The sequence below is a fragment of the Mizuhopecten yessoensis genome, unplaced genomic scaffold, assembly GCF_002113885.1.
Source record: "Mizuhopecten yessoensis strain PY_sf001 unplaced genomic scaffold, ASM211388v2 scaffold4359, whole genome shotgun sequence".
NCBI classification, from domain to species: domain Eukaryota; kingdom Metazoa; phylum Mollusca; class Bivalvia; order Pectinida; family Pectinidae; genus Mizuhopecten; species Mizuhopecten yessoensis.
Window position 1 is genome coordinate 1,281,524 of NW_018405506.1, and position 72,089 is coordinate 1,353,612.

Below are 72,089 nucleotides of genomic sequence, written 5' to 3' on the forward strand. Positions count from 1 at the left end.
TTTGCTCGATGTTCAAAACGATATCAAATTTAAAGAATAGTTACAATAATTAAGTGTTAAATTATTGTCTATATTGTATTTAGAAGCTACACCGCTAAGTGTTATATTCCATATTGTTATCACAATATACATGTACTTAAACATATGCAAAGAAAAGTCTTAGGAAAATACTAGAAGTATTTGATACACTCTCCACTGCAACAAACATTAGCAAAATGAATTGAAACAAATGTTTTTTGCGCTCTCCAGTAAATAACAGACAAAGAGTTCGCAAATATTAAACAATGACGCAAGCTTAATAGACTGCAATACTGAATGATGTGACAGTGCCCTCAATAAGTGGACGGTAGTACTTGTAAATCGCACATAAACAAAATGCATTACAATACTAGGTATCAGCTGAACAACTTTTCTAGCTTGTACAATGTCAATTCATCCGCATGATGAGAGATAAGCACCTCTATTGTAGATATATATTTGTGAAATATGATAGGCCGTGTAAGCTGTCAATGTGACTTCATCGTTAGTAAAAATGAACTATGCTAAATTTCGGAGCAGAATACATGCCATCTAACATGTAACCCTCTCATCTTTTCCATGTTTACTTTGCATGTACAAGTCTTGTTGGTTTGCGTAGTTTTTAATGACTAGACCAATGCATGTATGTCGATAATAACTTAAACCTTAATATTAGTATGTCAAACAATGATTGGTACAATACCTATAAACTTGGTTAAAACCAAACTACAAAGTACACCAGTGGTTTCTCTTAATTAATATTATCACAGATAAGCTCCATACCCCCTTATCAATTCTAAATTTCTAAAAAATTGTGCAAGTAGATGCTGATATCGAACAAAACAGAATTTGTTGTGGGTGTTTTAAATACTGGACGGTTATTCGTATATTCTATTATTACAAAGAAATTAAAAGATCGGTTTATATGAAGAGTTACATTCTATGTGTAATTGAATTACGTGAATTGTCACAGGTATAAAAATAACGTAGGGAAAAGGTAAAACTAAAGATCAACAGTAAACTTTAGCACTAACATACAAAGATAAAAGAAAAATTCTTTGATAAAACAAGAATGCATGATCTCAAACACACGAATATCACAGTGGCTTAAATTTGAAACAAAAATGGCGTTTTCAAAGACTTCAGCATAAATTACCAATCACACACAAACACACACACTCACTCCCTCCCACAATAGACATGTATCTGTTTATGAACAGAACGTTCAGCGTTTCATGGCTGAACCTATATGGCCTCTACAAAAAATGTTGTGAATATGCAAATATACGCTCAGCATGTCCACAGCATACCAGCCAGGAACGTAAAGACAGTAATTTAAAATATGTATTCATGTAAACATAAGATTCTCTGTAAAAGGGAACATAAATAATTGAAACCACACTATAAATAGCATCATACTTAACTGTAAATACACATTTTAGAACACGACATTGTTAAAACGTATTATTCATTATCTGGTACCAATAATACCCTGTTGCTATGCTATTTTCTCTCTGTCCTGGTAATTTCGAGATCCGTCTTATAAAAGGTAATGAGTCGCTTAAGTGTCACACTTCTTCAAATCAATCAAATCCAAATGAATTTAAACTTATTTTTCTAACATAATTAAATCAAAAATCGTTTTGTTTAATTTTCATTTTTTATAGTGTTATTTTCATTGATAACTAGTGTGTACTTCTACCTAGTTTCGCATTATTTTGACACGATGAAAATTTTGTAAATAAGTTTGCCTGGTTATCAATACACATAAAACGTATCTTGAATTTTGAATTTACACTGTATGATATTGATTTGAAAAGCACGAATAATTGATGACAATAAACAAATATACAAATATGAACACACATCACAAAAGTCGATTATTATAACATTCTCGCAGCAACTCAGTACATATTTATAATTCATTGTACAACACAACCTAATATGTACAATTTACCCTAGAGAGATCGATAACATCAGGCTAGTGACAGTGACAACATTTTTGTAGCTACTATCATTATAGTAGACACCATATGTGCTGTACATCAACTGTAGTCTAGGTTTAAAATATCAAATTATGTAACTCGTTCAGAGTAGGCGACCCTATTCGTGTGATGTCTAAGAACAATGTATTATCAATCCATGATGTTCCTCTATCAAGACATTTGAGTACCGCGATATTCCGTCTTTGCGTATTGCAGAGCTATCTTCTCTTATGAGCAGGTATTGATTGTTACGTCATTTGTTTGTGAGAGTAACATCATCAATTTTTGAGAAAACGACGTAATTTTCTCACACAAACCAATGACGTAACAATCAATACCTGCTCCCAAGAGAAGATAACTCTGCAATACGCAAAGACGGAATAAATCCATCACTAAGATCAACAGAAAGATTGCGTTGGTCATCTACAACTTCCATACGGGGTGTACTCTATACAGTAGGACACTTTCTTAGAACGGAGAGCTATGTCCGAGTGATGGCGATACACCTGCATTCCCAAATTAGGAAATCGATCAGCCAGGAGTTGTTCCTCTATAGGTGAAGGGAGGGGGAAATTTGTCTTCTCTTTCGGCCGCGACACAAGCATGTAGCGACTGCAACAAATGAATGGAAGCGTACAGAATTATATATGTCGATGCCAATTTATTACGTTATAACAGTTTATGTCTAATATTAAAAACATTTTTTTAAAACAATACAATTCAACTGTCAGGTCAATATTTCTGTAAACCATTTAATATTACTAATACTCAAACTGAGGAAAAACACGAGAATATCAACAATTTAAATGAGCATCGCTATTGTTAGGTGTGTCTTACTGCACTTTACATGTACATACTATCTTGAACTTAATGAGAACGGTTTTACATTCACACAGCTCTGCATTCGTTGGGTACGGACATAGTAGTATTTGGTCTGAGCTTAACATGCAACTGCTAAGTATGGACAAATTTGTGATTTGTCTGCACTAGCTGTATCTACAAGTGGTTGGTCTGCACTTGCTGGATCAGAATCAGCTAGTGGATGGTCTGTACTTGGTGAGTATGAACTTACCAAGTAACACCTGCTCTATACTGATCTACAAGTGATTCGTCTGTCTCTTCTTGTACTTGCTGTAAATAGCTCTTTTAGTTTATTATGTTTAAACTAACTTTCACTTGCTACAGGTGTAGGTATACTGATTTACCAGTGATTCGTTTGTACTCACTTGCACTTGCTGGGTATGGACCTACTAGTGGCTGGTCTGTATGTCCTGGTAGGGTTCCGAGGGTCTATCATATTCGGTTCCACATTGAAGTCGACCATGGATCGCCTCGGTGTTTGTTTTCTTGATGGAGGCCCACCTTTTCCCAATGCAAATCTACGGAGAACACAATTATGTTTGTTTTCTTTATTGCCTTTTAACCTCAAATAAAATATCGTCATAAGTTGACAATTTCAGGAGTTAGTTTGCAATTCAAGAGTAAAGATATGAGTTTTGATAAAAAAAAAAACACCCAGAATTTATAAATAGAAGTCCTCTGATCGTATCTACATGTATCCATTAAGTCAATTAACATCCTTTTCATATATATTATAATATCAAAAAGAATATACAGCCCAGTTACCTCACTTTCAAATATACTTTAATACCCAAAAGAAAATTTAGCCTAATAACCTCCCTTTCATATACTGTAATACCCAAAAGAAAATATAGCCTAATTATACTATAATATCCAAAAGAAAATTTAGCCCAATAACCTCCCTTTCATATACTATAAATTTAGCCCAATAACCTCCATTTCATATACTATAATACCCAAAAGAAAATATAGCCTAATAACCTCCCTTTCATATACTTTAACACTTTTCATGTGTGATTATTTAGTGTTGTTTTGCATTCCTCATCCGTTCTCATATATAGTACATGGATTTAATTACCCTTTAATTAAAAGATCATGTACCTATTGATATATCAACAATACATGCATATGTAACGAGTTTGACACAGATTTTGGATTTGTACAACGATGTATATAGTATGTGTATTTTTGAACTCACCTGAACGGTTTCTCTGTTTTGAGTTCGGACTTGTTGACGGTTGTTGGTGGAACGGGTAGGGGTATGAATGCAGTGTGAGGCCGCTGTGGAAGAGACCGAGAAGGAGGGGGATTGTACCGTGGTGGGCCTGGCGTATGCATTCCAAGGGAGGACAGTCTCCCTAACTCTCGATCAGTGGCAACAGCCCATCTATCTGACCGAGCAGTTGTTGACCCTACAAATCAATCAGTAAATATTAATATATATATTTGCAATCGACTTAAATATTGCATTAATTTAAAACTTCTCATACAAAGGATTTTAATTTTGAATTGATATCCTTCACGTGTCAAAATATATTGTAACATAACAATGAAGGACAAATTAAAGCTACACATTTATTTCTGCTGGTACAAACGACTACTCCTCTACATAAGGAGACAAACCGGGATGCCCTGGTTCCTGTGTGACGTCATCTATTATGACTTCACGGTTGGATAATGTCCTCTGAGATCCTCCTCTCTGGGACTCCCATGCCTGGCGTTTCTGGGCAGCACTCTTCAGGCGTAACTCCTTCTGCATTCTCAGCAGCATATGTCTGTAACAAAATAGTGTATTGGTCATCAGTGACAAGGTACATGTAGCGACGTGTTTATCTACATGGACGCTAGATGGTAACGATATGCGTAAGGTAAACGTCAAAAGAACTTTTATCAATTATCACACACTTATAAATTTGACATAATTTTGTTCTTATTGTAATTATAATTTTTTGATTGAATAACTGATTTTAACTAATAACAAGAGGCCCAGGGGCCTTAATAGTTCACCTGGTATTTTATTTTTCAATTTAAAACCTGCTGAGTACCATTCAGGTTTATCAAAGGAGTACAAGTAACAAAGTTGCATCTTCCATTTATAAATATTCAATTACCTTTGCCCAAAGATTCTCTAAAACAAGTTTGGTTAGGTTAAAATTCCTTCAAAGGTACAGAAGGAGAAGGATCTTTAATGTTTTTCTATATTTCCCCTAATGGGCCCCACTAATCTGCCCCAAAGAAGGGGAATCCACACACCTCAGTTTAAACAAAATTGATTCTTTTGTCCCTAAGCATGCTTCAGACTACATTTGGGTAAAATCCCTTCACTTGTATAGTAGGAGAAAAAAAATCCTCTACTTCCCCTATTGGGCCCCGCTCCTATGCCGCCAGAAGGCCCACACCCTCCGTTTATACAAACTTGAGTCTCCTTTGTCCAAAGATGCTCTAGGACAAATTTGGTCAAAATCCTTCAATTGGTTGAGGAGAAGATTTTTAAAGATTTACCTATTTTCCCCTATTTGGCCCCGTCCCTCTGCCCCCAGGGGGACCATACCCTCCGTTCATACAAAACTGAGAACCCTTTGGCCAATGATGCTCCAGACCAAATTTGGTCAAAATCCCTTCATCGGTACAAAAGGAGAAGGATATTTGATGTTTTCCTCTATTTCCCCTAATGGGCCCCACCCATCTGCCCTTAGAAGGAGGCCCACACACCTCAGTTTATACAAAATTGATTCTTTTGTCCCTAATCATGCTTCAGACTGCATTTGGTTAAAATCCCTTCACTTGTATAGCAGGAGAAAAAAAATCCTCTATTTCCCCTATTGGGCCCCGCCCCTCCGCCCCCAGAGGGGCCACACCCTCCGTTTATACAAACTTGAGTCTTCTTTGTCCAAAGATGCTCTAGGACAAATTTGGTCAAAATCCTTCAATTGGTTGAGAAGAAGAACATTTTTAAAGATTTACCTTTTTTCCCCTTATTTAGCCCCGCCCCTCTGCCCCGAGGGGGGGCTATACCGTCCGTTTATACAAAACTGAGAACCCTTTGGCCAATGATGCTCCTGACCAAGCTTCAGACTGCATTTGGTTTAAATCCCTTCACTTGTATAGTAGGAGAGAAAAAATCCTCTACTTCCCCTATTTGGCCCCGCCCCTCTGCCCCCAAAGAGGCCACACCCTCCGTTTATACAAACTTGAGTCTCCTTTGTCCAAAGATGCTCTAGGACAAATTTGGTCAAAATCCTTCTATTGGTTGAGAAGAAGAAGATTTTTAAAGATTTACCTATTTTCCCCCTATTTGGCCCCGCCCCTCTGCCCCCAGGGGGGTTATACCCTCCGTTTATACAAAACTGAGAACCCTTTGGCCAATGATGCTCCTGACCAAATTTGGTCAAAATCCTCTGAGCCATTCAGGACAAGTAGCATTTTAAAGGAAAAAGTTGACGGACGCCGGACGCCGGACGCCGCACCATGGGATAAGCTCACTTGGCCCTTCGGGCCAGGTGAGCTAAAAAAGAAATTCAACATTATAAATATTGTATTTAGTTCCAATTACGATTATTATTACAATGGTTTCATTGTATAAAAATTTATCAATATTAAGATGATGGATGTAATAGCTACCTATTGCTGAAATGTTAACACTACAGTAGTTTTGTGTCAGCTGATCATGAAGTCATAAATCACACGATTACACTAGCTTATATGAAGACATGGGAACATTTTGTAAGTAAACCTTTCATCAATGTGTAATCTCCTTATTCTGTTGCAACAGCTAATCACTCAGAAAAAGTTAATATAATTCTTTCTTATATCGTAAGTCATTCAGAAATAAATAAATAAATCGATTCGCATGCATAAAACATGACATCAACTATTTGACATGCACACACCTTCTTAACATTGTGAGGACAATACAAACTATTTAGAGCTATAATCGTCTTAAAATACATGTTATATAAGCATCTTAAGAATCAATTGGGGATTCTTCTACATTTATAAACTCTGATGTCTAGATTTGTTTATATATTCCGTCGCTGTATTGATAGTGAACTACATATTTGTTGTTTCTAGGTTAAAAATATATCAATTTTGTGAGTAACGGCCACTAATCGATATGTACAAAATCTATTATTATATAGATTATAATTTATATATGTACATTTAGGTTGTCTACCGTAATGATAGTACATCTCGTTTATATAGCTTTTCTGTTGTAATGATAACAATTGATATGGTAAATGTCTGATATCCAAAAGGATAATTTCCCATTGAGGTATTGAAATGGTGTGGTATGGAGGTCAGTGTTAGTCTGAACACTACGTGAACGGCGGTAAATCACAAAGAGAGGAAGTGTGATCCCCGGTTGTATAATGTACCAGCATCTTGAACAGCACTTACTCATGTAATGCTATTGATTTTACACCATTGAGTACCAGACGTAATTGATATTTCGTCCAAAGTTCTTATCTGTACAAGGTAAGGAGAACAACACACCTAACATGAAAGGCGGGCGGGTTATTGATTGAAACTGTTCAAACTCTCACAACAATTGTTTCCTGCCTCCATGGATACCTGGACACTCAATCAATTGATTGAGATTCCAAGTAACCGCATGTTCAGTAATTGGCTCATCAACAATTTAGAAATATCTTGTTTGACACTCTACCGACACATGTGAGGTGTTCTTTTCTTCCAGTGTTTGTTAGCATGACAATTGTTAGATCTTCACGATTTCATGCGTCAAATGGCTCAGTATGTACATGATATTGCCGCTTATCACGGTTGTTTTATTCAACCAAATATAGAGCAGAGGGAAGAGGATAAATATTTCAGTATTCTGTCACATTCCTGACACATACATGGTATTCAACGGGAAACCATTGGACATCCTCTGTAGATACATTGCTGAAGAAATACACAGCAATTTTATATACAGTGGCATTCCTCATATATATATATATATATATCATGGCTACATTGCATGGAAATGCGGAAACAATAACCTTTCCATATGACTGTGCAATAAATTTTATTTTTGAGATAACTGAAGTATGTGGTAGGATCTATTAGTTTGCTCATTTAATTTACTCATCCTCATTTCATTGTATTTCCTTTAACATATTTTCATTATTTATAACTTCATTACTGTGCCGCATTTATGTCTTACATACACAGCAAGTTTGCTACAGCAGACGCACGATATTAGTAATCTTTGAGCAAAGCTGATTAGAAAAATGTCAAAATTATTTCTCTCCTACATGTGAATTAATATATTGTCAGTAGTTAGATACACCAAAATCGTATTTTACCAGTAATATTATTTAAAATCGTGATACATTTTGTTATCTAATTCAAAACAACTTTTCTTGCGTAGGTTCCTTTACATATCATTTATTCAATCGTACCAGTTTCCCCTTGACTTCCAAACTTTGTACCCTTGACCTACCTCTCAATAGCCCTCTCGTGATAGTTGCCCTCAAAGTTCGTACTGTCGTTCCTGTAAAGCCTGTCTTTCGTCAGAGTTGCCGGTGTTCTGTAAAAAAAAAAAAAACAACAACATGCCACTTAAATGCATGGGTTACTTTTATCTTCACCTACCGATTCCTTATCCACCACCACCTTTATCAGTTATAGAACACTTACCCTAATTTACATTTATTAGATAATGCATGCCTGAAGAAATAACGTTAATATTACAGGTATCTTTACAGACAATAGATCTTCATCAATGCTGATGAACAATTAGTCTGCGAAAGCAACTTAAACAACGAAGGTGATTTATCGAAATGGTTCATTTTACTCTGATAACCTTATAGAGGCTCATCAATTCCCAATTTTGTTAACTATTCTACACGTTTAGATATAAATCTGGCTTTCTGCCGGCTTTGTTTGCAATTTTAGCATTTAGCATCACTAAGCACCGTTTACGAAACATATGTATCCGAAACACTGCAGTATCTATCATTTAACTTTACACAAACAGTGCACCCTCTACCAAACTGGTGTGGCATTGTAAAACATCTAGGTTTGCATCAGTTAAAACTCTTGGTAAGAATTATTAATATGTAAATGAAAATATATTAAATTGTTTCTTATTTAAAGTTAGGGGGCAGAACTGACTTGTCTACAAAGCTCTTGGAACATGGTTTAATGTTTCACGTTCTAATCTTATTCTTAAACGGCTGAAGAAAGACATATTTTCGTAACATATAATGGATTTACCATTCGTATAAAATTCAAAGAGAATACATTTTACTTCTATTTATAGTTCAACGTTTGTTTGGACTTACCCAGGCATGCCCTGGTACCGGTCAAAGGCGTCATCAAATGCATTCTGCAGGTCCTGGGAGGGAAAAGGGTACATTTAAATAATACAAATGACAATGTGGGTTTGTAAATCATTTTTTGTAAAAAAGAAAATTTTCCGATGACGGAAAGCTATCATTAGGAAATAACCGATCAGATTTTCTAAATGATTACAGTGCTTTGTTTCTTTGTATTATCGTTGTTACTTTTTGAAGTTATCATGCATCTTACGATGACTACAATTTAATCGTTACAGGAAAACTTACTTAAAACCAAACCTTCAAAAAGGTGAAACTTTAAAATGCTGCAACTACATTTTGTGTACTTACGCTAGAACAACTAATACAAAGGCCTTAAACATCCCATCTAGTTACATATTATATACAGAAACAAGAGGCCAACATTAATAGGTCAATCGACCTTCAGTCATTGGTGACTTAATGAGTCGTTTGAGATCGAGACCAATGGAACGTAAGGAGTATGATATGAACATGCTACTGACACGTTTAGTTTGTTAAAATTTCCAATAACTGTGGTATCATTAAAGCGTTTAAACATCCACGCATAAAAATGTACTTGAGTAAGGCCCTAATATAGCGAACAAAGATAAAATAAGAAATCTATTAAGCCCTCCCCCAAACTTTGAATCACACCTCTAAACCCTTTGAAGATGGGGGATATTTCTATAGTATATCTATTCAAGCAGCAAAGGGTATGGCTTTAACAAACTGCAATATAAGTGACCCATGATAAGTGCAGGTTATAGGTTTTCAGCACCTCGAGAACATTTCAAAGAACATGCAAAGTTATCCGACTTTCCATCCCACACGTCAACCTTCTTGACAATCAGAGGCCTTAAATTCAGATTCCTTCTTTTCAACTGTGGTCCTTGCCAATTATGAACCAAATCTGATAATATTTAAGGGAGAAAAAGTCTATTACGCTTACTATTTACCTACAATTATAGTTAACTAAGATCCCATCCTGGTGCCAAAAGAGGACCTAAAGGACCCAGCATAAACATACCTAATCATTACTTCCTAAATAAATCTACAAGCACATTTCGACATGATATTACTCATAATAATCTAGAAACATTTTTTTTTAAATATCTGAAAGTGAGGTACCGGGTCATCATAGTCCTTATTGTGACATTTGGTCCTCTCCCCTCAAAGCTGGTCCATGCCAAGCTCGATAGAATTGTGAAGAGTGTTTTACAAGAAGTTGCAAGGGTGAAAATGTGTACAAAAGACGGATGCTGTGCAACCCTATAGACTACTATGGCCCGCAATATCAGGTGAGATAATGATTTAGTGCTTTGAACTCGATTCATCTTGGTGAATCATTTTCATGCAGTGAACAAACAATTTGCTAAATTAGGCAGCACTCAAACATGGAGGTACCATTCGATTTATAATCATTATATAAAAGAGCAATTCATGCTTAGGTTTTACTTTTTCCATTAATATAAAAACCGTAGTGTGTATGATCAATAAAATGAACTATGCAGAATAACAATTAATGGGACCAATATAAAACAATTTCGATTACAATTTTTAGAAACTCCTGGAGGCAGCTGATTACACAAATCCTTCGCAGTTGAAAAAAATCATCAAACAGATTCCTGCCTATAAACTTTTTGTTCCCTTTAAAAGGCTTCAATTATTTCCTTTGTATCACAAATTCATTATGTAAAAACAAACTGTTGCACGTCATGTGGTTCATGTTGGTACACAAGTCATTACGTATATTTGTTGAAAAAAAAACATTAGCAGAGAAAGACATGACAAACACACGGCACATAGCTCTTAATCCAAAGGCAAATAAAATACCAAAGCTAAATAAAAATCAAACACACGCAAGATATCAGGTAAAAAATTAAATGCAATCTTTTGATACTGTCAGTCAAATATGGCTTTACAAGAGGCGATTACGGGTAGGCCTTAAATGTCAATGTGTTAGCATTCATGTACAAAATAGGACATGGACACCTGCAGAGATAAGGACTCGGGTCGGAGTGCACTTTAGTTCTCACATATTTTAACTAGGAGACTGTCATAACTGACGGCGTCCTTACCTTTATCATATATTCATAAATAAATCTGTTTGATAAAGAAGTCGTCGTGATTTTCATTTATGCTGCTTTAAAAGTACTTATAAAGCTATAAATCATAAATAGTCTTCGAGATAAAAGGACAGCCCTTTTTCACGCAGGATATTAAATTTCTCTCACATGTAAGACCTAGGAGATGGTGTCTGGGTTTATTGGCTCCCTAAACAGGTCATATTTATAGCACATATTACAAAAAGTTGATCAAGTCTGATCATCGGCTTTCCAAACAAATTAATTTCTTCAAACAAACCAAGGTAGTTTAATCTTCTTATATTGTGCCTATGATATCATTAATTTCAATTAAGATTCGGGGCCTAAAGGTATGAAAGTCTGAAGTTGGGCTAACATTTGATCAGCGGTTTTGTTACACACTTAGAATATGGTTAAGTATAAGTAAGGAAGTATAATTAAAGTATAACATTGTATGTTTAAAATAAATGGATGTGTTTAAAGAACAAGAAAAAAAAAGGAAAAATATTGAAACAGAAAGATGAGATGAGGACAAAACGACATTTTTATCAAACACATGAAAGCACTCAACCAAATATGAATCAGACAATATTTGTATAATATGTTAAATGAGTACCTAAAATTGTTTACATTCACAATACCATGCATAAATACATGTACAAACATTCCATAGAAGCACACAACATTTAAATAATTCAAAATTAGTATGTATTGCTGTCATCTCGACCAGGCAAAAATAAAGATTCAAAAAGCAGATAGCGTTCTACCATTATGTTAGACCGTGATTAACACCGTCGCTGAGCACACATTCAGCACACATTACTTACGTCAATGTTGTCAGGAATTTCTAGTATAAGCTCCAACTGTGAGTCGGATAGTTACATTGTAAATCTCTAGTACAAGCTCTACCAGTTATAGTTACATTGTAAATCTCTAGTAAGATCTGTAACTGTTATAGTTACATTGTAAATCTCTAGTACGATATGTAACTGTTATAGTTACATTGTAAATCTCTAGTACGATATATATGTAACTGTTATAGTTACATTGTAAATCTCTAGTACGATATGTAACTGTTATAGTCACATTGTATATATCTAGTACGATATGTAACTGTTATAGTTACATTGTAATTCTCTAGTACGATATGTAACTGTTATAGTCACATTGTATATACCTAGTACGATTTGTAACTGTTATAGTTACATTGTAAATATATGTTAAAGTAACACTGTAAATTTAGTGTAAACCTGGAAATTACACTAATTCATACATTTCTAGGACAGGGCTCAAAATTGGATGGTGTGTCCGACATTTGGATACAACTTGTCTTAAAGTGTAAAATATATATGTAGGTAGGACAGTTGCATTGTCATAACGTTTCTATGTATATCAATTAGCTATATTGTATGACACGATATGTATGGAGGGAAAGGTAACGTAGTTTTTCAAACTATTGTACCGTTGTTTACAGATGGTAACATTGTTTATGTTACATGGTTAATACACCTTGTGTTGATTGGTTATACATGTTTGGTTTCTGTAAATTTTACATTTCTATATTCCAATCAAATTACATTTTGTGTTTGATGGTTATTAAAAGTTACAATATAAAGCTATCGTTCAGGGAGCATGTGCGAGTCATGCATTAATGTTGCGTTAATATGTTATTATCAAAGTGTGTAGATTTCAAACATGTAGCAAGTTTCGAGCAAACGATCTATTAGTGTAAGTTGCAATTTAAAAAAAAAAACATTTCCTGTATTTTTTCTGCATTATGTTATTCCCATACGTGAAATTAACTCCCTAGCCAAGGCACTCTTGAGTCTTTGCCTGTCAATGCATGTTAACGACAGGATTATTGACTTCATAATTGCAGATGTATATTGTTGTTTTGTTTCCTCCGAGCCTATAGACTGATAATACAAAACTATCATTTTTCGATCAAGCAAAATCAAAACCTTAGAATGTTAAAAGCTAACATCACTAAGAATGTACATGTCAAGTAAAGTCACATGCACTCAAAGTACTATACGTTTAAAACAGAGAGTAGATATCATTGGAAACGTAGTGTAGTATGTCAAGTTTACATATGTGCTGTACAACAGAGTGAGGATATAAACACATATGTGCTGTTGTGTAATGTACGTGTGTATTACTTACATTGATATCCTTAGGGAGCTCTATGACAAGTTCCAGTTGTGTATTTGATAAAGACACCATTTTAGGATTAGTTATCAGGTCACTTATCACAAACACGTATCCTCTCCGGTATCCCTAAGGTTAATAATTATATACACTAGACCTAGATTTCTACCAAGGAATATGTTCATCTATCAAATCGGTACACTAGATTTTCTTCCCAAATATCGCTCCAGGTATCAAAGTCAAGTCACAAATTACGCAAGGTATCCTTCCATCCAGGTAATTTTTTCACATATTTTCATCATAATAATTGAAATTTCGTGAAACTGACAGTCTTATAGTTACGAACTTAAATCCATCCGGCCATGATATATGGATCATAAGGTGCTATCCATTTTGACCGTTGAACATCATTTTAATAAGGTCAACATAGCGACAGTTAAATGCAGGTATACTTTATGAGTCCATCATTCTATACACTTTCAATACGTCAATGGATAACCTTGTTTCCGACCCGTTGCTGTCTTTTCAATTTTGTCAGCCCAGAATAGATTGTATTAGAAATATTCTTCGGTCGGCTGTAAAGCCTACAAGGTATCGCTTCGTTGTTTACTTATCAGAAATACCTCAATCTTCTAAGGGTACAATATATAATACAAACCACAAGCCCTCGGAAATTAAAATGTCTCTATCACAAATCAGTGATAAATTATCCATTCTCACGGTCGTTTATTCAGGTGAAACTTTGAGGCAGAAACATCCACACAATCTGCAACGAGCTGTCGATCCATCCTGTTGTATTGACTCCACATACGATAGGTGTACCCTGCCTTCTCATTAAACCCACGTTTCAATCCAATTGAAACAGAATTGATTCCATTCGCACTTTAAAGTATTTGACAAATAGCAGGTCACATGAGAACGTAGGAAATGTAGTTTCTATTGAAGAAATGAATACATCTGAATTATTTATTAGGTATTCTGCCACTCAACAGAAGCACAGTGGTGTTCTTGTCTTGTTGATTCTGTCAGGCTCGCGGACAAAACAGCCACCAGATCATATTTATCTTGGTTAGAAAACAGACTTCCTATCCACAATGTATACAACGAAGTCTGTTTCCGACTCACTGGTTCAAACTCTCTGTGTCTAAGTATACGTGTTGAAGGCAACATACTAATAATCCATATTAACATTTCTTGCCGTGTACATACAACTCCTGGGCCATGGTACCGCATAGCAATATCCCAGCTTAGAACATTACATAAGCCGTCTGTGACGACATGTCCTTTCTGGAACCTACACTCCCTACTCATAAATGTAATGTGGACGACACAAGTGGTGCAGACCTGTGCAAACGATTCCAGCTTTATCCACTTCACAGTGGGGGATGAATTAAATCTTCATAAGAAAAGGGTAAATAGATTACAAAGTTAGCTTAAGTTGTTGAAATAGTACGGTAGAGGGCGTTATATTTCAGTTTTCCACTGCTAGGATTATAAGGACATGTTACAATAGTGAACTGTATCAGACTTCAATGACTCATCCCACTAAATCGACTCCCGTGGTACCAGTTAAACAGAGTTAGGTCTCTGTGACATTCAAAACCTATTTGAGTGACATATTAATACTTTTGTTCAACAAGCTACTTAATCTGTCCTTCATAACGCCATTTAATTTTTCTCCCCTTTAGCAGCATAATGACCTATGCTGTAATGTTAATCTGGACACACCGTGGCCGTGTTGAAGTGATCGGCTGTATGTACTACCAACGTACTAAGAAGTTTAAACAGAAATCCAAGTTTCAAACCAAACTGGTGTTATGGATTATTATTTCATTGTAATGCCATGCTATTATATCGTTAAGAAAATAAGGTATATTGGTTTTATGGTGTATTGAGTGAATAATCAATCTTCATAACAGGGACAAAGGACAGGATTTACACAGTATTAAAGTGACCGGTCAGATGATTCGCCAGGTGTATTATCCTTCACGGTCAGCTTGGTCAATCATATTGACAGTCCCTGGTGTTGGTCAAATAAACATATACCAACCTGATGAATAAACTCTTAATTACGTGCGTGTTATGTTTTCTTATGATATAAAGGCTATTATTAGTCCATAAATTACTAGCGAAATAGCAAATCAACGGTATTTACCAGATAAAGGACTTTACAATTTACTCATCACAGTGGTCAGGTAGATTCATTCACAAAATGATCAGAGACGTGTTTTAAGTTTTCAAATAATTACAATTCACTATTTGTTCAAGAAGTTTAGGTAATATAATGATTTTCAAAATGGTTGTAAAGTAAGGCATAAAAAGGGCAGCGTGAACCCCACAAAATATACAAACAGATGGTCCAGAAGGATAAGAGTTCCTGCTCCACGTGTGACACCTATCAATGTTTTGTCAAATCTAAGAAAGTGTGAAGGTCATCATGAATCTTGGACACCTTACAGAACAATGGAATGTCATAGTAATTTCTTGGTAACCAGGTCATGGCTACACCAGTAACATTTCTGTCAAAAAGGTTCTTTCTACTTCGTTTATATATTGATTACATATGTTTTGGAAAAGCTTTTTGACCTTAAGTAACACTGATGATTTTTTAAATTGACGAAATGACCATATGCTGCAGTACAAACTTTTACCTTTGAACTTTGCAACGACTTCCTGATTTTTTTAAATTCGTTTGCTTTCTCTGTACATCTAGTGATTATATTGTTTTTACTAGTTATATAAGCCTCTTCGGTATAGTATAGTATGGGCAAACTTGTCTAATCTGTCGTCCGATCATGATAGCACGCACAGAAAAAAGAGACATTGCTACATGCTACTGGCCAAACAAATAGTGAGCAATCCTGCACTACAAGTCGTCACGTCAGTCTCAGAGTGTGGTAGTAAGGGAATTGTCATAATGGACGTTTATAATGTAAAGATAAGAAGCTAAAGCAGGTAAATCTATGTCGATTCTGATTGTATTCTCTGGAAGGTAGAGGTGATACGAGAGGTTCATGTAATTCTTGTTTTTCAAGCACAAAAAGTCATTAATATGCAAATATGAAATTAAAGAACCAGGCAAACAACTTTCCACCTTCGGTTGTAGCGGTTACAAAAAGTCAAAGAGTTGTGAAAACGATTATGAAATCGTTCTTATCCAAAAATGATCATGGATATTATATTTTCAGAATGAACGTATTTACATGTATATAACTGACCTTTATTAAATTGTCAGATACATTTTGTTTCTAAAATGATCTTAGAAATTGAATATCAACAAGAAAACGTAATCCCAAAACATCATATACAATACTTTCCATTTCAAAACAGTCTAAGAAATGTTAGTTTCAGTCGTTTTTACACAGTACTTATTTCTTAATCAAAACGTTTTTTTTCTAAAACGGCAAGTTATAATGAATATTATTATGTTGTTCTGATGTTAAATTGGAATCACGATATATCAGTCGATTCTTGTCTTACACTGACCAAGGATTGTACTAAAATCTTGCAATTAATGAAAATGATAAAATAACAGTTAACATCACACAGTTATAAAGTAAAGAGAATTCCGAGGACTTCAAATCGTCCCCGTGATGACTACAAAATGATTGTAAATCTATGTCTAAATATTAGAAGGGTTACTCAAGATTGAAACTTATATTACTTGCCCGATTCTCTCATTTGTATATTGAAAATTACTGATGATGCTTTGTACAAGGGAACATCACAAACTCCTTCATAACTTAACATATTCCTACAGTATGATAGAATATTTGTCACCTGCGTACCAAAATATTGATTGACTGATATCAAAACTATCGATTGACTAATATCAAAACTATCACATGTACCTTCAGTACGACAACAATGACGATCACCTCGAGTTCACTTCTGAACTTTATAACATTTACTTACAGTATGGCAACATTGAGACCTTACTGAAAACCTCTATGGCATTTTCCTACAGTATAAAATCAAAGGTCACTTCACTAACACATTCTATGGTATTTCCCTATAATATGACATCACTGGTTACCCTACTACTAAACTCCATAGTATTTCCCTACAATATGACATCACTGGTTATCCCACTACTAAACTCTATGGCATTTTCCTACAATATGACATCACTGGTTACCCCACTACTAAACTCTATGGCATTTTCCTACAATATGACATCACTGGTTACCCTACTTCTAAACTCTATGGTATTCCCTACAATATGACATCACTGGTTACCCCACTACTAAACTCTATGGCATTTTCCTACAATATGACATCACTGGTTACCCCACTACTAAACTCTATGGTATTTCCTACAATATGACATCACTGGTTACCCCACTACTAACTCTATGGTATTTTCCTACAATTTGGCATCACTGGTTACCCCACTACTAAACTCTATGGTATTTTCCTACAATATGACATCACTGGTTACCCCACTACTAAACTCTATAGTATATTTTCCTAAAGTTACAACATTGGTGACCCCACTTCCAAAGTGAATGGTATTTTCCTACAGTATGACAATATTGTTCACCTCACTGTCAATCGCTATGAAAACGTGTCAACCTCAATTATATGACTGTTAATTAACATACGAACTCCAATTGCCTATTGTCCTTGTAGGACAAAATAGATTATGTTCAGCCTTGTTTGAAGTATAGGGATTAACTGGACCAACAGGTCATTTTGATCAGCAGATTACGTAGCTAACTATTTCATCGGAATCGTCCATCCATTTTTAACTTAATAAAACAATTACGTAAGTCAAGGTAACTTTATTTCTAACTATGAGATTTTAATGTGTAATAAGAATGAAGATTGTTCATTGGTGTATCGTCTGCATGGTTCACTTCCAGTGAAGATAAAGGTTCATGATGCCATTCCATTTGTTAAAGTGTCTCCTCGGTAGCTCCTGTTTTTCCTTGTGTTCTGATAGTGTGGAAATTGTGGGTAATACGGTTTTGAATTCGTCCATCTGTCTGTCGCACATTTCTATCTTGATAATAACTTTCCTAAACATTTGTGGAATTCGGACAACTATGGTTTTGCTTGCGTAAAAGTATTACTCATTTTATTGGGGTATTTTTTTGTGAGCGATGCTTGCATAATGGCAATTCTCAGTCAAGCTTCGATGATAAGGGCACTCTCTTGATTTTCATTGAAGATCCGGGATCCCTTTCCAAACAATGCAAATTTTTATCATTTCTACTCATCGATAAGTTTTGGCCAAATCGGGTGTGCAATTGTATATAGTCGATACCGCGGCAAACATTGAAGACGACGCATTTCAGGTAAGATATGTGGGTCAAATGTTCAAATGACATATACCATCCATCTTCATCCGACAGCTTTTGTTGTGTGAAAACAATTTTCATTTTGAAAACTTCATTCGTGGAGTACCCATCAAAATACATGATAACGGGGAAAATGAAATATACTGAGGATGTAACCGTACGAATAATTCAATTTCTGGCTGACAAAATATTTGTCGAGTTTGGTTGGAAGATATCTCAACAGAGTGTTGACATATATACCCATCAGGACAAACGGTGCCAGCCTCTCTTGGCCGACTTGTTTTTGTTTGGCTGATTTATCAAAGGTGACATCATCCAATTTCATAGACCTTTACTTATAACAAAATCAATGGAACCACTTCCTTAAAAGCTGCATGATATGGAATTTAATGCTACGTTGGATCTGACATTAATTGGTCTTCTCCAAATTTAACAATGAAAGATATCAAAAGGTGATGAATAAAGTTATACAGGGTTTCAAGGGATACAGGTTCGAAGATTATTGTGACTTAGCTTTACGGCAATCATCACGGTGATGTTCTATTTCCTTGTGCAGTATAGATATCAACATCTGTTATTGTGCTTATCAGTGTGTCTTGTGGTTTTACTGTCACTGCCCCAGTTCTCTCTTTTAGAACATGACATTACTTTGATTGTTTGGTTTGGTTTGTTTGTGTTTTACATCCTATTAACAGCTATGATCATTTAAGGATGTACCAGGTTTTGGTGGTGGAGGAAAGCAGTAGTTCCCGGAGGAAAACCACCGACCTACGGCCAGTACTTGGCAACTATGTAGGCCTCGAACCCGCAACCCAGTTGTGGAGGGCTAGTGGTAGCAGAATGTCAGACACCTTAACCACTTGGCCACCCCAGTTGTAACCTAGATGTACTAAGTGGGTGTCACCTATGAACCAGAAGATGCTTTACACTTCCAGATCACCAGCTTTTATTTTTCTTGTATATTTTCAAGGGTCTTCGTGTTAATGTGGTTCTGCTCATATGTTGTCATAGTGTCATCGAATCGGACTTTAGTTCTGTTATTTTTGTCTTAATTTGTATTCCAATCTGTAACAATATCTTACAGAAAGATGATATTATGATTCTGACTTTACCTTGCAATAGCTTTTCCACTTTTCAGATTGTATTAGTTCAATTCAAAACTTTATTTCCAACTGAATACATCTTCATTTATTACATTTATAATTGTGGCAGTAGCAACCCAAAATCTTCAGAAATGATCACCATATATCTGTGAAGAAAACTAGTGCTTTATCTGTTTACTCATGTGACGATCAGGCCCTTGGACCTTTTTAATGTAATCACACTTCCTCAAACTTGGTCTACTGGTACATTTAGTCTACAAACATGAAACCTGACAAGTTACATCAAATTTAACTGATACTAAGAACAGATTGCTACTGCATTATCATCCATGTTCTATTTGATATATTTAGATTTTTTTGTCTCATTAATGTTATCAACTTTACGTGGTGCAATAATATGAAGAATTGTGAAGGTGGGTGAAAGTTGATAAGTTGTTATGGAACTAATAACTTTAATACAGTACGACTGCTGACTTACATTGGCGTGGAAGTTTACTTGTGCAGTTTTGGGCCGAACTCGGACTGGGTCTTCTTTGGCTGCAAACAAAAATATGACCACTAATCAAACATCTATTAATTAATTAATATATTATTAAAAACAATTAACATTAAATCAAATGCAAATATATTCATCAACACCCTCTGTGCTATAACAATCTCTCTCACCAAAATTTGATTTTTTAAATTAATGACAAAACTGTTGCTTCACTGCAGAACATTTTTAATTTAGAATATTTTGATTGCTGTTCAGTATTATGTAATGTTTTTTTTACAGTTAACAAGTGACTTAATTAGTAGAAATTATCAGGATTTTGAAAACCTTGCTACTTTTATCTCTAGTAGAGCACGGGAAGAGGTTGTATATTCACCTTCAGGTGTATCTCTCCGGGTGACGGAGGAGTAAGGGCGGATGATCTTTTTCTCTTCCAGCATGAGAACACCTCCACCTCCGTCCTTGACAGACCTCTTGGACCTGCTCATCCTTCTGGCGGACCCGTGGTACACTTCTATGTCATCTTCATCATCATGGTCAGAGTCGAGGGCCTTCATGTATTTCTCGATGTCCTCGTCGGTGATTTCTGGCATGGGCGACTCTTGGACTGCAGGAACACAAGTACTAGCTACAGTATATCTATAATGATCTCTTATGAGATCTTTAGATGTCAATTACATTCTTGCCATAGTTACTGTAGATTATATTTAATTAGTAATATTGAGGTTCTATCAATATATTTGTAGAAATTAACATCACAGTTAAAGTAGTCTACAGTATAACTAGTACTCTATTAATTAAAAATCTGTAATAAATTTCAACAAACAAATTTACCACAACGTTTCATGGGTGCTCCTATTACTTTGCATCATTTTCATGTCACTATTTTAACATTTGATATAAATTAATGGTTCTGATCAGAACTAATATAATTATCTGCATTACATTACATATACATGTACTTATTAAAGATTATGAGAGTGATCAATTTAATCCTCAAAGTGAAGAACACAAAAAACTTCATTAATATGCAGAATGGCATGTATCGGCAAACATTGTCAAATTTGCATTTTATATATATTGATTAATTTCCAAATTTCCAATGTTCCAACAAGTTTACCTGAAAGCTATAAAGGGGAGATAACACATCAACTTGTTTTTTATGCTGTATACCCACATATAATTTTTAACACATATAAAATTATGAGTGTTAGCTTAAGTGTAAAAACAATCTGTTTATTAATCTGACCTGAAATATGATAAATAAATCTTGGTATTTATTAGACACACAGTACTGGAATTCTACAGTGTTGAAGTGCTTGCATTTTTGTGTATTAGCAAGAAAATATCCACATATGAATATAACTTTATGTACATGTATATATCACAGACATATAGAGATTATAGGTTTCAGAATCATTGTTAACATGAACATTATCACATCATGATCAGTTAAAAAGAGACATAACACGAACATTGCCAAATATGAGAATGTCCAATTTAATTTACAGTATTCTGTGCACATTTTTAAAGACTCGGCCTCATATATTTTTAGTAATAATTTAAATACAACATAATGAAAAAAATCATAGGAACAAAACATGAAATGACTTTTTGGGAATTTTCTGAAACACATTACTGAAATATTATGCAGTACTGTGCAATAATATAAACATACTTTGTACACAATATTGACAGCAGGCATACGGCGAGTTAATGGATTATAAAGTCTGCTGGCTCATCACTTTCAAGTTCAAACATATATATATCTACAAATTTCATTAAAACTGGTCTTCATATAAATCTATGCAGGCAAGAAAATTGTAATTGAAATGTATACAATTTAGGATATGCTTCTTTTAATTTATCTATTTCAATTTATTTTTTAACCTCTAAATAAAATATATGGTTAATCATTTATGATTCTTTATGGGAAAGTAATATAGATTCATGCCGCAAAAATCAATAACTCAGATTGAGAAGTGATTTGATTTTTTTTCAAAATTTTAATTATTAAAATAAGGCATTACCTATATGCCAAATATTAATTCATAATTCATCTATAACACTTTTCCCCCCTGGAAAGATCTTATATTTGAAATTGAAACATTACTGCACGTCTAAGATTACAACCAAAAGACATTAGTTAATCTAATGGGAAATATAATGCACATTATATCTTGATTACCGTATATTACAAGAGTTGAGCTTGATGAGCCAACATGCTGAATCCAAAGGCTAACAATAACATGTGATTACACAGACCGGTAATAAGGGGAGGTAATGGATAATAAGGGGAGGTAATAGATAATAAGGGGAGGTAATAGATAATGAGTGATACAGTTAGGTTTTTTCAGTAGTTGACAGCTGTAAGAACTAACTTAGAGAGTTGAGAAGGTGTTAATAGTGAAACAAGTCTACTACATAGTTTTACTATTAACACAGAATAAAAGCAGCTTGTTTCTGAATGAACTAATATAATGAACTTTAGTTATTAAATACTGCTATATTGCATATATATTACAAAATATATATACAAATTGTGATATATAACATATTGTTATATCACATAATGTTGTTTTTTAATTTTTAAATGTAATACATGTAAAAGAAAACCCAATGTTTCATATCCCTTCAGAATGCCAAAATTATTTGAAAAACATTATTAAAATTATGGTATTAAATAGTTTTGCTATTTCCATGAACCATAAAACAGTCTGTTTCTAAATGAAATTAAGCGTTACCTGATATATGAGTGGGAAACCAATCAATAAGGATAAAACAATACAATGGCAGAGTTATAACGCCAACACAACAGAGTATTAGTACAGGTTAGGGTAAACAGTATAACACAATCCGTACAACAGAAACAGGTGCATAAACATAAGCTTCTCCAAGGTTAGAGGTGGTTATATGTGTTAAGCTATATAAAGACGCTATATTTTAGGTGGTTAAGCATCCCTATGCAAGAATTACGTGTGTGAGGATCTTGTGGTGCATCGTTTTCTCGAGGCAGGACAATTTTGATTGGCTTGGAGCTCGACTTTCGCTGTTCAGATAACTTTTTTAAAGCACCAGCCTGTGGGGCTGGTCCTCCAGGTCGGGGCATCAACTCGCCCCTTCCCCATCGTCGCTGCATGGATGTTTCAACCTCGGGCGACAGGTTTTCTCTGTCTTTTTCCTCATCTTCAGGTTTTGGTTCGAGTCCTACATGTCAGTGATTATAATACAGACCTATATAGAGTGATTGTGCATCACGTTCCAGTGACACAAGTTATACAACAGTACGGGGTACTGACAATCAACACAGTGATGTAATATGGACTGATGTAGATCTGAGATCAACCAGCATACACAAAATACAACTAACATGCAAGTGCTGACAGACATAGTGACATACAAAACGTATGATAAAGATAACTACCATCATTTAGAGGATATATGTCATGCTCTGATAAAGATAACTACCATCATTTAGAGGATATATGTCATGCTCTGATAAAGATAACGACCAGATTTTCGAGGCTATTTCATGCTCTGATTTGGATAACAACCATAGTTCAGAGGCTATTTCATGCTCCATTACAGATAAAAACCATCGTTTAGAGGATATGTCATGCTGTGATAAAGATAACAACTATTGCTTTGTGACAATTTCATGCTTTTCTATTCATTCACATGCAAAAAAGGTTTATCAACCTTTTTTTGAAGGAAACTCAAGATCATGAAAACTATCACTATAAAGAGTGTCACCATACAAATCACTTCAATGTCCAGTTCTTCTGAGAATATATTAAACTGTGACTTATACAAGTGTTTTAAAACAATGTGATCAGATAACTACACAAAACATTACCTTTATTGTCTGCGGTCTGTTGCATCCCTTTGGTAGGCATTGAAGGCTTTGGCTGAAATCACACAGCAATCAAATTATATCTGTGATACAGTGATCAATCACTAGACAACCTGTTGTTATTTATGACACTTTTTTAAACATCTTGAAATCTGTCTTTCAGTAGCTCTCTGCTTCACACTTTAACAATTCTATCAATAATGACAACACATGTATATGTATATATAGAGGGCAAAACAGAAAAGTGAACACCGGTATATCTTTTTTTAATGTTCTGACTATGTGACTTTAGAACATCAAAACATTTAAAAAAGTTAAATTCTGGCTCTTCAAATGTAATTTAACAAAATATGATCATAACAAGCCTAGTGTCAACTGTTCACACAAAGCCATAGCAATTTTGTAGCTCTCTAAAATATAACAGCAGTACACAGTCTAAACATTATCTGGGGTACACAGACTATATTATTTATACTCTACATTATCTGGGGTACACAAAGATTTTACATTACATGCATGGGGTACACAAACTATATTGTGTTATATATACTATATATCATCTATAGGGTTCACTGACTTTATTGTGTATACTATAAATTATCTGGGGTACACAAACTATATTGTGTTATACATACTATATACTATCTATAGGGTTCACTGACTTTATTGTGTATACTATAAATGATCTGGGGTACACAGACTATATTATGTATTCTACACATTATCTGGGGTACACAGACTATATTATGTATTCTACACATTATCTGGGGTACACAGACTATATTATGTATTCTACACATTATCTGGGGTACACAGACTATATTATGTATTCTACACATTATCTGGGGTACACAGACTATATTATGTATTCTACACATTATCTGGGGTACACAGACTATATTATGTATTCTATACATTATCTGGGGTACAAAAAGGCTACATTATATGGGGTACACCAACTTTATTGTGTATACTATATATTATTTGGGGTACACAGACTATATTGTATATACTATACATTATCTTGGGTAACCAAAGACTATACATGATCCTGGGTACACAGATTATGTTGTGTTTTCTGTACATTATCTGGGGTACACAAACTATAGTGTGTATACAAAACATTATCAAGGGAAAACAATGACTACATTATCTGGGGTACACAAACTATATTGTGTATAGTACACATTATCTTGGGTACACAAAGTTTAAATTATCTTGGGTACACAAAGACTACATTATTTTGGGTACACAGACTATATTGTGTATACTATACATTAGCTGGGGTACACAAAGACTACATTATCTAGGGTACACAAAGACTACATTATCTGGGGTACACAGACTATATTTCATCTGGTGTTGATAAACTTTATCTAATATACTTTACATGTTTTCCTACCTCAGGAGGTTTATACATGTGTGGCATAGGCAGATCTAGCGTTTTAATCTCGACTTGAGTTTCCTCCTGCTTCTCTTGCTCAGCAGTGACTGTTGTCTCTGTACCAGGAGGCTGTTCTAGTGGTTTAGCCGGAGGAGCTCCGGGACGGTTTATGATTGGCTTGATTGGTCTTGGTGGTTCCATGGACCTACGGGGAGGTGGCAGTTCAAGCTTGGTGCCCATGAGGCCAGCTTGTTTGGCACCCGGCTTTTCTTCCGGATCCCACATCATGTCTTGGAAACTATCAATGTCCTCTTGCTGGAACATGACATTGGGGTAGTTGCCATCGCCCTCCTCCTTCAGTCGGTCAGGTGCCCGGGGCTAGGGACAGACACACCAAACAAAGCCACTCATAAGCCCATACTGGTAGCAGCTATTATGTGAATAACTCTATTAAATCAGCAAATCACTTAACTAAACTGATCCAATAAACTTTCCGAGTTACATGAAAACACAAATGAAACATTCTTCCTCTGGCAATTATGTAACACTAGAAAATCAAACTATGCAAATTCAAGCTTGACACAAGTTAGCAATATTCTCTTTGTAACCGGCAGGTAACTCAGACTCCACACAAGCATATGACTCACCTGGTAGCCAGAGGGTAAGTCAAAGCATGACTAACTTCATAACCAGATGGTAACTCAGACTCAACACAAGCACGACTCACCCGGTAACCAGATGGTAAGTCAAAGCATCACTCACTTTATAATGAGATGGTATCTCAAAACTCAACTCAAACATGACTCACCTGGTATCCAGAGGGTAAGTCAAAGCATGACTCACCTCATAACCAGATGGTAACTTAGACTCAACTCCAACCTGACTCACTTGGTAACCAGATGGTAAGTCAAAGCATCACTCACTTTATAATGAGATGGTATCTCAAAACTCAACTCAAACATGACTCACCTGGTATCCAGAGGGTAAGTCAAAGCATGACTCACCTCATAACCAGATGGTAACTTAGACTCAACTCCAACCTGACTCACTTGGTAACCAGATGGTAAGTCAAAGCATCACTCACTTTATAATGAGATGGTATCTCAAAACTCAACTCAAACATGACTCACCTGGTATCCAGAGGGTAAGTCAAAGCATGACTCACCTCATAACCAGATGGTAACTTAGACTCAACTCCAACCTGACTCACTTGGTAACCAGATGGTAAGTCAAAGCATCACTCACTTTATAACGAGATGGTAATCCAGACTCAACACAAACATGACTCACCCGGTAACCAGATGGTAAGTCAAAGCATCACTCACCTCATAATGAGATGGTATCTCAAAACTCAACTCAAACATGACTCACCTGGTGACCAGAGGATAAGTCAAAGCATGACTCGCCTCATAACCAGATGGTATCTCAGACTCCACACAAGCTATTTCACCTGGTAACCAGAGGGTAAGTCAAAGCATCACTCACCTCATAACCAGATGGTATCTCAGACTCAACAAAAGCTATTTCACCTGGTTACCAGAGGGTAAGTCAAAGCATCACTCACCTCATAACCAGATGGTATCTCAGACTCAACAAAAGCTATTTCACCTGGTACCCCGAGGGTAAGTCAAAGCATCACTCACCTCATAACCAGATGGTATCTCAGACTCAACAAAAGCTATTTCACCTGGTTACCAGAGGGTAAGTCAAAGCATCACTCACCTCATAACCAGATGGTATCTCAGACTCAACAAAAGCTATTTCACCTGGTACCCCGAGGGTAAGTCAAAGCATCACTCACCTCATAACCAGATGGTATCTCAGACTCAACAAAAGCTATTTCACCTGGTTACCAGAGGGTAAGTCAAAGCATCACTCACCTCATAACCAGATGGTATCTCAGACTCAACAAAAGCTATTTCACCTGGTACCCCGAGGGTAAGTCAAAGCATCACTCACCTCATAACCAGATGGTATCTCAGACTCAACAAAAGCTATTTCACCTGGTTACCAGAGGGTAAGTCAAAGCATCACTCACCTCATAACCAGATGGTATCTCAGACTCAACAAAAGCTATTTCACCTGGTACCCCGAGGGTAAGTCAAAGCATCACTCACCTCATAACCAGATGGTATCTCAGACTCAACAAAAGCTATTTCACCTGGTTACCAGAGGGTAAGTCAAAGCATCACTCACCTCATAACCAGATGGTATCTCAGACTCAACAAAAGCTATTTCACCTGGTACCCCGAGGGTAAGTCAAAGCATCACTCACCTCATAACCAGATGGTATCTCAGACTCAACAAAAGCTATTTCACCTGGTTACCAGAGGGTAAGTCAAAGCATCACTCACCTCATAACCAGATGGTATCTCAGACTCAACAAAAGCTATTTCACCTGGTTACCAGAGGGTAAGTCAAAGCATCACTCACCTCATAACCAGATGGTATCTCAGACTCAACAAAAGCTATTTCACCTGGTTACCAGAGGGTAAGTCAAAGCATCACTCACCTCATAACCAGATGGTATCTCAGACTCAACAAAAGCTATTTCACCTGGTTACCAGAGGGTAAGTCAAAGCATCACTCACCTCATAACCAGATGGTATCTCAGACTCAACAAAAGCTATTTCACCTGGTTACCAGAGGGTAAGTCAAAGCATCACTCACCTCATAACCAGATGGTATCTCAGACTCAACAAAAGCTATTTCACCTGGTTACCAGAGGGTAAGTCAAAGCATCACTCACCTCATAACCAGATGGTATCTCAGACTCAACAAAAGCTATTTCACCTGGTTACCAGAGGGTAAGTCAAAGCATCACTCACCTCATAACCAGATGGTATCTCAGACTCAACAAAAGCTATTTCACCTGGTTACCAGAGGGTAAGTCAAAGCATCACTCACCTCATAACCAGATGGTATCTCAGACTCAACAAAAGCTATTTCACCTGGTACCCCGAGGGTAAGTCAAAGCATCACTCACCTCATAACCAGATGGTATCTCAGACTCAACAAAAGCTATTTCACCTGGTTACCAGAGGGTAAGTCAAAGCATGACTCACCTCATAACCAGAAGGTAACTTAGACTCAACACAAGCTATTTCACCTGGTTACCAGAGGGTAAGTCAAAGCATCACTCACCTCATAACCAGATGGCATCTCAGACTTAACAAAAGCTATTTCACCTGGTAACCAGAGGGTAAGTCAAAGCATGATTCACCTCATAACCAGATGGTATCTCAGACTCAACAAAAGCTATTTCACCTGGTTACCAGAGGGTAAGTCAAAGCATGATTCACCTCATAACCAGATAGTAACTCAGACTCAACACAAGCTATTTCACCTGGTTACCAGAGGGTAAGTCAAAGCATCGACCACCTCATAACCAGATAGTAACTCAGACTCAACACAAGCTATTTCACCTGGTAACCAGAGGGTAAGTCAAAGCATGACTCACCTCATAATCAGATGGTAACCCTGACTCAACTTACGCAGGTAACTCAAATTCAACACTTTGTTATCATAACCAGCAGATTATGCATACATGACTCACATTACGACCAGTAGGCAACTCATATAACATTTGTGCATGACTTACCTTGTAACCAGCAGGTAATTTAGAATCAACACATACACGACTCATCTTGTAACAAACAAGCAATATACGCATGACTCACTTTGTAACTCTACTAGCAGATAACACACACATGACACCTTATTACCAGCAAGTACAGCAGGTAACTCAAACAAGACTCACCTTGTAACCAGCAGGTAACTCAAACATGACTCACCTTGTAACCAGCAGGTAATTAACTCAAACATGACTCACCTTGTAACCAGCAGGTAGTTAACTCACACATGACTCACCTTGTAACCAGCAGGTAACTCACACACGACTCACCTTGTAACCAGCAGGTAACTCACACATGACTTTCCTTGCAACCAGCAGGTAACTCACACATATGACTCACCTTGTAACCAGCAGGTAAATCATATTTCTTCTTCTGCATCTCCTGTTGTAGTCTCTGCTGCTCTATTAGTTCCTGGTGTGACAGCTTCTGTCCTTTCTTTGGCATCTTCCTGTCCTTCATCTGCTTTTTCCTCATCTCTCTCTCTTTCTGCTGTAGCAGCTTCAACTCATCCTCCTATTCATTCAAACATCAACATTTTATGTCAATATTGAGACATTTGTACAGCCACTTCAATTTATCCTTCACATTGAAACATCAACATTTAATGATAACACTGAGACATTGACAGCCGTTTCAACTCATTTACTTTATAGTTAATTATCCAGTTATAACATGTATCAATAATAAGCTTCAATTTTAAAACATTTACTTCAATTCATTATTACATACATCATGTATATCAGCCAAAAAGGAGATAATTCAACTACTTCATCTTACTTAAAACCAAAATGTATAGCCACCTGAATTTGTTCCTGCTACAGGGAGCCCCATCCCGTTGATAATGATATCTACTTACGGTGAGTGCTGAGTGCGAGTGGTCGGACTCCCGCCTGGAAGGGGAAGGTGAAGGGAATCGCTTTTGTAACCGTTTAGATTGAGGTCTCATAAGGCCCTTAACATCAACCCTGGCATTGGCAAGACTGTATTTGCTACGGCGTCTCGGGATTTCTTCTTCTTCCTCCTCATACTCGTGCTGGGGTCGGGGCCGTTTATCCTCCACAGGGGTAAACGCTTCTACAGGTACAGAAATAAACATTGTCAAACATTATTTCAGCTTCATTTATTACTCTATACAAATAGTTATGATATAAGAAAGGATTTTGGTAATTCTTAAAAGGAAAATATTATAAAGATATGTTATATATGTAGGGTAATCCTTCAGATATTCTAGCTATGGCTTTTCGTGGTAAGTAATCAAAGAGCAATGGACCTGCATTCTTATACAGATACCTGGACAGTACAATAGACTCATGGATCATGTTCTAGTAAAACATAGCAGATCATTGTGGTACTAGTAATGTGTCGATACTGTCTCCAAAACTGTCCGCAAAGCCAATTTATTGTCTTATTTTCTTGCCAAGGTTTAAAAAGAAAAAATATTTGATAGCAGTATGTACTAGAAAAAAGTCATCAAATATATAGAACATCTTTATCCTGTAAAAAACAGCTGGGGTACAAAAACATGTAAATTTAATACTTACCCATTCTTTAATTACATTTATAACATGGATGTAACACGTATTTACCTTGTGGTGTATCATCACATGAGAACAATTTTGCTTATGCATCAATTCATTTTGTTTCTGCATTTACCAATATATAAGCAGTCTTGTTCTGATGAAATTGGACAGAACATATTCCTTTTTTGCAGACAATGTATCAATCATCAATGTAGAATAATTATACTAATCACATACTTCTTTAATACCCTTTTTCTTTATCATCTCATTTAATTGCAAAGAAGGATATTTCAGATGTAGATGACATTGAATACTATCCAGAAAAGTTTTCCAAAATTGTTTTAATACAGGTTCAATACAGGTACCCACAAACACCATTTAAACTGAAAACAATGAGATACATTTTACAACAAAACTGCACTGAAAGGTAAAAATAGAATCAGTTTGCTACAAGAGACAGGTGATAAATATAGAAAGGTTCCATCTACCACACCAGACAGTAGACAGTGACCTACATTTACACATCTACCACACCAGACAGTAGACACAGTGACCTAGATTTACACATCTACCAAATACTGAGGTCACACACCAAGGTCAGGGACTCTGTCATTAAACTCAAGGTCATATTACCAAGCTCACATCCTAATTATGCAGTCACACTATAATGAGGTTGAGGCCTCATATTATTTAGATTGATACTGTACACATATTGTACAATATTACTTTAATTTACAGGGTTATTTTTATGATTGAAAATAAAAATAACCCTGTAATTATTGTTGATAATTAAGATAATATTTGCACTTAGTTTTGGATTAGCTCCTAGCCAAACTAGGTTGATTTGTGAATGCATGCTTCAATTTATAAGTAAATCAGTAAAGCTGGCTCAAAATGCTAAATTAAGAGCTGATATTAGGTTTAATTTGTAATCTTATATTTGAGAGAGTGTTCAACATTTGGAAAATGCTGATAGTGACACGTATGATAACCATGATATAATTTGAGTACAAATTTGTTGACGCTTCTTATAATAACTGTCCAAAAAATAAGGGAACCCCAAAACTTTTATAGGAAATATATACAATTTTCTTTTAAAAGGCAAGAACTTATACTTAACTAAGCATAAAAAAAATCTGTACAAATACAAAATGTTGCCTTAGATTTTCAGTATAACATATACAGTACACAAAATGCACACATTTTATACATTAAACATATAAAATGAAAAATGTAAACAATTTGAACAAAGACCAAATTACTTTCAGACTTATTATCTAAGTAAAGACCAAGGTTTGCCAATTTTTCATTCAGGACTTTTTTTCCGAAAATGTTGAAAATCACTACTCAAACTGCATAAGTAGAAGTCTGTAATGCCAGAATATTAAAAACTTGATATGTCAGTAAAAGTTTGATTCTCAAATTGACAGAATCCTATAATCAGTGTGTTTTGAGACAAGTGTGATGTCATTGGGCATTTGTTAAGAACACTATTCTTTGTCATTTTCCTACTACCTCTGTATACATAGCTGGTGTAGAAAATGACACAAGATTTGAAAACATGTTCACTAAAATTACACCGAATCTAAAAGCTTTTGTCCACTAATTAAGGATGTCCTCATTATTCCAATCTAGTCCCACAATGATGTAAATAATGAGACAGTTAATGAAGAGAAGGATAACGGTTGGTTTGGGTGTCAACCAACTCATCATATCAGCCACATTAAGATTGTGTGATTTATATACATAGACAGTTACCACAAATTAGACACAAGTAGAGTTGATTCTGTAGTCAAAATATTTAACAAGCTACATTAAGATTGTGTGATGTAAATAACTAGACAGTTACACACAGATGTATATTTGACATGCTACATTGAGATTGTGTGATGTAAATTACTAGACAGTCAACACAAATGTATATTTGACAAGCTACATTGAGATTGTGTGATTTAAATTACTAGACAGTTACACACAGATGTATATTTGACATGCTACATTGAGATTGTGTGATGTAAATTACTAGAGAGTCAACACAGATGTATATATATTTGACAAGCTGCATTGAGATTGTGTGATGTAAATTACTAGACAGTTACACACAGATGTATATTTGACAAGCTACATTGAGATTGTGTGATGTAAATTATTAGACAGTTACACACAAAGACACAGGAAGGGTTCATCACTGGAGTCAATATATTTGACAAGCTACATTGAGATTGTGTGATGTAAATTATTAGACAGTTACACAAAGACACAGGAAGGGTTAATTACTGGAGTCAATATATTTGACAAGCTACATTGAGATTGTGTGATGTAAATTACTAGACAGTTAACACAGATGTATATTTGACAAGCTACATTGAGATTGTGTGATGTAAATTATTAGAGTTACACAAAGACACAGGAAGGGTTCATTACTGGAGTCAATATATTTGACAAGCTACATTGAGATTGTGTGATGTAAATTACTAGACAGTTAACACAGAGATGGATATAGGGTTGATTCTGGGGTCAACAAACAGATCAGCTGGTCACTCTCTCACGACTGTGATTTCTAGAAATTCTCGAGATCAAGAAACTCGGACCAGCCGATTACTTTCTCAGGATAGTGCTGTTTAGATAACTACGGAGTAGACAGTTAACCGTAGTACCAGGAATACATACAATATAGGATTCTTGTGGTCAACCTACTGACCACTAGTTGTTACAGTGCTCGTAATTACTGTACCTCCTGTAGATATTACAGTGAATGTTAATTTCCTGAAATAACTTGCGAATTCATTTCTTTCATTTTCATAATCAAATTAATAACCTTGATTGTTTTATTTTCAAGATTTATAAGGCTAGGCCTGAATAAAAAAATATTGTTGTTGTTTCATTTAAAAAAAATTGCTGTTGTTTCACTTTTCTTTTTTTCTTCTTATTTTTCTGGACTGTATAGTTTGGTCACAGATAATCATGAAATAAGAAACAATGAATTTGCAGAGAAAACAAGTTTACGATTGATTTAGAGAACGGTCATAAGATTTCCCTGAAGAGCAGTGCATGCAAATCACCCTCATCTACACAATACTGTTGTGTTACCTTCCTCACGCAGTTGTCTCCCTTTCATATCCTTCTCCGGCTGGGGAAGTCTAACTGTGGACAACAGACTTGAGCCTTTCTCCTTTTTTATTTCATTTAGCACCGAAGCGAAATCATTATCATCTTCATCATCATTGAGAGTTTTACGAGAAACCAACGTTTTATTGGAACATGTCAGTACAGGAAGTTCATTAGCAGTTTCGGATTCAACTTTAACCTCTGGTGATTTTTCCTCAGGTTCTTGTTCCTGTTCAGATTCTGAGGAAATACCAACTTGGGGTTTGTCAGAAATATCATCTTTTTGCACTGTGTCAGTATTTGCCTCAGTACCGAAAAACTCAGATTTGAACTGTACAGCTTCAGGTTCATCCTGCGTATCTACCGTCTGCATCATAGTTACAGGTGTGCGGTCATCCGCATCCAGCACATTCGGTATGTCATAGTCTATCTTTTTCTTTGAGAATTCAGGAACAGAATCAGTAGGAAGTTTTTCCAGTGTATTTTGTGGTGGGGTATATTCAACAGATGCTTTCGGTGCTAAATGTTCAAAGGGATCTAGGTCTGCTGTCCATTGTACACGGGATAAAGGCACAGGATGATGATGAAAATTGGTGACTATATACATATATATACATACATTTATACATGCTGCTATAATTCTGCTACACAAAGTGAACCATACAAAGATCTATTAGCAAAATACTGTTAGCATTTCAAATGTAAAAATTATGAAATAAATGATCAATTAATCAAATTACAATAACATGAAGAAAGTTGTTACGAATTTTGAAATCATAATTCGGGCATTAAGTTGTTTTCCCTTTACATTTCCCACATTACTGAATCTTGATATTTTGCAATATTTTTATTTTATATTTTATACACTCTTGTTTCCAGTAGTTTCCATATTTTTGCATGTCCCTTGGTCTGTTATCAGAATTTTGTGTTGATGGGACATATACATGTACAGAATAATTAATAAATAAATCATTAATATACAATATGTATGTGATGTGAACTTAAGATACATAATAGGGAATCGGATGAGGTGTAACATGGCGGAAAATTAGTTGGAACTAATAAATATAAATAAAATAAATATATATTATAAACAGACAATATATTATCACCATACATCACTTTAATAGGTTCTATGAACAAAATTCTTAAAAAATGAAATAAAATAACTACTAATTTAAGGTGGCTCCACACTTTCGCAATTAACCAGCAAAATTCGTTGAAACTTTCATATAATTGTTATGCAACTATGTCGAGTTGATTTTATGAAAATCTAAACATTCCGATAGTTTGGGGAATTTTTTGGAAAAAATACCAAAAAATTGAATTTTCGTCAATTCTAATATTTTCCGGGTTTTTTTGTGTGTGGCATTGTTCGGAACAATAACAACAATAATAAAATGAAAAGAAGCATTTCTAATTAACCCTACAAATATTTTATTTATCGCAAAATATGTAACACATGTTACACAAAGTGTTTTTTATTGAATTTGTACGGATAAAAGTGATTATCTACAAGCTAAAAGCACCCAGGACACAAAGTTCTATACATATAGAGTGGGAAATTGAACAAAATATACACAATGGCTTTATAATTAATTTATTTTACATTTTACAATCACTTTGATCCGGGTGAGAGTTATCTTCCTTGAAAAAAATCGGAACTTTTTGCAGAGGGGTGACATTTACACAATGACAGTTGTCTCTGTTTACATATAACAAAAATGATGGAAATAAATCAAAAATATGATATCAAAATTATCAATTTATTGTTCTTTAATGGAACCAAATTACCCTCAGTCATGTACACTTTGGACATCATTCCACAGTCCGCTAACTCACGGTATATTTATAATTACATGTCAGACCAGAGGCTATCGCATGGTATACCGTTCTCACGTGCACTCACACATGCATTTCATAGGTATCTTGATATTTTACAAAACATTATTTTCACAGAGTAAGCTAGTAGACTACATTTGTAAACACGATTTAATCGACAGAGCGAAACTCCCTCAACAGCGAAAATCGTAACGACCTCGAGCTTATGAACTCGTGTAAACACGCGATATGCACATGTGAGGTTGGTACGTCCGCATTCCATGTGTTTCCTATATGACCTTCTTGAGGTCGTCTGGTCTCATGTCACTGTCTTCCCGTGAGTCTGTTTATGTCTATGAATTGGAAAGCTTTATTCCTGAAGTACGTGTGAGTATACATTTCCCGGTAAAATCTTGATATCGGGTGTTGACATATCATCGGCACGCACGTGTACTATTGTTTACCATGGGCCTGTTCGTTTATGCGGAACAACCGGTTTGACCGTTTATAAATGTAACAATTTCGGGTGTAAATCCTGGCGGACCTGCAAATGTGTATGCAGGCCTTGCAAGGCTTTCTCAAGACTCGCCTGAAAGCAGCATCAGATTACTAGGTCCGACCTTATTTAATAAACGAACAACAGTGGTCCGATCGGTTTGACCGTTTAAACGAAAACGGCCCAGCAGGTGTTACTATAATTTGCACTACGATATTGAATGCCCGATACGCAATACGGAAATGACGACACGGTGTACATGCACATTTCGATTAAGATAATTGAGTCCTAGCTGTACTTTTTCCGGAAGTACGTCACGAAAATGGACGCTGATGACGATGTGTCGAGCCACCTTAAATGAAATTTGCATTCTATAATTGATTTTTAAATTCACATTTCTAGCTTGCCTCTTGTAAAATGATAAATTTAACTTAAACGTGATTGAGACCTATATCTAGCAGCGGCTACCTAATACTGTATCTAAAGCTAAGCGCTTATATACCAGCACCTGAAACATAGACCTGGAGAACATGCACTTAAATACACGTATAGTCATTACCACCAAAACACTGCACCACTCAATAACCACAATCAGTCGGTTCCAAAACTTTATGATTGGTATTATATATGTACAAAATATTCAACAACTGTGGCGAAAACTTAAACTGCAAATTCCACTTTCAGCACTATCAATCAAAGAATGTATTAAGTTAATGAGGAAAACCTCACCTGCGACTGGTTCTGGGGCGACCTTCTCAGGTTTAGCCTTATCTTTTACGATGTCTGTTCCCTAAAAATGCATAATTATAAACACAAACTAAAGTAATTAGCACTGTGCATCAAAATATTGTAATACAATTTGGTTAACAAAATAAAAATCTGTTTATATATATTTCAAATCAATCTGATTAAAATCATATGATTGGTTCATCTAAAGGTCACTTGAAGGTGACCCTGACCGCGGCACATTCAGATGTTCAGGCGGAGCCATGTAACAGATGATTTTAATCAGATTGATTTCAAATTAGCCTGACACAAATAGGCTTATCTCTGTGATGGTGCAGGACTATGTTAAAAATACCAGTACATATTCTAACAGCAAATAATAAGATCCAAGTAATTCTCAAATTATTATTCATTCAATTATTATCGTCATTTAATCACTAACCAACTGATAACCTACCTCAACATGGGGTACAAAGTCGACAGGGGTGGCAGGTCTGCTGGGGGGAGTGCCCGGGGGTGTGGGACCTGGCGACATCCCAAACGTTGGCAGGAGGAATGGGTCCTGCTCTTTCTGCCCGTCTTCATGGTCGGACTGCAACGGCGTGTCGTCGTCCAACATGATGTTGACACGCTTCTTGCCTCGCTTGGGATCTGAGATAGATATGGATGGGGATTATTAAACATTCAATGCTTTTTATTAAAACGTACACTGCAGCTGAGCTGTACAAGTTGTTAAAGATGATAAGAGATCAAAGACTACAGAAAACATGTACCGGGTAAATACAGATAACAATCATATAGAAAACACTTTATCAATTTCAAAATTATTAAAATTACTTATATATATATATGTTTCACATTTAGCATAAAACAGACACATGTATCCCAACAACATGGTCAATGTATATACGTAACTGTTAATCATGCAATGACATTCAAAGTACTTAGGCTTTTGACAGCAATGTTTTAGGTGATATGGTTCTTAAAGACAGAAAAGGTTGATCGCCACACAATATATCAGATCAATAACCTACGGCATCGTATCAATGGCATAATAGATGCTGTTATCAGGAGCCCAAAAATCAATCATTGGTAAAATAACGTTTTCTCATGGAAATCAATTTGATAATGAAATTATATAAACAATATTTCTATAGCCATATGCATGTTAAAAAATTAATACCAAAAATTGTATCTTTACAAGATCTCCATGTACGTGTGCAAAATCTTGTTTTCAATTTATGTTTCTGAAATATACTACACAAAATAAAAATTTGGACTAACATCTAAATTATTTCATGACCTACCGGCTTAATTGGTATCATTAGCAGTCTAACTTCAGCAGATTGTAAATGTTTACTCAACACTTCCACATCAAAATGAAAATGATCCAGAATATTCTGGTGAAACAATTATATCAGTTCAGTAAACTGTGAGACAAAACGATGCACACAATTAATTAAACATGTAATTTTGATGGTGTCTTCAGTAATAACAAATATATTTCACGAGCGTTACTAATATTTTGATATTTTAAGTGGGAATGATATCAAATATATTAATAGGTCACTCTACAGGGTAATGATAGTGGGATTACCAGTAATCTATGATAGTGGGATTACCAGTAATCTATGATAGTGGGATTACCAGTAATCTATGATAGTAGTAGACTATAACCATTCATTTATGATATTGAATTTACAATAGTTTGTGATACTGAACTCACAATAATTTGTGATATTGACCTTACTTGTACTTTAAAATCGTGGGTTAACCAGTAATTGTTGTCCATTCATTGGTTCCCAGTAACTTCTAACAGAAACTAGGTTTCATTTTATAATAGAGAAGTTGCATTAAAGAGCTAATATGTTCTATATTAAAAGTATGTTGATGTGATACTATATACCTATCTACTATCTACAGTTAAAACTGTTACATTTCTGTGGTGATCATTTTCTATATTTTCTATTGCTGACATTGCTAGTTAAGAACCACAAACAGACTCTCCATAAACACATTTCCTACACTGGGACACCCCCTGGTAAAAACAGCCACCCAAAGCCATAGCCATATTTGTTCATTTACAACACAGCGACTAGTGATCTCTCAGTAGGCAGTGTCTCTGTCATGTCAGTACGCAACAGACTGTCATAAGGTAAACAAAAAATACAAAGCAATATGTTTACAATTTGTATGACTGTAAGTATGGTCATTGATTGTTCTTACCTTACAATCATGTCAGTGTACATGTAATTCTTATAGTTTCTATTAGAATTACTTAACTTACAGAATGACTCAATTTTTGCACAAGAAAAAGTTCTTCACACAATAATAAACAGAAATCCCCCCCTTCTAGTGACACACAAGGCTTTAATTTATAAAACAGGGATGTACAGTTGAACGAATGTCCTTAAATTAATTCTTTTTAATGAAAAAGTTAATGTTTTGAAATTACAATAAAAAAATAAGGGTAAGCTTTAATAAAAATAAAAATATGTTATTTCCTCCAATTATATAAGGTAAAATAGTTTCTGGTTTGTAAGCTTATTTTGATTTATATCCAGATTTTGTTAAATTTGTATTGAAAGTGAAACATCAATATTTGCCAAGTGAGTGACAGCCTGATCTGAAAACAAAATGATTCTATCTTTTAAGTCAACCATTCTGTACACCCCTGTATAGAAAATGTGAATTCTGCAAACTGGAAGAAAGAATAAGTGCAATGATAAATATCAAGGTGAAAGGATTGGAGAAGTGCTGGGTAAAGGAGTATAACATCTGTAGCACAGCGCGCAGGGACAGAGGAAGAGTAACACTCAGGCTTCAGGGCACAAACCATCTTACATAGCTTTCTTCCCTTTTTCATGAGTTTTTTTCTCCTAGCATCTGCTTTTTCTGGAATAAAATGGCATGCAGGTGTTGACAGATCTGGAGTACAAACATGATGTGACAGTTTAATGTCTAATCTGTGGACATGCCGTCACTACCTATAATGTATACCTACAGTCAACACAGTTACAGTACTCAAGTCGCAAAGGGAGACCACTCTCCAATCAGATGTACCTTCAACTAAAGTACACGGTCTTGATCTCCAACACAGATTCACCAGATAATTAGATTTACACGTTTAGTGCCTGACACTTGTTACTGCTTCTATTTCTTTATCATGATGTTAACCATGTATAATAATTTTGTTCTGGAATTTGAAAATAATAAATATATGTCGATTAAAAACATTATGGGTTTTTCTGTTGATTGGCTACCAAATTGTTTATTTTGCTGAATTACATATCAACTACGATGTGATGTTAATGAGATTTAATATCATATGCTTGTACTAGATGGAGTCCAGTTTCGTATATAGAGGATATCTACTGAGTGTGGAAGGGTTAATTATCACTTGTTATATATCCATTTGAGTGAATTAATTATGTAGTACGACTCCTCCTTGCCAGCTTCATCTAACTTAGTAGTTTAAAATCTCTGGAATTAATTTACTAAAACATAGCAAATTATCCTGAATTATTTTATTTTATATATGACAAAATTAAAGAAAGATGTGATATTTGTGACATCACAGGAAATCATGTTATTTAAATTTCACACAATGAAATAAAAAGTTATCACAAAATATACAATGGGCTGAAAATGATGAAACCATTAAGAGCTATAGAAGAATTTTATATAGCTATGGGTGAAATATGACAAAAAAATTATCACTAAATATCCAAATGTAACACATTTAAAGAAAAATTGATATGAAACTGTGCATTTTATTAATATTGATGTGGAATAGAAAGAAATCTATCACAATATGACTTTTGTTACTGTAAGTATATTCACTGTACGTCACATGCTGCTACACCAAGGCACGTATTTGTGGAACCCTTCTCATGCTCAAACTCAGATTCTGTGCTCAGGTCAAATTTGTTTCGATGATAAATCATAAAAAACTAGAAAATGTCTGTAAGGCATAAATGCCCCCGCTCATGGATGGGAAGGGAAGGGACGCGACAGGACGGGATGGGACGGGACGAGGGCGGGACGGGACAGGACAGGACAGGACGGGACGGGACGGGATGGGACGGGACGGATGGGACGGGACGGGACGGGACGGACATGGACAACACTATATGCCCCCCCCCCCCCCCATTTTATGGCGGGCCTAAAAATACATTTCGTCAATGATGTGGAAAAGTTTTGAATAGACTTGATTAGATCCAAATACTGCAGTTTTCAATGTTTACACTGGACTTTTTGGCTGTGTAACATCGTTTTAGCGAGTTGCAAGAAAGCTGGCTTGAGCACAGAATTTGTTCTTCAGCATGAGAACGGTTTTATGACTATGAGCCCAGGACTCACAGTACTACACATGTAGGTGCTAACGGTTACATCCAACAGAAACATGCAAAGTGCATACAATATAGATTTATCACTGAAATAAATAGCACAGTAATTAATAATAATAACTTCAGGTTCTTATATATACACCGCTTTATCACAACCTAGTCTGTAGGTCGTCTCAACTCCTTAGGGAGCATACAGCCGGTGCTACCATTTCGGCGCTCACAGTTAGCATTCAACAATTCTAGCACTGCCCAACCACCTACTAATTTACAGCTGAGTATACTGGAACAAGAGGAGTAAAGTATCTTGCTCAAAGATGCAACACAGTGCCGTGACGTGACTCGAACATGCAACCCTTCGGTCACGATCCTGGTGTCCTACCACTAACTAATGGCCTCCAACCAGTAAACAATTTTGTAGTGGATCTGAGGTACTATCAATTAAGATTGATTAAGTGTCCTGGTAAATTACCTGACAGATCATCACACTTGATATAAAATATATGTTGTTAACATTATAATTGATTCTATAACGGCAAGAATATTCTCATTTCTTATTGACAAAACAAATAACAATAATGAAAACCCTATTATATAATAAACATAGGTAACATACTCCTTAATGCTAAAGTTAAGATTTTCGTTAATTCTTTTGGCCTAACTTACGTTTTATGGCAAGAGTCCTCATGGTGCGGTTCATCTGTTTGAGGAGATCATATTTGGTGTAGCCACTCCCCAGGATGAGGTCAATCTCAGAGAGGCCGCTAGGACTGTCCGGTGGGGAAAGGTAGGTATCCGTGGGAGCCAGGGAGTAGTCCGACTCAGACTCAGAGGACTGGAAAAAATACCAGTAAAACTATACCTTCCAACGCATTTACAAAACCTTATAGATTCCCCGGCCAACTTTAGACTATATCCCATTTTTTGAGATAGGTGATTTGATGACATATATAGTATATTACAAATTCAAATTACACATGATTGTTTTACCTCATTATAATTAGGAACCTATATTGACAGGCTACAATGTAACTGTACTGATTGAAGCCTATAATGGGTTCTAGGTACATTGTATGATTGAACCCTATAATAGGTTCCAGGTATAATGACAAGCCCCAGGTATATATGACCCTTTAACAAGCTCCAGGTATAATGACGAGCCCCATGCAGGTATGAACCTATAACGACAAGCCCCAGAAATGGCCCTATATCAAGCTCCCAGGGATAATCCTGGAGGGGGCCATGGGGCCATCGACCCCTCAAAACTGAAATTGACCCCTCCATGTTCCAATTTTCTTTTAATTTTACATACAAATTTGCCACCCTTAATTTTGATATTAACTAAAAACTGCTGAAATGGCCCACTGCTCTCAAATTCCAGGATTTTCCCGGAGCTCCAGATATAATGACAAGCTCCAGGTATAATAGGACCCCATAACAACAAGCTCTAGGTATAAAGCATCTTTATTATCTGGTTATCTAGGTGTAGCGTCCTCACAACTACCAGGATCCTAACTAGAAAGTCAGCACTTTTCTAAAATCTATTTAACATAAGGATAGACATAAAAAGTGAGCCTGGAGAGATCAACTGTATACATTATAAATGCGACAAGAAATAATTACAACACCCACAACATCAGAAGATTAAATATTGTTCAGCTATTTCAGCGTATTCACGCACTCTGTAACATCTCACCTCTTTGTCCTCCTCAGCGTGAGCAGTTTTCTGCTCTATAGGGAGCTTGCCCTCCAGGAAGTCCTGTGAAAACTGTATCTTATATGGCACCTGGTGATAAAAATTTATAATCACATCAAACAAAATTCTTTAAATAAGAAACTTTCTTTAATCATTTATATAATATATAAAATTTGACAGATTTATAAGAGCAGAGATAAACACAGTTTGGTATACAATAACAAATTACTGACCAGGTAGGTATCCAGAGTCAGTTCATCCGTGTTCTGCAGTCCTCCCTCGTACAGCACATCAGGGTTCTCGTAGATATCAGACTCTGTAATCCACAAAAACAAAGTCAACATGGGCATATTATCAAATGATGGTCAGAAGTAGGCAATGCCAATAAACCTCTCCTTAAAATTAAACAAAAAAAGATGCAAGAGAATTTTACATTGCGTGATACTTAGTTTTCTTGGTTTGTTATTTGATTTAATGTACAAAAGGTTTTTTTACCTGTATCCGAATCATAGTCCCCCTCATCTTCTGGCAGCTTCAAGTAGGGACAAACTGTAAAATAAATGTTTTTTAGTTTAAGTAACTTGACAAAGAATTCCATCAATTAAATGTGTAATATTTCGTAATTCTCCTCCTCATCCCCTTTACACTAAATTAGTTCAATTAACTTGTGACCTTGACATTAAACTTCTGGACACAGCTGGCATAAATTACTAAGTCATATTTATGTTTGTGACTACTTGCAGAATTTTTCATATTTTTCTATTTGTTATTTCTTGATTTTTTCTTCCAGCTGGTCACTAGCAAACAGTTAATTATACAAATTTTGGAAAACCTTCATTTCTTTGAAAACAAAAATGATGTCTAACAAGAATTCCACGGAAGTGGATGTGTCGCCTGCGTAGGAAGCTGGGAGATAACGCACCAGCAAGACCAGCATCGCCTCATTGGTATTCATAAAAATATTCTTGAAAATGCAAGTATGCTTAGCACTGCATGAAGTTTGAGTTTGATCGGCCCAAGGAAACTCAAGTTATCGCACGAAAACATATTTTCTATTTATAGTAACAGTGACCTTGACCTTTGACCTTTGGACCTGAAAAGCAATCCCAAGCAAGCACTTTTGGTAAGGAAATACTGCATGAAGTTTGAGTTTGATCGGCCCAAGGAAACTCAAGTTATCGCACGAAAACCTCTGTGCGGACGTCGCCGACACCGACATACATGTAGCAATACCTATGTGTCACCAGCTTTTCGCAGGCGACACAAAAACTGGACCTTAGTTGTGACCTTGACTGTTGACATTTTCTCTGCAGCCTAACCTTTCCTTACATCTTAATGGATATGTTCTCATTACTATTTTGAAAGAAATTGATGCTTTAAAAAAACTTGTATCAGTTTTACCAGAGTAACCTTGACCTTTGAACTTAAGCCTCTGTAGCCTTAGCTCATGTGTCTGTATGTAAACATTGGTATCTAGTGTGATAACAGTAATATCTGACCTTTAACCTCCTCTGCCTTGATCTTGATTCCTGATGTAAACAACTAGTCTATGAGTAAGTTTACTTATTTTCCACCCATTCATTTGACAGGATACATCAGGATGGGTGCTACACATGCTGCGGAAGAGCACCTTGTTTCGCCTCCATTTCCTTTTGTAAGTGTTTTAATGTCTTTCCTTAGTTTTTGTATCATATTTGAATTTTGTTTGGTTGACAGTGCGTGCCTACCTTTAGTTTGGTTGACGTTGTGTGCCTTTCTTTAAAAAGGCTGACAATAACGTCCCTACCTTTAGTGTGGTCGATGAAGTAGATATGGTTTTGGAAGCCCACCAGGAGATCACATTGAGCATTGAGGAAGCACAGAGCAGTGAGAGAATCCTCCATGGTGATCTCTGTCAGCAACACACAGAACTCATCCCAAATCTTAATGGCTCCATCCATACTGAAACCCAAAAATATCATCTAAGGATTCAAATAATGGAATAAAGGAGGTGGTATATCAGTACAGAATGCATATGGCAGTAAATAGTCCATCCCTTAATCATAATTTTCGATATAAATATACAATTGAAACTTGTCTGATATTATGGTCCTTAATTAGTGTTTCAAATCGATGGAAATCCTTCAAGGAATGAAGCAGTTACACAGCACAGACAATGATCTTTTTAAAAATAGTAACGGTGACCTTGACCAGACAATTCTGCAAACCAATTATGGAAAAGTAAATAAAAATTAAATAAAAATAAACAAAATGCTATATAGATAATATAAATAAATAATTATGATATTATTATTACAATTTGTATTATCATGATTAATTATACAAAAAATTAAAATGAGATTGTATTATTTCCAGTGCGTGTAATCACGGACTTATGCAAGTCCCTTTGTGTATCTCTCCTTCTCTCGATATTGTAACGAAGGTTAAAGACCTATATAATTATTCAGTTTCTGGTTAATCTGAATAATATGTATATACGGTTTTAGTTTTTGATGTTCAATATGCTATATTCACGAAGCACTTGTATTACTGTATACTAATCGGGCCATTATCTAGAGACTGTATTGGGAAGCTATCTACAAACTCGTTAGGCACAGCTGCTGGCTACTTTAGTATAAGTCAACATTCTCTTTCACTTGGAAACTTTCCAATGAGACAAAGAAAACACGAAGCCTACTTTATCAAGTTTGATTTTTTTTGTCTTATACAGATATGTTGTACCATATAATTATAGCATTGATCATATCATGAAATAATGAACACATTATCTAAAGATCTTTTGCGGAAGGAGATAAAGTGTTGTTTGGGTTTTTTGTTGAAAAATTATTCGGTCCAAAAAGCGTAGTAATCTGAGATTGATATAGTTCATGATGCCCATTGAAAAAACTTGCCTTTTCGTAAAATTTTAACATTTTTTCTTTGATTTATTGATCGTTTTCATATGTATTTCATCACTTTATAGCATTAATCATACCATGAAATAATCAACACAGCATTTAAAGATCTTCCGCGGAAGAAGAAAGTCTGTTGTTTGGTTTTGATTTGCCCAGGCTTGGTGAGGACCGCTATGAATGCTGTACACGGCATCCAAAAAGTTAATAACTTGTTTAATAACTAAACAACAATACAAAAACACATCATGAGGACATATAGCTCTGAGTATTTAAATTGAATTCTAGAAAGTTCAATAAATTCAATCACTTATTTGTTTAATAACATATTGATTTAGGTGAACCAGTAATTATAAGTAGCCCATATACATTGCAGAGCACACATAATCTAACAGACCCTACCTGGCAGAACAGAAGATCCGGAGAGAGGAGGCGGCGTCCAGGCCTACAATAGGGCTGTTATGTTCCAACTTTTTACCACTGATGCCCAAGTCCTTCTCATCTACTGTCTGATCTTCATCTTCTATAAAGTACCAAAAAGAACTTGTCAATGATATAAACTGAACATAAAAAAGAGTGAAAGTGTAAATGTTTTCGTAGCAGCAGAGAGTGGACAGGACTTAGTATGTTTACCGACAGATTATTATAAGATTTCCTACTGTAAGTATTCTAACCAACAATGGTTTCCACCTCAAACATCAGGAAACTGTCATCAATATTTCCCATACCCCCATTCCAACCAGAGATGGTTTTAGATTGTCCACAATCTGTCACATCTTTTCCCATTCCAAATATACCCAGTAATAATTTCAAGGCTTCAAGAGCCTGTCCTCACCTCTTTTTATATATCCCACACCCAAACATTGATGGTACCCGGACCGCTTGAGTCTGACTGCACCCTTTTTCTTCCATCTTAAATCCAACCATCAATGCTCCCCATGTTTCAGAAGCAGCCTTCAGACTCTCCATGAGACAGCGAATCTCACATTCAGTATTAGAAGATTATGATGCTATTTTTACCCTTTAACAGAGTCAATGTACTGACCTTTAGACTTCAATGCCCCCGACTCATCAGCAGGCAGTAAGTAGTGGAAGTAGACAGCGCCGCTCTGGTGGCCAGTCAGGAAGGAGTAATCCTGTCACACGAGACAATAGTCTCACATCACCATATTATAACATGTTATTCATATTTATACGGCAATATGTTGCTGAATGTTACTATACTGTATACATCCTACTCTTAAATATAAATACATTTTACATTTTACAACAATCTAATTTCTGAAGTTTAAGTGGGGTATAAGGCTGCTTGTACTTGTACGTGTGTAAACAGAAATCAAAAGCATTTTTTTTCCTAAACCATATAGTTTTTTGGGTTTTTTTTACTCTAAATCAATTACTTAGAATAGTGACCTAGCTTTAAGCTTCAGACAGCCAACATGTAAGAATTGAATGGGAAAATAAATATCATCATGTTGTATATGTACACCCCACAGACAGAAGTACACATACCAGTCTGGTGAAATGCTGGACGTCCTGCCCGCAGCACACCTCGTGTTTAAGTGTGAGGTTGGGCAGGTCCCAGATCTGGAACAGGGCGTGGGAACTCATCTGACACATGGTGATCAGGGCCTCATGGGCCACGTCATGCTTCATCATCTGGATCTGAAACACAGATAAACACTGTAATTAGTACTCCATTAACACTGCTGTCTTAACGACCGTTCTGAGCTTTTTTAATTTGTTTTCATTTGATAAGTTCATCATGTACAAAAAAATACAAGTTGTAAGCTTATTAAAGAGAACAGTTATTTGCAGATTTTGCTATTCAGAATAAGGCATAAACAGCTCCATTTATATTCAATCATCCCCAATCACCAAAATTCTTTAAAGACTTTAATTAACCTCATGTGAAAAGGCATTTTAGGGGAAGAATGAAGCTTTTCTTTTCATTATCTTTCTTATTAATGGATTAATACATTAACTTTTTAGCACACAAATCACTATCTTGAGTTATCAATGAGAATAGGATGCATACAAATGCCTTTGATTGAAGTGCAATTTTAAAACAAGTGAGATCCTCTGATGTATATACTTAATGGTCAACAGTACTAGTCTGGCTATATTATTCAAAATTTCTATTTTACCATGACACTCAAAAACAGACACTCTGGATTCTTTGTTTTGAAGTGCATTCCAGAGACTTATCACATATTTATATCACCACATTTTTTTTATTTTTTAAAGATTAAAATAAATGTCTAGTGTGAGTGGAGAATGATTGTTTTTCTCCCACTCCCGGATAGAAATTAGTTCATCTATATACATTATGATAACTCTGATTAAAAAGGGACAGCATTGAACAGTTTTCATTGTGATGTTACACATGTATATCACATCTAATTTTAGTTCAGAATGGGTATATTGATGTCACTTACCGGTACAGTCAACAAGGGAGAAAACTCTATGAACCGTTGGGGGGAAAAATGAATCAAAAAAAGGGAATGGCTGTGTCACTTAAGTATATGTTCAGGCATGAACTTTGTCAAACAGACAATTGACCCTGAGCTAGATTTTACATTTTCAAACTAACACTTCTGCTGACAAAGAGACATTCGACCCTGACCTTGTCCTTGTTGGCCTTGAACTCCATGTACTTCTGTCCACGAATCACTGGGTCCATAAATAGAATCCGACCATCCTAAAAACAGATAGGTTTCACAGAAATGCTGATGTATAAATTGGGTATGAAATTAAATACAACAGTAATTCAGAATGATACAAACCATAATGTTTGCTTTCTTTGTCCTTATATTATGGAATTGGACTGTAATACATAACTTCCATAACTTGATCGTCATTTGTCACTTTTACCTCCTTAATAGGGAAAAACCTTGAATTTGAGAGCAGTGGTCCAATTTTCAGCAACTTTTAGTCAATGTGAAAATTATGAGGGGCCATTCTATGTAAAATTAAAAAGAAAATTGGAACATGGAGGGGTCAATTTCTGTTTTGAGGGGTCAATGGCCCCATGAACCCCTCCAGGATTATCCCTGCCTAACCAACCAACAGTAGGTATACATATCTTTGTCCAGAACTGTATACAGAAAAAGATCTTTGTTCCCAAAAGTTGATACCTACCTCCATCCCCAGTAGAAGGTAGCTGTGACGTATAGGACAACAGTTGCCCTCGTCCGTCCACATGGTGGCTGAAGAGTTGAGGTCACACAGACTGTAACAGTTACACACCACCTCGTTCCCGGTCCCGTTTTCTGTGGCACGGTGGATTGGTATGCCCTTCGGACCAGTCCTGATCAACCAAAATTAAAGGCAACACATTTATTGACCATTACCTATGATGAAGAACATCTAAAAATTCCTGCATTTTTCACTAACCTTGCAGTTTAAGAGATTCTTTATATTTGATTATGAAAGATACATATAGGTAATGAATTAAGAAGAAAACCTTCTGCAAAACCTTAGATATTACTCCAGCTCATAACACATCATTGTTTGTGTTTTACGTCCTATTCACAGCTTTGGTCATTTAAGGACGTGCCAAGGTTTGGTGGTGGAGGAAAAGCGGAGTTCCCCGAGACCAGTCACCACTGACCTACGGCCAGTACCTGGGGACTGCCCTACATAGGTCTCGAACCCACAATTAACCTAGCGATGGAGGGCTAGTGGTAGCAGAATGTCAGACACCTTAACCACTTGGCCACCACGGCCCTAACACATCATACAAATATGAATAATTACTGTTTGTTATAAATCGACAAAACATGTACATATTTCCTGTCAGCTTCCATGCTTGCAATGACGTCATCTGAATGTAAATCTTGAGAGTGTATTGCTGGCTTAATTGTGATGTCACAATTAAAACAATGCTAGATGAAATGCAATCTGAGACTAACTTTACTTACATCCCCATGTACCTGATTTCTTACCCAGGGTATTCCCTATTGCACACAGGGATAAAGGATATATAATAATATCTCATAACAGCATCAAGCTCAGTGTATCATAATTGGATAAAACACATTTTATGATATTTTCCAGGTGACTGTCCACTGTAGTTTTATTACATGAAAACATTATTTCTTACCTTACACCTCTTTCCTCTCCCCTTCCCTTAGAGCCGGTGATGTAAGGTATCTGTAAGTTGTGGACGTCCCACACAGCAATACGACAGCATGGGTCAGTCCTGGACAAGAACGAACATCAATAAAATTGTCAAATTTATCACTTAAGATCATTACTTCAGAATTCAAACAATTGAAATTTTCTCTAAAGGATGTACTGGTATCATATTACTCCTAGAAACTCAATATCATAAGTGAAAAGACACCCTTAAAGTAAGTACAACACACATATTTATAAAGCATTGTATAACATTTATATAATATCAGATTAGAAATTGATAACAATAACTAGTATTACAGTGAAAGACCTTGAGCTGAGAAAGGTCACCAGGTGAGCACCTACCTGGAGGTATAGACCCAGATCTCCTGGGGATTAATGAGAAGGAATATAACATCAAATTCCCTACTGTAGCATACACTCATCACTGACTGGAGGGGAGGCACCACATGCGGGGGTAGCACCGTCGTCAGGTTCTTAGACGTTTTTCTGTGGAACAGCCGGACACTGAGGAGGAAATGTAATATTGGTGATATATATACACTGAAAACTTCTTTGTTTTTTCCATATTACATACACAATACACAATGTATCATCATATGTATGTCTGTTATTTTGTGACGTGTAGCGGCATGTCCATGTTCCCAGTGGACTTACAAACACACTAATACATCTGCACAATTAACATGCAAAATTTATGCATGGTACGTCATACTAACAATTGTTCTTGACATGAACGGTATTATTCCTGTGAAACATTACTTATAGCTATCCCAGATGAACATTCAATTTACTTCCCAAAAAATTGAACCAATCAACAATTACATGTATATTTGCAGACAAAATAATGTTGATTGAAGAACAATGTCACATTGCCATAAAGTAATACTAATCCAGCCAAAACTGTTTTGAAGAAGCTGATCAATAAACGCACAGAAGTTATATTATGATCTCTCTGAAAAATCAATTGCAGGAAGTTTAGGGTGGGGAAAAGCAATCCCCAAAAAGAGAGGAGAGTCAGTGCAAGGGGAGGTAACCTTACCTACTGTCATCTCCTAGAGACACAACCCGGGTTGTTTTACTCTCGTGGCCTGACAGAGAAAGACGTGTGACACGGTTGCGGCTGAGTGCCCAGAAACTGTAGAACTGATTCAGCGACCATAGCGTGATGTTACGACACGTACTAACGTAGAGAATATTGTCATCTGTGAGGCCCATCCATAGTACACCATCTGATGATACTGTGATACTGGAAACAAAAATAAAGTTTAGTCCACAAAAATCGTATCTTATAAACATGTATTTGCCAACAGTATAAAATGAATCAATGCTTACACACCTGCCAAGTTAAAACAAAAATGAAGTTAGGACCACAGATGATGAAAATGCAAGTCAAGTCAGCTAACTGCAGGTCATTTATCAATGTAAAATGTTCAAAGATATAAAAATCAGTCGTATTACATTTATACTATTAAAATTTGCATTTTACAAGACAAATATGTATTTTTTAAGGAGTAATTAATTAAGAATTTCAAAATTTGAAAAGGTGATTTTTAAACCTTTTCATTTTAGGAGAAGCAGTGCAAATGAAGGAGATTCAAAAATATACTACAATCTGCATAGGTTATGGAGGTAATTTGTAGATTGACCTAGACAAACACAGGTGACTTGGCAGATATGTGCTTATAACACATCACTTCAATATTAATAAAACTCCTTTTATAGTTTATGAAAGCTAGGACAATGGGTAAGATATTGAATTAGCATACTTGTAGACAAGTTCCATTGTGTCCAGTGACCACATCCTGATGGAGCCGTCCAGAGACGCGGTGACGATGAGAGAGGATGAGTCGGGATGCAGCAGTAGGTTGGTCACTGCACGAGAGTGACCTCGGAACGAGTGTACCATCCCTCCCATCAGACTCCACACCTTCACTGTGAGTATATAACATAAACCTTGACCTACACATGGCATACATCAGGGTACTATACAATTCAAGTCACCTTGAAACATCTTTTACAACATTTAAACTAATTAACATCAAGATGACAATCAAGTCAATTTTAATATCAGACTTTTTTTTAGAGAATTTACTGTATATTATTTTTGAAACAGAAAAACAATGCCAGTTTTTTTCCAAACTGACCGATTCTTAAAATGTAAAGAAACATCCAGTCGCAAAGGGGTTGAAAATGTACCACAACTGTTAACCCTTTCACTACTGTAGGCCATAATGGACTCATCCAGATCAATGCATAGTAGAGTCTACTAAAGTTGCATAGGGGTGAAAGGGTTAATACAGTCAAACCTATCTATATATAGACCACCAAGGTTCAAGACTAAAACAAATGTTTTATAAACAGGTTGTCATTACATAGAAAATACAATTTGGGATATTCTTAAGGTAGTAGGAATAGGCAGGTGGTCTTTATAGAAAGGTAGTCTGTATTGCAAACTGGTTTTAATAGTCAGGTAGTTTTAAAGGTGTGTTTTATGTATGATGTTAAAGATAAATGCTGTTTACCTTCGCAGTCAACAGAGGAAGTGATAAGGACCTTGGCACTCTGGGAGTAAACACAACCCGTGATCGACATCGTGTGGGCCCTGCAGAGACACGCAACAAACAGAATACATCAGTGTAATAAATATATAGATTATATACATGTTTGAGTAATAGATCTCCTCAAGTTATCGTCAATATAAGACAAGTTATAGGTTTCACTGATGTAACACAGGAAGCTGGTTAAATACCATTCAGGTTAGTCCTTAACTATTTCTTTGTTATATTTATCCTGTTTGGAACTGGATATTTTGTGCCAGCAAATATGCATGTATTTCATACGTACATCGTTTGTGTAAACGTTTAATATGTACATCGTTTGTGTAAACGTTTAATACGTACATTGTTTGTGTAAACGTTTAATACGTACATCGTTTGTGTAAACGTTTAATATGTACATCGTTTGTGTAAACGTTAATACGTACATCGTTTGTGTAAACGTTTAATACGTACATCGTTTGTGTAGAAAGTAACACTTTGATATCACATATTTCCAAACTGATGAATCTTATTGAAGATATATGTATGTTCTATACATGGCATATTCATCAAATTTTAGTGTTAAAGGGTACGCTGAGAAGGGGGGGGGGGGGGTACTTAATATATTTGAGAGTATAACGTACTTCTCATATTTGAACAGTCTTTTGCCCTGGAGGTTGTAGACATGGAGGTCAGTGTCGGAACAGAAGTACAGGTGTTGGAGGTGGTGGTCCAGCTCAACCTTCTTCACCCAGCTACCACCCACATTCTCCAGCGTCTTTCTGCAACACCATATCATATACAGTACATTTACCGGTACTCATACCATATACATACACTAATCTAATACATGTCCATTTATCATATGTATATGTATATCATATTGTATACCATATAATATATACAAACAATATATAAATGTACCACATCCATGTCACCTATGTCTAGGTAATTAGCAACACCTGTCTGTAAAGAATAAATATTACCATTTTAGTTTTTTTGCAATTTTCCCAAAAAATAAACATCTGAAATTATATTTAATTCTTAAATATTTAATTATACAACAACTAATATGATACTGAAGCAGCTTTATATAGACAGCATGAAAAGCTAAGGATATTTTGATGAAGTCAAAGAAAAACATCAAAACAGTACACTATACACTATCCATTGACTCATTTATAGTTAAAATATCCGCCTCATCAATATCGCAGAAAATGATCCATAAATGTCTCAGTAAGTTATTAACATTATCATAAGTTATTCATCTGTCAATCAGTAAATTAATCATCTTCCATCATGTTATAATCTTTATCCCTAGCGAGATTGATCCACCTAAACATTCACAGATTAATATCATTACACTAACTATCACCTGTTAAATCATCCATTCTTACTGCAGGTGTTATTCATGGTTACATATGATACATGTAACTAAATAACTCATCTGTGTACTTACTCTAGATGTAGTTCATAGTTGGATAGGGGTTTCAGTTCCATGAAAGAACTTCCAGCTGCTTGGCGAAATGACCAGATCTGTTTTTGTTTTTTAAGGGAAAAATAAATAAATATAATTATGTATTTGTTACTGAATTTGTGCCAGCCTTACTATGCATGTAATTTTGATACTAGTACAACATGTATGTGTACTTCAAATGGCAATTATTTACTGTTATCCACAGGCTCATGCCATTGGTTCTACACAATATTAAGCGATGACAATTGCTAGCAAATTTTAGAAAAAGTCTGTTGAAAGATTTGATACACATTTATCTTGACATAATGTACATGTATCGATGATAAAAACTTTTCTAAGAATTAGGTAGAAGGGGCATAACTCCCTACATCAACGTGAATAAATCGTCAGACTTAAAGATCCTTGTACATTGTACCACTGTAAAATCCTATAACTACATATTGGAAACTGTTTTTATCTGGGTGACTAAAACTTTGAAACAGCATTTCTGTAAAGAAAATCATACCTGCGCAAGTGCGAGACTTTAACTTGAAAATTTAAAAATTTAATAAAATATCAAATCAACCAGATAGGCAAAATAAAAATAGAAACTGCATTTCATACTTTCAGATGTACGTTTTCAAGCAGAAGTCTTGTTTTTGTTTGGCGTTATTGTGTTACCTACCTTGGTTCCGTCGACGCCCCCAGTAATGAGCTCATCAGTCACGGAGTTGAACACCATAAACAACACTGACCTTAGTCCAGCTTTGACATTACACGTCTCGTCAAAGTCACGGTTCAACACCTACATGACATGTGTACATTTTTTTAATATTTTACATCTTGATCAATGCAGAATCTAGGGTCATATGACGATTAGACACTATGATGTGTGTGTCATCTGACCCATCATCGATGCACTTTGAAACTTGTGTAATGCACATATGATCTCATTTTTAATCTTCTATCTCAAAAATGCAAAAAAATTGTCTGTGCTATATGTATAGTCTGACAACACCTATCTTAGTCCCTGAACACATAGCTGTCAAACCTCCCTCATTAGGAGGGAGACTCCCTCATTTTGACCAAAATTTACCAATCCCCCTCGAAACTCCATCATTCAAGTCCAAAAACTCACACGAATTCAAAATCTACATCCTGTAGTCAAATAATCTTCTAGTTAATTCAATGTGTGTGTTATGATCATAACGGGTGTGTCTGGATCAAATGAATGCTTTTAGGAGTTATTTTGATACATAAAAAGGGAAAGATAAATTGAGCAAAGCAATTTCAGTCCCATTTCACATACTTTCTCCCTCATTGGAAATGTGGAATGAGGGAGATCTCCCTAATTGGAGGTTTCAGAGATTGAAACCTAAATGTGAATACCGGTAATTTCCAACAGTGAAATTCATAAAGAAATATATATATCAGTAATATAAAAATATTTTATGTCATAATAATGAAATAGTGTTAACAAGAATACTCAACACAAACACCATATTTAGAACTAAGACCTATATATAGAACTGGCGTACCTTTAATGAAAAATCTTTGGACAAGGCGAAGTAGCAGTTATACTTTTTGGCGTAGACAATGTAGGTCAGAAGTCTGTATTCATACTTAGGGTACAGCAGATTCCTCATCACTGAAACACGGAAGGAATGACAATAAAATACCTACTCCAGTCACTGTATTTAGATGTTAAATACTTCAAGCTTTCATCAACTTGATATATATACAATGTATTTATATAACCTACTATCTACATGTATGTGTTATGAAGGTAGGAGACAGCTACGTATACTAGACGTTGCTACTAGATGTTCTTAGAAGTTGAAAACAGCATTACGATGACACGAAAATGTAATTTGTCCACTGTGATGTCATAAGTCAAATGACATCACAGCTATCAGCTATTCCATCACTGATTAGAACTATATTTTCCTTTCAAAGTAAATTTTAGTAATTATCATATGTACATGAAATTAAAAAGATAAAAATAATAGAAAGATCATCACCTTTTGCATTCTGAGTGACCTAACAGAGAATAATTTTTGTTGTAATGTGGTGATCAATGTACAGGTCACCTGTTAATTGACCAATGCCCACATACTTATCCAAAGTTACTGTATAGTTAATATGTGTACTGTTATATACATAAAACTTTTTAGGCTATACACTGTTATACAGTAAAACCTAAATCTGTTTTATATATTCATCAATGATGTTTTTGGTTGAGGTGAATATGTGGTTAAATGAAAGCTGAGAAAGAGATTTTAAACACGATGAAGTCAAAGTAATAATTATATTCACCGAAATAAAAGTACATAACTGGTATCACAGAGATAATCCCGTAGGAGGCCATGGGGTCATTGACCCCTCAATGTTCCGATTTTCTTTTAAAGATTTTCCCTAGTATCGCCTACCTCCATGTAACCAAAAAGGATGTAGGATAATAAGTGTCATTTAATAGTATCACCTACAGATATATATCTGTTGTATAATAATAATACCCCTATATACATATATATCAACACCTACCCCTGTTATCTACATTGTCCCGTTTCCAGGAAGTGATGCCTTTACTGTCCAGAATAATGAACTGTCTCATTCTGCTGTTGTATGCCACTGTTTAAATATAATGTTTAAGTGCCTATCAAAACAATGTTATATATATATATATCCATCAACAATCCATGTCAAACCATACTATGACTTGTTAAAGTTTAAATTATGAGAAAACATCACTAGAAATCAATTAAATTTTTCATTTGTTGAAACAATAATAATCTTTAGATAACATTTACACCTTCATTATAAACCTCTTTGTATATTCGGAATAATATCTACCATTACTTATTTAAATTATCTCGGTATCATAGCACTTTTACAATTGAGCACATACTTACACCCCATAATATCAGCATTTTTCTTGCCGTGCTCATACGTTGCTCTGGGCTGTATACCAAAGGGAATGTTAGTATATTGTTCTGAAATAAGAATTTGTTTTCCATCGCTTTCATCTGTACCCGCACTGGAAAGTGATGTAACAGATTCTGTCCTTTCTAGACTTTTTTCAACCTTTTCCTTTATTTTCTCAAATATTGGATCTTCATGGTCATCTATCAGTGTCTTTTCATCTTCCTCATTTTCATCATCTTCAGCATCAGCTTCATTTCCTTTTTCCAAGTCCTTGTCAATTTCTCGGAGTATTTCCTCAAACTCCTCCCCCTCAGGTACAATTGATAGCTTATGTGTGACTGCCCGAGTCCTAGAGTCTGACTGGAAGCTCACAGATAGGGGAGGTTTAGAGGCCATATTTATTGTTGGAATCTCTGTGTCACCGCTCCCAGAAAAGGCCACATGCTTGTGTCCTGATGGGGGGACTATCACATCTGTGGCAACAGCCATCATCTGCAGACATAAAAACATTGTACCAGAATGTATTATACTTCAACTTCAGCTGAACTTTGGGGTAATGACGCATTCTTATAACAATCTATTGAATATCAAATACTACGGAGGTCAGTAGCACTCAATTTACAAGATTGATGATGTTAAACATTTGGAACACATGCAATAGCATTCAATTTACCAGATTTATAACATTTGCTAAACATTCAGCTAAGGTGTACTATATAGCATGGAGCTTCTCATAAATTACAGAATTCCACATGAACAGACCCCCAAAACCTCTTTTTAAACTTTTGTTCAGACTTTTCTAATTAATTGATGCCATAAACAGGAAAAAATTAATTGATAACAATGGTAATTCCCTAACAATTTAAAAATAGTGCTTATCAAAAATTATAAGGGGAGATAATTCTAATTAAGTTGTAGGTATGACAAGTCAGGTAGGATATAACCTTAAATTAAGCCAATTTATCTTGTGTTAGTGCCTACAGTAATCTGTATATAATTTGATTGTAAAACATAGCTTTATTTAGTAGGAATATAACTTTTAGTCTTATACCACTCTCAACATTATAGTAACTTAACTACCAGGTATCAACACACACCACACCACACTCTTCATTAATAAAAAAAAAACATTTATTTTGAAAATCAGAAAATGAAAGTAAGGGACCATTCTGCTAAGAAAAATTATGATTACAACAAAATAACCATAATTGTAAACATTGTATTGTGACAAATGTCAACAAATTTTGACTAAAACTATGAAAAATGTGAAACTTTTGATATAATGTATTATAGTTGACTGGATAATCATTGATTCATGAGAAATCAAAGAACTGTAACTATGACAGCGACAAAGGAAATAGTAACCAATGACCTTAAAAGAAGCAAATATAAAGTGTTAATGCACATTCACTGACTTACTGAAGTTTTTTGTACACAACTTGTAATGTTTCAGAGATATTCAGTGAATAATATTGTTTCTAGAATGAAGACAAAAGATGAGTGCATGACCTTGAGCACAACATCTTGAAACCTGAAACTCATTCAAGGTAATATCATCATACCTTACACTTGTATGAAGTTCCATTAACATCTATTGAGAAATGAAGTCACTAGAGTAAGGATAATTAGAATAAGGATAACTAGAGTAAGGATAAAGAAGGTGTCCCATGTAACAGCATAGGTTATATACAGAGAGAACCCTATGCTAGTTATTCACTCTAACTTATCATGATGTTTTAGAAATTGTGCTGGCTGAAAAAATGCCTTTTGTCACTTTTACTATTTTCAATTATATCAGCTTAATTCCCAACACTCTTATTGAAACCAGTAAAAATGTATACATTACTGCACTAGATATATATATAGTACACGTACATATGTAGCTGGTATGTGTCTTGCTCCCTGCCCATAACCAGTAACAATCAGCTTGTTTTACCCTTTGGCTTGCAAAATGCTTTGATGTGGGGTTCAGTTTTGAGAAGGAACACAGTTCAACTGATTTCTTTTGCGCTGAATATATTATATACTTACCAGAAATGAAATTTTATTAATTTTAGGACCATAAGTTTTATCTACATCGTAGCTCCTTTGGCTTGACCTATGTTATACCAAGGGACATTTATAATGTCCCTGGTTATACATTATCAATTATATAAAAAGATTTAAACTATCAATTAGTTAATATGACACATCTTTATTCAATTAAATGCATTCACCAACTGGCACATAGATATGCGGTATGTAGTTATAAGGTGGGATATATTACGTTTCAATATACACTATATGAATATTTCATTACTGTGTATCGACAGAGACTTCAAATATAGTTCACTGAATGAAAACAACACGAAATTGGACGAATGCCGAGACTAACGGACGCTTGACATACATATGAAATGACAATTAGCATAGACGAAGTGTATCCGGTGTCCCAAATATCACAGGCCTGTATATATGTACACCATATATATATGTACAATTTCGAGTGTCTGCCATCTAGTGTTTATTTTGGTATACGCTTACTGGTTTCATGAAATCGAAATGGTAGTAATAAAAGCATTAATATTAATAATAAAAGTATCTTGTCATCTGCCAAAGTTAAGCTTAACGTAGGCTACTGGATGATCAGTTGTTTTGAACTGATAGCAAGATCTTATCATCGCAGGACAATAGGATCAGTGGTTGATAATATATAAAATCAACACGGAACTTGTCACCTGTACTGAACTAAAAGATAGAAAATACTCACATGTCCCTCAGCGCGTTAGAACTCCTACATGTTAAGTTGTCCATAAGTTTGTAGCTTCAGTCAGTGCCCGCCATCCTCCATGTTGTTTACGGATAGCAACGATTGCAGCGACGTCTTGGAATTTAGTAAGGGCGATAACTCGATTACGAACGCCAGCACTGTGACAAGGGTTGAATAGAAGAAATTTATTTATACCGTTTCAAACTTTATCAAATGTCCAAATCTGAACGTTACACAGCATAGTAACTATCTAAAATATAACCTGTGCATTACTGAATCTAAACGAGAAAAAGATAGATGTTATAGCGGAAATACCACTAGCATACTAGGGGAGGGGATACATTCAATGAACTATAATCCGTGTTATTTTTGAAAAGGTCATGTACATATAACGGATCTTTTCTTCAATAGGAAAAACACGACAATATTTTTTAACGCACATGTGCATTTTAAATAACTAGTTAATTATGATACCTGTCACTTATAGGGAAACAGCTCTTCAAGTTTCAGATTTACATGTGTATACTTGTATGTATTAGTTTTACTGTCACAAATAAAGTTTCACTACTTCAAGTCACTCTTCAAACCTGACCTTTTGTTTTTCATCTCGTTCTCGACTAGTCTCTGTCTCTATAACTCAGACATTGGGCTTATCTATGAGTATTATTGTTAACCACGGACTTAGATAACAATATATAATTCCGTGGTTAAAACATATATCTGACCGTTCTATATATGAGTGTGTCATGAAATGTTGGTAAGTAAAGGACATACATGTACGTTATTAGGCTAAGTTTGATATATCACTAGGTATTATTTAATACAAGCTCTAAGATTGTTTTCCAAAACCCTGGAAATTGTATGTATGACATATTTGATTATTATATGGTGAAAGCAGAGAAGTATATGGCTTTATATGTCTCTGGTGAAAGCCATCTCGCCTATTATATCTCTCGACATACCATTGCAAATATAATGTCAACTAGTAGTCTCCAATAAGGTTTTACTCATACTGGATATGATTCTCCATTCCCTAGCATTGTTTAAATTCAAATGTAATTAAAATGTTGTGTAACATTTCAAATCAAACCCGACACATGATATATATTGCTCTACAAACGAGAACAAACCGGACGAGAAAGTCAAGCTTTCCAACCGGAGTGGGAAAATAATCTGCCGCTTATAGAAAACCATTGACTGGCTACTTGGAGACAGCTTGGATAAAAGTGGGTATAATCAGGGACAGTATATATATATATATTTATATATACGTCCCTGGTATAATGAAAGTATCAAGCGTGTTCGTCAGCAGCATTGCACGCTGGCTGAATGTAGCTAAAAACACAAGACACATAAATGACACTGGTTTTTGTCATCGTTTGAAAAGTGCTTTCGTGCAATTAGCGGTGTTTGCGTTCCGAATTCCCTGACGTGTAATTGACGTCACGATTTGAAATGGATAGAAAGATTACTATTGCCTAAATCAAGTTAAACCATCGTTCAGGAGATTTGGAAACAATATACTGAGTAAACATGTATGGACAAGTGCTTTGCAGCAGGCCTACATTTTATGTATCGGGCTGTTTGTAGTTGTCGTTTCCCGTCTCCTCCTTTTATGCCACGGTTCTGGCATCAATAACGCCATTCCCATATCCTCATCATTATATATAGTACCACCACCTTCTTAGCTTATCTCAGCCAAACCCACCAATTCTAATTTCTCCTCTGAAACCCATCATTCCTCTGCAATTCCGAAACCCTTCACCAAAAGGTTCCGTTCCATCACCCCTTCCTCCCCAATCTATTCCACGAACGTACATCCCGCCCCTACCACCCCTTTTCAACAACCGCCCCATCTCTCTTCCAATATGTAATATACGGCGTATAAGGTGGCTGATATGTTTCCTTTTTGCTATATTGAGGCTAAATAACGACAATTGTACGGGGCGAAAAGTATAGGATGAAAAGCCCGTGATTATCGTTATAACGAAAGGGCATATATCAGCTGCCGTGGAATGTGTTTGTTTGTCATTAAAAACCACGACATAAGTGGCTATTTTCACGCTGATAATTTTTTCTAATGGAGGATAAATATATCTTCATCATACATCATTACTTAGGCGGGAACATAGATTGTCTGGTGGGGCAATACCTGTGTCGGCGTTTGTTTTGTCTGGACGGAGACGCGATAAACAGTCCCCTGGGAACATACGACAACTGTCCAGACCAATATTCTTACAAGAGTAGATTATTTATATACATAAACAACAATACTTCAGAGGTTATGTATTTGACAACAATGAACATCTCTGACCGCAGGATACACCAAACTTCCGCAGAATAGGAAAGATAAGGTTAACGGCTATTCGGAATATATCGTAGCGATTTTAGGCGGAGTGATATCAAGTCATGCCTTTTATTTTTCGAATATATATGAACTTTAACGATTGTGTTTACCACAGAAGCCCAAAGCTTGCAATTTCCTTTTGACTAGTCTCTTAGCCTCAGGGGAAATATACCTTGTGAAGGGATTACATGTACGTGACGAGGCATACCGAACGTAAGAGCACGAGGCAGACAATTGACAGGGAAATCCTACATGTAGGATGCTGACGTTTTTATTGCATTGTTTTCAACACATAGATGAAGGTGTTCCTAGATCTCGTTTTCTCTTAAACAAAAGCATGTACATGTACGTGCATGAATAATGTTTTTCTGATAAAGCCCTACGCACTGTTCCTTAAAGGACATATACACGTACATGTATGAATGACCGGCGTTTCCAGCAATTTTTCAAGGAATTTTCTATGTTCGTATAGAAGGATGTCAACAAAAGTCGAGTATTTACGGCACACTGTACATTTTCGTGATCAACGATCACACTTTTAACGAACACTCGATATAGGTGAAGCAGTACAATGTCAACGAACAAACGGCTGGTACTGTTGTACACTTAATAAACCAGCGGTCAGTACATTGTAGTTGCCCGGGTTTTTTTCCGCCACATTCTCAAAGACCGCTGGTGTTTGCAGAACATGTCACACTGTCAACGAACACCCGGCGATTGTATAAAAAGTCACACTGTCAACGAACACCCGGCGATTGTATGAAATGTCACACTGTCAACGAACACCCGGTAATTGTATGAAATGTCACACTGTCAACGAACACCCGGTGAGTGTATGAAATGTCACACTGTCAACGAACACCCGGTGATTGTATGAAATGTCACGCTGTCAACGAACACCAAGTGATAGTATGAAATGTCACACTGGCAACGAACACTCGGCGATTGTATGAAATGTCACACTATCAACGAATCCCCGACGATTGTATGAAATGTCACACTATCAACGAATACCAGACGATTGTATGAAATGTCACACTGTCAACTAATACCCGGTGATTGTATGAAATGTCACGCTGTCAACGCACACCCGGTGATTGTATGAAATGTCACGCTGTCAACGCACACCCGGTGATTGTATGAAATGTCACACTATCAACGAATACCAGACGATTGTATGAAATGTCACACTGTCAACTAATACCCGGTGATTGTATGAAATGTCACGCTGTCAACGCACACCCGGTGATTGTATGAAATGTCACGCTGTCAACGCACACCCGGTGATTGTATGAAATGTCACGCTGTCAACGCACACCCGGTGATTGTATGAAATGTCACGCTGTCAACGAACACCAAATGATAGTATGAAATGTCACACTGGCAACGAACCCTCGGCGATTGTATGAAATGTCACACTGTCAACTAATACCCGGTGATTGTATGAAATGTCACACTGTAAACGAACACCCGGTGATTGTATGAAAGGTCACGCTGTCAACGAACCCCCGGTAATTGTATGAAATGTCACACTATCAACGAATACCAGACGATTGTATGAAATGTCACACTGTCAACGAACACCCGGTAATTGTATGAAATGTCACACTGTCAACAGGCTTCTGCTTCTGCCTGGTAATAGTCTCCTTCAACAGGTTGAAGATTCTGCTATGTACGTACATGTAGGTGGTGTGCGGCGTACTGGACTTACGTCGAAAGGATAAAAGTTAATAAAAACAGGATAAAAACAAAGGTCCTCAGAGTTTTGGCACACTGACCTTGAAGGCGTCCAGTGTGTCGGCGAGGTTGGTGTCTGGCGGGAGGGCGTTCCAGTCTTTCACCGTCCTCGGGAAGAAGGACATCTTCCTTGTGTCGAAGGTCTGAATGTGTGTACCACTTCATGGTGTTTGAGATGGTGACGCCGAGGTGTACTGCTGACGGGACTTCTTGCAAGGAATGGCCGCGTAGGTGGTAATCGGTCTTAATTGGATTTCTCTTGTTGGTGACTCTCAAGATATTGCACTTGTCCGGGTGGAACTTCATACACCACTGATCCTTCCAACATCCCAGCTTGTTTAGATCCTCCTGTAGGGTCTTACCGCTGTTTTCTGAGGTAATGATGGGGTAGGCAATAGTGTCGTCGGCAAACAACCAGACAGTAGACGTTAGATTGTCGTGCAGGTTGTTAATATGGAATAGGAAGAGGCTTGGTCCGAGGACTGATCCCTGCGCGACACCGGAGTCGACGCTCACAGATGTAGACCTCTCTCCTTCTACGACGACCGACTGGGAACGTCCTAAGAGCCAGTGCTGGATCCATGTGTTGATCCTGCCCTTCTACGACGACCGACTGTGAACGTCCTAAGAGCCAGTGCTGGATCCATGTGTTGATCCTGCCTTAGATGCCGTACTCACGGAGCTTATGGACGAGAAGGCTATGATTAACCTTGTCGAAGGCCTTGGCAAAATCCATGATGAGGACATTCGTCTGCTGTTGGCCGGCCTGGAGGTTGTTGGTAAGATCATCCGCGAACTCGGTGAGTTGGGTCTCACATGATCTGCCTTTCCTGAAACCATGCTGCAGGTCATAGATAATGCTGTTTTTCTCGCCGTGGGACATGTTCGTAGAGGTTATGATGTGCTCCATTAATTTGCAGCAAACAAATGTGAGTGATATTGGCCTGTAGTTCCCTGCGACGTACTTCTGTCCTTTCTTGAAGAAAGGCGATACGTTGGCAGTGCGCCAGTCATCCGGAACTACATCCGTTGCAAGTGACTTCGTTAATTAAGAAAAGATAAAGTAATGGAGCTGTGGCCGCGTGTATCCCCATTAAGACCCTTGGTGAGATGTTACCTTTAAGACCCTTGGTGAGATGTTATCTGGGCCGGGTGCCTTATGTGCGTCGCGATTTCGGAGAAGTTTACAAATCCCGTTCGTGGTGAAGTTGATGTTGTCAATGCTTGGGGAGTCCGGGGAAGGGTTCATTCTTCAAGATGATATAAACTCCTCGCGGGTGAAGGTAGTTTTCTCGGAGAAGGCTGTCTGGAATTGCGAGTTAAGAATGTGGGCCTTATCTGTGGCGTCGGAGAAAAGTTTGCCTTCGTGTTTCAGTGAGGAGATTCCAAACTTATCCTTCCGCTTATGTTTGATGAAGGTCCAGAATTTCTTAATCCTTTTGAAAAAGTGTCATTGTCGTTTGAGGTGACATTTTCCTCAATGCACTTCCAGTAAGCCCGTCTTTGAACCTTCTGGATGGTACGCTTCAGATCGCGGTATTGTTGGATGTGGTCAGAGATACCTTTCCTGATGGCGTTCTTAAATTTGATCCACATGTCGTTAGCTGTGACACTGGCGTCTTTGGACATGTCCTCGAACACCTGAAGAATCAAGTGGGGGTCTTCAATAAAGCCACACCATTTTGCTTTGCTGTAGAGTGGTATTTGGCGTCGCTGTTGATCTAGTCGAACTGGGCGGCCGTCAAACTCACCAAAGACTATATCGTGATCGGATATTCCTGGTAGGACGTCAACACGTTGGACAATGCTTGGTGTATTAGTAATGAGGAGGTCCAGCACGTCCTTGAATTGGTGATGGAAGGGTACATTGGGTGCACCTGGTTTTAAACTGTTATTGGACCAGTCCCATCCTGGAAAGTTGAGGTCACCTCCGATGATGATAGTTCTGTTTTGGTTGTTACACGCTCTGGAGACAGATAATTCGAATTGGTCGAGGCTTTCCTTGTCTGAGACGTGTCTGCGGTAGTAGACACAAATATAGATGTTACTATGTCCAGTGGTTTGCAGTTTTACCCATAAAAGTTCACATTTACTATCCAGTTCCGGTTCTGTGTCACACTTAAAGGTTTCAAAGATTGCGATGAGTACGCCGCCACCTCCGCGTGTGACCCTGCCTTTACGTTAGATGTTGTATCCCTCTGGACAGATTTCACTATCTTTTATGTTGGGATCCAGCCAGGTCTCAGTCCCAATAATGATGTCTGGTTTTGTACTGTCAATGACGTTGGCCAGCCTGGGCAGCTTCTGTTTGAGGGACTGGAAATTGATGTTTAGGATTCGTAGGGGGCAGAGGATTTACTCCGTTTCCCTCGGCGAATAGGTGTTGAGGAATGTAATGGCCTGGAACCAGACTTGTCGGGGCTAGGTGAGCCATCAAGACCAGATAGATCTTCTGTATGGGAGGTTAGGTTGATTTTAGAAGATACCTCGTAGCTGTGGAGATCATGAATGGTAACACTGAAGTTAGGGCTGTTACATATGATACAGTGCCAGCTGGTATTGGAATCACCGAGATTGATGTAGGTGATGGTGTGTATACCATTGGGCATGGTACCACTGGTCACCCGTCTCACAGACGAACCCTTCTCCGACCAGTCTACTGTCTCATCACAAGTTCCAAAGAGATATGCACGTGAGGAATTATGTCCCACATTGGGCTCAGTGGGACCTGGGTTTATCTCAACATCGTTGGAATTGGCGATACGAATGAGGGTTATATAATATAGTAGGCGGGGGTTGTTAGGTAAATCTGCACATTGGATATGATGGTTGCGTAGAAATGCAACGGTGAGTTGATGATCGATGGGCGAGATTGTTGGTTCTCCACGACAAAAGACAAAGTTTGTCTTTTCACATGACTCATAGATGGCTATGGATTTCGGTTGAGCTGCTCTGTGCGCAGTGAGGAATAACACAAATATCAATATTGTCAACATGTAGATCACACTGTTGTTTATTGGGAGACGGTTTGACGAAATATTTCACTTCCGGTTGCCAATAAGGGCGCCGCCATGTTGGAAAGTGCTCACTAGTTGTTATGTTAGATTTTCAATGTATGGATCGAATAAATGGACGGGGTTTGGTGGATATTACCTGTATACCGGATTCTGGGATAAGTTAAAAGTGCAATAAAATGGAATTAGCAGTAATCATAGCTGTTGGAGATTTTTTTTGATAGAAATCTTGACGACTAAGTGAGGAGACGACTGTCCTGCCGCACATGCGCACCACACCTGACATCATGTGTTTGTATACGTGTCATGTATACGAGTAGAAAACGTACTCCTGAAACACACTTTCAATTAACAAACACATTGCGCATGTGCGGACCACGTTCGAGTAACGTTCGTTGTTTACCAAACTTAAATTTTCTTGTCTTACAGAAAAGTCACAAACAGACATTGCCGAAACACAAAAGGGAATGGCCCACTCCTTTTCCTTACGTTGCCTTGAGAATAATGTACCTATTTCCTACAGTTTTCTCACCGTCGGCATGTTAAATGCATTGGGCATATTTCTTACATTTTCACCCTGTTGACATCTTGGCATTGCGCTGATATCTTACCGTTTTCAATGCTTAGCATATTCGTAAAACTGTATTTCAAACACTGAATAAATAAATATATTCAGCCAAAATAAATGACATAAAGTTGAATCAGTTCAAAGATTTTTTTTAAACAACAGTTTTAGAATACAAATCATCCGACCTTTATGGGATCATTGCGGGAGAATCACATTTTCCGTATCCACACGTCGATTTACTTACTAATTATTGAGTGCAACACTTTGTCATCTTAATCGTTGTTTCCATAGTAACAGGACCAAGTAAGGATATCGGTGAATTATTTCATACCTGCCACAGCAAAAGCTGTGGATTTACTACCTTCACCCAAGCTGTCTCGTATATTTTAAAAGAAACTGCCAATCAATCCGTAAACAGATCTTCTGTAGATATTAACCTTATCAGTAGTGCATCTGTTATCAAGGCCAACTAGGTCGGGTGATCGACATTCTATAAATAACAATATCCTATCTCATGATTGCCATAGAAGCTAATTGTTTGTTGCCGCGTTGCTATGGAAATCCATTCTAATAATCTCATTCCTTTTAACATTTCGTGATATTTAGCGTGGAGAGTTCGTTTTTGCATTTTATTTCTCTCGGAAGCCGAATCGTCATGTCTTGTGACTTTCTCTTGTATTTTGACTATAACAATGTTTCAGCTCTGTCAAGAACAGTTTTAGAGAAAGGCTATACTATTGTGTTTCACACTATATGCTGGACAGTAAACAGCCAATGGTATCCCTGAATTAAGAATTATGGTATGTACAAATCCTATGCCTTAAACTTGTAATAAACTGGAGATAAGACTGGGAATATATGGAGGAAAGCTTAGGAAGACAGCCATAACACTGTCCCGGTTCTACTTGCTTTGATGGTAATGGACCGGAGGATTAGGTGTAAATAGACCTATTTGCGTATTTGGCTTGTTCGACCATTTATGGTTCAGAAAAATCGACCGAGGCAATGCCAGTATCGTAGTAAGGTATACCGTCACACACGTAACAGTATCGTCACAGTACCGTCACATTACCGTCATAGTACCGTCACACACGTCACAGTACCGTCTCAGTATTGTTACAGTACCGTCACACACGTAAAAGTATCGTCACAGTACCGTCACATTCCCGTCACAGTACCGTCACACACGTCACAGTACCGACACAGTATTGTTACAGTACCGTCACACACGTAACAGTATCGTCACAGTACCGTCACATTACCGTCACAGTACCGTCACACACGTAACAGTATCGTCACAGTACCGTCCCACACGTCACAGTACCGTCACACATGTCACAGTATTGTTACAGTACCTTGCACACGTCACAGTACCGTCACACACTTCATAGTATTGTTTCAGTACCGTCACATATTTCCCAGTACCGCCATAGTACCGTCATTCATGTCAAAGTACCGCCACACACGTCTAATTATCGTCATTATCGATGTCAAACTGAATGTGATGTCAAAAGAGAGTTATAATTTGAAGCTACAAGGACAACAATATTGCTCTTATACAAAACATGATGATCTTGTTAAAGTATGAAAGAGGAAAGATTTATACGAAGATCCTTTTACAGTACAGGGAGAATATGACCAGGTGTTACGGAAGTGCAAGCGTCTTCTGCTTCATCGACTACACTCGCCGTGTACAACAGAGAAACAAGGAAATGACAAAAAACACACGGTACAATATAGTGAGCATAATCAACACGTCGATGGTCATATAACACAAGGGAAGAGATTATGATGTCAACCTTAAGACTTGCCGTATTGACTTTATTAACCTGAATCTCTTGAAACCCTTTGTTGTCTTATTTCCCATGGACACTCTTCATCGTGATATTCAGAGCGGGCTCGTTAATTCCAAATCAAATGAGACATGTTAACACCGTGAGAGAGGAAGGCAGGGGTATCACTATCGAGAAAGGGAAAGTTCACGATTGAAAAATCTCAATTGTCAAGCTTAGTAACTCGTACCTTTTTGTCATGTTGTATTTAAAGATCGATGTAAGTGACTGATGTAGGTGAGTCCGATACATCGGAAATGAAATCAAAGGACTTGGCAAAGATTTAATAGCATACACTACATGTATTCGCAACTGAGCGGTAAAACTAGGAATATTGAAGAATCCTTGCCCTAACTTCCCCTCAACATTTTCTCCAACGAGACATTAGACATTAGCAGACATTAAATTTAAAAAAAAAGTTTGATTCCATAGTTCTGCCTTTTGTTGTAGAAGTATTTATGATCTACAAAAAATGTATAGTGAAATAGGTACAATGTAGATAATACAAATAAGCGACAGGGTTTTTAATGTTGGAAAACCCTATCCAAAACCTCCCTAACCATTTTCTTTAAGATCAAATAGTTATCAGTTTTGTCTTTAAATACTGGAATTGCTGTCTACAAAGGGGAGCGGAGATACTGTGACTGGTAGAAGGGAGAGAAGGCTCTTGATGGATTCCAGAACAATTTCCTCAGCTGTGAGGGGCAGAGGAGCAGGAATCAGGTGAAATATATGTATATTTATTACATTTCTGTCACTTTGGTTGTCAAAATAGACTCCGTATAGAAGTAACAAAACAACGAAGTTACGATTATTAGACTTTAAGTATTCTTCCCCAGGGGAGAGAACTGTCTATGACACCGTCTGCAGTAACGAAGGCATTGTTTGAGGGCGTTCTGGGCGTGATTGTGGGGAACTATTATTCACAGCATCAACCCTGCTATTATTGGTATCGTTTAATGCGGTATGTTATATTATTATATTTATTGCATGACAGTGATGCTTGTTCCATTGTCTGTAATCATACTAGCTTTATTTAATGATGACATATATTTTCCTTATGTCATCAAAACTATTCACATTTGTTGCAGAAAAACATGAAGTGTCTACAAACCAGAATTCAAACCCAAAATCGATAAAACTATGGCAAAATATGAACAGAGGCAAGATTAACACGGAGATTGTTGAAAAAGTAGAAAGATGATTAGACCATGTGTTCCGGAAGGGTAAGCGTATTTTGCTTCATCGACGTTAACCGCCATGCAAATCTATAACTGCCCTGACTATCAAACGTTCAATATATTTCTAGCATTTATGATATATTATTATGATTATATATACTTTCAATATTGTGTAAATAATCGATATATTTGAAGTAAAACAATACAGGGTTTAAGAAAGAGGGAGCATTCCATTTCAGAGTGAATAACTAGATGCTACATGTAAAAGAATGGACAGAAATACTCTCTCTCAGGAACACGTTTGGTAGCTTGGCTGTGTGTATATAGGTTTTAAGTTCTCGCAACAGCTAAATGTCGGATGAAGGCTGAAACATAAACTAGGAGAAAGCAATAATTCTATAATGCTTACGCCTTTATCCCCAACGTAATAGTTCTTCAATTTACCACAAGTTTCAAAGCAGCACTGTATCTAATTAGGGTCCATTTCCTTCAGATCAGTATATCAACCAAAACCTAACAAGATATGATGCTTATTTGCATTTGTTTGTAAAACTGCACAATATAGATAACATTTTCCCATCCTATGATGCTTTCACACACGATTTGTATAACAATGATGCGTGTTTATATATTTATGGGTCGAGATTATGTATATATATATGTATTTAACATTGCAACAGGATATGGAGACATAGTGGAGGATATAATGATGGCTCATCTCGTCTCTTTCAAATGCTACATGGAGATGAATTAACAAAAAAAATGATCGACTCTTTAATTTGCCACTTGATTTATCAGTGCCAAAATCATATCCAATAACCGGGGTTTTAGTAAAGTAAAATAAATTTTGCATCTGTCAGAAATTCTGTCCAAATTGCTCGATAAATTTGATGTGAATATCATAGACCTCATCATGTTCTCAGTAACCATAAGTGATATGATGTTACTGAATTAATTACAGGCTTTAACCGTCATTCAAAACAGATAATAAACTCAACAGTTAACATATGTCTGGAGTTTTGTAAACAGTATTGCATTGCATAGCTTTAGGTCCTATGTGTCGTAAAATTGAGACATATGTTTTACCATTTCTCGGTAAATTCTTAACCAATTATACACGTTGTGCCTGAGTAAAGGGTAATTTGTGCACGTCCTTCATAAAATAGTTCATTCAATCATTCAAACATTCTCCAGTCCGCGATTCTTAAAATGACACACATTGTAAAAATCTCGAACATGGGAACATTGTAACACTACGCACATATAAAAAAAGTTCCTGATCTATCCGTTTTCCTGGTAAAGTTTAGAATGGTATCGTACTATTGATATGGGCATATATTTCCTACTTTTAATACAACATATCATGATATATCTGCATAAGAAGGACTTGGCAATATGTAGTTTTCATTTTGGGATTTTGTTGTTAATGTTAATGCTTGTATCAGATTTCAGTTGTGGTGAGCACCCCAAATACACAACAGGAGACAGCGTTCCTAGTTGCAAACATGGTAGCCGTTTTGGGATATTTTTAAAAGAAAAGGGGGAGGTAACTGCTTTTGATGTTTTTGCAGTTTATAAATATAACAGGCATTCGTTTAAAGCTTTACCCCCTGGTGCCATAGTGATTGCCGATACCGTCCCCGTTGACCTAACGATATCCTCAAACGGTATTACAAATGTCACAACTTTTTCTGAAAGAGTTTAATAAATATGGTAAATGTAAATCGTATTTTGTGAACGAAAGAATGCACATTGTATGATTACATGGCTCTAGATATTTCCTATCTTGTATGTGGAGGGTAATTTCACTAGTATCGAGTAATA

The 72,089-nt window shown here is 36.3% G+C and overlaps 1 protein-coding gene across 4 annotated transcripts; it reads right to left on the reverse strand.

Moving 5' to 3' along the window:
* Nucleotides 1–2,330: 2,330 nt before the first annotated feature.
* Nucleotides 2,331–59,693, reverse strand: LOC110448841. Of its 4 annotated transcripts, XM_021495307.1 has the most exons (39): nt 59,587–59,693; nt 56,825–57,329; nt 56,457–56,543; nt 55,451–55,560; nt 54,598–54,717; nt 53,916–53,992; nt 53,101–53,238; nt 52,442–52,521; nt 51,686–51,851; nt 50,959–51,165; nt 50,262–50,423; nt 49,882–49,980; nt 48,918–49,086; nt 48,403–48,477; nt 47,289–47,441; nt 46,822–46,912; nt 46,179–46,299; nt 44,672–44,826; nt 43,381–43,434; nt 43,119–43,201; nt 42,886–42,975; nt 41,856–42,024; nt 39,688–39,738; nt 37,301–37,494; nt 36,847–36,907; nt 30,029–30,246; nt 29,512–29,685; nt 25,556–25,915; nt 24,157–24,208; nt 23,277–23,507; nt 20,677–20,907; nt 20,286–20,344; nt 12,081–12,116; nt 9,155–9,207; nt 8,311–8,397; nt 4,488–4,639; nt 4,063–4,276; nt 3,230–3,382; nt 2,331–2,615 (listed from the first exon to the last, which is right to left on the reverse strand). In XM_021495307.1, exons 2-39 carry the CDS (start codon nt 57,327–57,329, stop codon nt 2,423–2,425), a joined length of 5,430 nt encoding a protein of 1,809 aa, XP_021350982.1. In that variant the 5' UTR covers nt 59,587–59,693; the 3' UTR covers nt 2,331–2,422. The 4 variants fall into 4 exon arrangements, with proteins under 4 accessions (XP_021350982.1, XP_021350984.1, XP_021350985.1 ...); XM_021495309.1 differs by lacking the exon at nt 39,688–39,738; XM_021495310.1 differs by lacking the exon at nt 23,277–23,507.
* Nucleotides 59,694–72,089: the final 12,396 nt, after the last annotated feature.

Bases quoted from the DNA above. Each gene is read 5' to 3' on its own strand.
- LOC110448841 (XM_021495307.1), bottom strand. From the start codon at position 57,329: ATGATGGCTGTTGCCACAGATGTGATAGTCCCCCCATCAGGACACAAG. The intron at 23,508-24,156 runs GTAATGTTTTGT...ACTGACATGTAG, and splicing joins ACAGACCGCAGACAATAAAG to GACTCGAACCAAAACCTGAA. The intron at 20,908-23,276 runs GTAATTCTTGCA...GTGTTCCTGCAG, and splicing joins ACCACAAGATCCTCACACAC to TCCAAGAGTCGCCCATGCCA.